Source organism: Pseudorca crassidens, chromosome Y (assembly GCF_039906515.1).
Source record: "Pseudorca crassidens isolate mPseCra1 chromosome Y, mPseCra1.hap1, whole genome shotgun sequence".
Classification (NCBI taxonomy): domain Eukaryota; kingdom Metazoa; phylum Chordata; class Mammalia; order Artiodactyla; family Delphinidae; genus Pseudorca; species Pseudorca crassidens.
The window spans coordinates 3171237-3243325 of record NC_090318.1 but is presented as its reverse complement, the minus strand read 5'-3'; positions in this window follow the sequence as shown (position 1 = coordinate 3243325).

The window sequence follows — 72089 nt, the reverse complement described above, 5'->3', positions numbered from 1 at the left end:
TCTCTTATCATCTTCCCCAACTTTTTATTTTTTACTTTTTTAAAATTAATTAATTAATTAGTTTGTTTATGGGGCTGCATTGGGTCTTTGTTGCTGAGCGCGGGCTTTCTCTAGTTGCGGCGAGCGGGGGCTGCTCTTCATTGCGGTGCACTCTCATTGTGGTGGCTTCTCTTGCTGTGGAGCATGGGCTCTAGGTGCACGGGCTTCAGTAGTTGTGGCTCGTGGGCTCAGTAGTTGTGGCTCGCGGGCTCTAGAGCGCAGGCTTAGTAGTTGTGGCTCATGAGCTTAGTTGCTCTGTGGCATGTGGGATCTTCCCGGACCAGGGCTCGAACTTGTGTCTGCTGCATTGGCAGGCAGATTCTTAACCACTGCACCACCAGGGAAGCCTACTCGGTTTTTATTAACTATACATGTAGATGGAATAATGCTAAAAAGTCTCTTTACACACCCAGATTTCAAACACAATGGATATGTATAATCTAACAATTGCATATGTTGGGATATAAAAATAATGTTTCATATGATTAAAATTATTTAAAAATTATTGAAAGCTTCTTTGTCAAATCACAATATGATTTCAAAATTGGAGTCTACAATGAAATCAGTATTGTATGGTCAAAACACTCATTCAATTTACGCCTTAAATACTCGTTTTACACATTCGAATGTAATTCTAGTTAGAAAGAAAGAAAAACAAATGAATACTTATTAGAGGTTCAAATGTATTGACATTTTACTTCTAATACTAGTAAAGTATGTCAAAACAGTAAAAGCTGTACACAAAAGTAAAACTTTTATTTTGCTTTCTGTCTCTGGAAAATGACCACATTCTATTTAAAATCAAACATTTGTTAAATTTAGTGTTTTGTTCTACAAGAGGGTGTTTTGTTTGGGGAGTAGTGTTTAATGTGAGTTTGCAGATGATAGGCAGATGGGTAGATGGGTAGATGGATGGGTGGATGAGTGGGTAGAGGTAGATAGATAAATAGACATTTATTTATTTTAAAATATTCAAGGTAAGCTAACGTCAGATAATGACATAAATATATACAAAGAGATCCATTAAGGTTTTTATTATGCTTCATACATTTCCCACAATTGTAACAAAGCTAAATGCAAAATTACTGTAGAAGAGGTTCACACTTTTTGTATTATTTATAAAAGTATGGGGACAACATACAAACCAGTTAGGAAACTCTCCCCAAGAGGCCAGCCATTCACGCAGTGTTTTTCTAAGTAACATTCCTTTTCCTTCAGCGCCTCCAATTTCTCTTCTCTGTATCTCCTTTTGCCTCTGGAGTATTGGTGTCACACGGCAGCAGGTTTTCCCAGAACCTTGTGATAAACCAAAGCGTTTTTCTCTGCCGCTCTAATTAATCATGCTTACACCTGGAATAATCATGGCCCTATTTACTGAGCATATGAGAAAATCCCGTCATAATTAATATCAGAGGCTGTGTTCCATTTGCATCGTCCACCTTGCTGCAGATAAATGAGCGCATGGGAAGAGAAAGGAAGGTTAAGGTGGACCCTTCAGTTTGCCTGTGTTCCATTTCTGAGTATTTGAAAGATGAAGCATGTTTGCTATCACAGTGTTTCTTACATGCAGCCTATCGTCTCCTGAACAGAAGTGAACCCAGCTGGCAGACAAAAATAGGGGCATCATCTAGCATTTCTTAAACATGTTTCTTAGAACCCCTGCCCTAACGTGACCCACGTCCAGGGTATGAAGACTTCAGAAACTTACTGCTGTGTCGTAAATTTCTTTGGATATCATCATCAATGTCTCTCCACTCGTAGAGCCATTGGAAGATGTCTTACTTTTTGGACGTGGACCTACTTTCTAAGCTTCTGCAGGACGCTGCCCCTCTTCTGCAGAAGGTGCTGGCTTATGCGAATAAAACTACATCACGTCCCGTTAAGTTTGTATCTCCAGTTATCACCAAATATATTTTTGTATACCTGTATCTCAGGCACTAGTTGGAATGCACGTAAATGAAGAGGGAGTTTGGTGTTTCTTGGAAGTTCAAATTTAACTGTCCACCCTCTATTTTATGAAACACTCTAAATTGCATATGAGATAGAAAAGAAGTAATAATGTATTCTGATACAGAATATCAGCTTATAGACAGAGCTCTAGATATTTAATATGTGGTTTAATGCATTACCTTTTTGTTGCTAAAACATTTTTCATGTATTTGAGTGTTTCCCTTCATTCTGGACGTGACTTCTACCTCTCTGCACATCTCTGTCTACATATAAATAAAACGTAAAAATATTAATGAGTGTACATACATGCATATATGTGTATAATTATATTATGTATTATATATGTGTATATATAGTATATATAGATACATGTCTATATATTACTTATATGAAATGACCATATTTGTAACTTAACAAATGGTTAGATATTGCCTATGTCAGCAACTTATATTTCATGTGATACAAAATACTATAGATATGTATGTCCACATATCCATGTGTCTGTGACCTATCCATCCCCCCATGTATCCATTCATCCATCCACATCCGTCTCTTTTATATGTTTCCCTATATCTTTTGATTCCTTCCCACAGGTGTTGACCCCAAAGACCACTCGTAACTAGCACCGGCAACCCAGAATCTGCAGCCCAGAGAAATTAACCTACACCCCATCCCAAATGCAAGGGACACCACATGTTTACATGATCCATGACCACTGTCTGCGTGCCCTGCTCAAACAGGATTTATTCATTCATGTCTCAGTTCCTTTGTTGACTTATCAAGCATGGCTGAGCACCTCCTGTTTGCCACACTATGTAGGTGGTATTGAAGATATAAGGAGCCTGTTCTTTACACTCAGAGACCTCCCAAGCTAGAAGATGGTGAGGAAGAAAATACCAAGTATTGTAATGGGCGGTTTCATAGAAGTTTTGGAAATGACCTTCTAGAGGCAGCAAGAAGGATGGCATAAACGGACTCCTCGAACTTTCATGTTTGCTCAGGAGTCTTGAACAGACACATTTGATTAACTAGACCTCCTGCTCTTTTATTTTAAGAAAAGAAGGAAATTAGGGAACTTCCCTGGCGCTCCAGTGGCTAAGGACTCGGCACTTCCAGGGCAGGGGTCAGAGGTTCGATCCCCAGTTGGGGAACTAAGATCCCACATGCTGCACGGTGTGGCCAAAAAAAAAAAGGAAATTAGAATGAGAAGGAGCGGGGAGTGAGAAAAGACAGAGAAGGGAAAGGAAGCAGGTGGTGTGAAGGACAAATAGATAGATGAAAGTAAAAATCCTCCAGAATATTTAATTCAACTCCAGTGTCATTTTAAGCGGATAACTAGCTTTTTCATCACTTTGCATCTCTATTTGTCCCTCTGACCCCTGAGCTGGGTATTTTATTCATAACTCACTGTGAATGAGTAGTATATAAAGCAAAAGAATTTAACCTTCTGAAATGAGTCTTATTATATAGAATCATGTAGTATTCTTTTACAATCCGTTATTTAAAAATCAGGTCCCGTTTTCTGAAATTGATTTTGTGTGTTCTTTAAAAATGTCGTATTTTCATAAAATATATATTTTAATCCATAAACAAGTGACTTGGTCTCTGACCCGCGTCCTCCCCGCCCCCAAAAATGTACTTGGCACAAAAGAAGGTTTTGCCCCAACACAACACTACATATATATTTTTTTTCCTGTGACGCATTAGGAAAGAATAACTAGGATGCCACACACGTGAATAATGTGTATCTTTACGTGGCACTTGAAGGGGCCTCAGTGGTACGTGATGATTGTGTGTGTTTCTCAGAACAGCTCCCACTCACAATACACAAGCACGTAGCAAGTTTTTTAAAAAAATTTGCATAACACTCTTCACATTGCCTTTCATTTGATATTGATGGAAATGATACTCAGAAATTATAGCACTTAAAAGGCGCAGGGGTTCTCCCTCTTGATCCGGAGGATAAGTTTTTTCACTTTCTTCGACTTTAAATTGGATGGACACTCATGGAAAGCATGCATAAAATCCACTCTACTCTGAATTTACATCAGAAGGATAGTTTCTATATTCGTGCTGTAGTTCATTTACTTGGTATGGAGCACGTGGTTAACCTTTTCAGAATTATAACATCAATTCTTTGAGTATATTTTGGAGAGGAATGAGAGGAAGATGTTTCTGTTAAAGGGGAAAGAATGTCTGTAGGAGGAAAGGATTTCTTTATAAGTTCTTAGAATGACTAACCATCTTGTTTGAAATGTACGTAATTTCCAGCTAAAAAATAGACAGTATTCAAGAAAATGTATAAACCAACAGTTGGCTAAGAAATGTCAAAGTGTGACCATGAATTAACTCACATTTTGAAATTATTTTGCCCTCGTGTTCATTCTCACTTTGGTTCTATCTTACATCATGTACCTTTATTTTCAAGTTACTTTTCTTTAAAAATGCTGTGTTCCCAGACAGAACAGACTTGTGGTTGCCACGGGGGAGGGGGCGGTGGGAGAGGGAGGGATGGATTAGGAGTTTGGGATTAGCAGATCCCAAATTTGGATTCGCAGATGCAAATTATTATGTATAGAATGGATCAACAACAAGGTCCCCCTGTAGAGCACGGGAAACTGTATTCAGTATCCCGTGATAAACCATCATGGAAAAGAAAAAAAAAAAGCTGTGTTCCAGCCATTTTCGAAATTTGACTGTTACCAAAACAAGCCCAGAAAGTGTAATTTCTTTAGCTAGTAAATGAAGACAACATAATCTGTTCTGCTTATTTTCATCAGAAAAGGAATATACACACATATATATTATATATAATACGTAGGCACATGTATAAATGGGCATACTATAAATATACATATATATTTAAAGGAAATTTTAAAACCAGGAATATATATGCACATGCAAGTTACTTTTATTCCTTGTTTTAATTTAAAATAAATCCCAACTATGGCATGTCCTAGTATATGCAGATGTTCCAGTTTTGAGTAATATTTCTTTCTGTGGTAGGACGAGAAGCAGGAATCATTTTTATGTACAAATATACAGTCTGATTTCACTTAAAATGGACCTAGTTTGTTTAATAGGCATCACAGAAGGTACCTCGTGAAGGAAGGGGATCTTATTTGCTGCCTATAGAATCTGAGGCTGTTTGGTGTGGGGAGAAACCACAGTCCTGAGTTTGTAGAAACAGTATAAGAAAATAGGTGATAGTCAACACATTGTAAGATAGCTAGTGGATATATATATATATTTTTAATGAAAAATGTTTTACCTGATGGTGGACTCACGCACGTATCTGTGGGAAATATTGACTCATTTTCGGATTTCCAGACTTTTTCCATAATGGGGCAGAAAGTCAATATTATCAGTTTTGTGAGCCATATGGTATCTGTCTCAACCACTCACCTCAGCTTTTGTAGCATGAAACCAACCACAGAAAATACACAAATGGGTATGGCTGTGTCTCAATAAAACTTTATTTATAAAAGCAGTTGGCAACAGGTGGGCCGTAGTTGTCTGGCCCCTGATCTAGATAGTTGTGGCCATTATTACAGCCTGTGGTTGAAACTGTGATGACACCTCCCCAGAGATTCAGTACCAAGACTACATCAGCCTGACCTTGATTTCCTCCAGGCAGTGCTTGCGCATGGAAGGTTGTAGACGAGTAAATAACTTCATAGTTACATTCAGGCACCTTGGAATAATCTATTTCCTCAAAAATCAGATGACTCTTCTGGGTAAACAGGCTTCTTCTCAGTTTAATTGATCGTTCAAAGGGGTGAACTGTCTTGTTTATCACATCAACTCTTTACTCACCAAGACTCATTCCAAAAAAAATAAAAATGAAAGAATATTAAAAAAAAATTTTAAAAAGACTCATTCCAAAGCCCTCCGATGCAAACCAGCCCCAAACAATTGTACACAACCTTTGCCCACATTCAGACACCCACATCCAAAGCTGCAGAATTCAGACCTCCAAATGCTATTGATATTTTCTGTTGATGCCCCGTTTAAAAATATTCCCCAGACTCTCTCTGCTGGGCTTGATCCACACGTTATTCTGAGCATCCTCTTTTCAGGACTAGATGTCGGCATGGAGAATAAATATTTGTTCCAAATGAAGTTTTGTAGTTTTCATAGTTTCCCATAGCTCCAGGGAGACAGCTAGTCTTCTGCCTTTAGGGGGAAAAAGTCAGAAAAAGGGGCCTGTATTCCAGCCCTTGTCTTCTGAAGAAATGTTCAGTTTACTGGTTGTTCCAAATCAGAAGAACAGAGGCTTCTCTGGGGTTCTTGGCATCGTCTGAGCTGGATTCATAATGAATAACTTTTCTGAGTGCATTTTAATTGCAAAGCATTTATGGCCTATCCTTGCCGAATTCCTTTGAGGAAAGATTTCCATGTTTCATAATGAGGCTTAGAGTAGCAGAAATGGGCACCCTACAGCTCCACTTGGTCCACCACTTACATTTGTAAATAAAGTTTTATCGAAACACAGACATTTGTTCACAGATTTTCTAAGGCTGCTTCCATGCTACACTGGCAGAGGTGACAGGCATGACAGAAGAGCTGAAAGTGGCCTGAAAAGCTGAAAATATTCACTTCTACAGAAGAGAGGTGGCTGACCCCTGGCCTACAGAAGTTACCTCGCTTACCAAAACCTGGGACAGCTAAGAAGTTCATGACGCTAATCTTCACTCTTTGAAATGCCCTTGGTCTCTCCCCTTCTCCCCAACTCCTAGTAATGTCTGGTGTATGAACGGTTTGCAGAATAGCATATTTTTAGCACCTTATTAAAATGGTCCTGTTTCACCATTTCCAAATCTCCCTACATTTTGTTATTACAAGTTAAGAATTTGTCTCTAAATTCTGTTAACTTTGGACATGAAATAAGTTGTATCCCACTGCCATAAATGATAACCTCTCTTTTTTTTTTTATGGCGTGTCAAGTTTTTCCTAAAGACACGTGGGTGTTGAGTGGCGTGCAGGAAATGGATGAGAATGGAAATTTCATGTCAACTGTTTCTCAAGGCCACCACGCTAGAAATAAAGATAGATTTTAAACTGATATCAATTCACCAGTTCTATTCACGGAATTTTCTAAGATCCTGTATAGACGAAAATAGAACATACAATGTAAGGTGTATGCACCTCCCTGAAAATACTCAAAAGTACATGTGCAGCTTTTTAAAAGGAAAGCAAACTGTGAGATCTTAACAAAGTCACACTTCCCCTCATTTGCTGGGGTATCTTCCACCCCACAATCCCTAAATAAATGCCTATTTCTGTACACTGGGAGTCACTGTTCTCTGCTTCTCCGAAACTCATAAAGAAAATCCTATATAATTTTAAATATAGTTACAAAGCTCATGCTTTTAAAGGGCACATTATTATCCATATCATAAGTTTCATATAATCCATATAATTTTTCCAGAAAAACCCCAAATTTCTAAGGACAGAACTTGCACCACGTAATAAAATACCGTATACCGTTTCATCAGTGAATTGCAACATTATAATAATAAATTTTTCTTATCGAACATAGATTAAAAGAATGCAGCTTGAAATGAATACAGAGTTAACTGTTCTCAAAGCAGGTGCTATGTTTTTAATACAAGAGGACACCGTACATTTAGAGATTTATTTGAAAATTAGATTTTTGCCGCGGATGACCTTGTATTAATCTAATTCCTTTGCTACTTCTGTTTTCTGGCATCTAAAAGTGGTGGAATTTCTTTGGCAGCCACTGTACCTCCTGCCGTGAAGCTGACTGTGGCTTCTACCCTAAACAGGCCTCATCTCATCGAAAATATACTGAAAATTACCCTTGAGAAACAGATTCCTGTTTTCTTCTCAGCAGCACAGGCCGGCTCTTCAAACAGCCTTTAACATGGGCAAGGACACACTGCTTTGATCACCTCTAAATGTATCTACTTCCTTTTTAAGTGTCTGACGTCCTGATTTGATCTCTTCTAAATTTATCTACGTCCCTTTTCTAAAGCATCTGGACCGTTTGATCCAGGTTCAACCATCAGGGCTTTGAGTTTATGGTTGGTATGGGGTATCATGTAGGGCACCCCTAACTCAGAAGGAAAAACCTCCATGGATTCCCCGGCAGTACGCTCAAAATATATTCCTAATTGCTAAAGGAAATATGTTATCCAAATTCAGCTGAGAAGAAAGGAGAAAAGCTCGCTTAGAAGCAGACCACCAGAGACAACTACTGCTAACATCTTACGGAAAGGAGGCTTCATTCCAGGCTCTCTGTGTATCCTCCCCGGCTGATAGGGTAGAGCGATTGCATAAATAGCCCTGAGAGTTTCTGACGGTTTTCCATTTCTTCTCCTCCAAGTGTTTCTCCATCTTTTGAAGGGGAGCTGAGTCCGTGACTGGCATTGGGCAATAGGATATCTGCAGACACGTGACATTAACGCTGACTTGGACAGGCCCTTCTGTGCTTTCGCACGTCCCCCGGATGCCACTGCCGCCCGGCCTCGCGTCCTGGATCAGAGCTCAGCTCTCCCGGCTGAGGCCACGCTAGACCCGCCAGCCACCGGACAGCCTACCAGCCAGCCTCACACGCAAGAGGGAATCTGACCCAGATCCACTCAGTCTGGCCAGGATGAGCAGAACGCATACAAATGCCCATGGTTGTTGAATGAAGTCACTAAATTTGGGGGAATTTGTTTTGGAGCAATTGCTAAGAGATCCCGTTCCGCTAATACTGCATGGAATACCTTGTGTACAAGTTTATACCCTACATATCCACTGAAATGTTCCTTCATACCCACCAAAATGTGACTTAAATTTCTCTGTGTATAAAACGTGATCATAACAAACCCGTTTCCCAGTGTGGGATATGTAGGTTTCTCAGGATACTCTCACAGATACAAAACGAAAGTAAAGACTTGCTTCCCCTGATACGTTGCTGTGCACGTGTGTGCGCGTGCACACATGTAGAAACAAATCTATACCTACACGCTGAGAAAAGCCTACATAATTAGTAGCCAAAACACTTGTTTCCCTGAGCTCTTCAAAAGCTGTTACTCCAGTGTGTTCTGTCTTTGCGATGACAGAAAACTACCGTTATTCCTATCTTTGTTCCTTGTATATTATACATTTCTGTGGCTCCTACTAAGATGTTATTTTTATCACAGGTCTTGAGCGAATCGATTACAGTGTTCCTTGGTGTGCTTTTCATGTTTCTTCTGTTTCAGAATCACTGAGTTTCTTGTATCTCTAGTTTATCATTTTTAGCCAAGTTTTTAAAAATAGACTTTATTTCTTCAAATGTATATGTTTTCTTTCTCCTTTTCACTGTCCCCTTCCTTTCAGACTCCAAACATGGGTATACTTAGGCCCTGGATACTGTCCCATAACCCACTGTTACTATTTGTTATGTTTAAAATGTTCACTCATGTGTATCACAGGTTCACAAGTCGTTTCTTCTGCAGTGTTTCATTGGCTTTTAATCCCATCCAGTATTTTTTTTCCATCTTTCATTTCAGATATTACATATTTCCTTTCTGGGTCTGATCATTTGTCTCTTTTTTGTATCATTCACATCTCCTCCCAACATCATCAACCTTCTGGTTCCAGCTGGTCTGGGGTCTACGTGCTGTGGTCAGCACGTACTTAGTTAACTTCTTTCACCTGGTGGGGTTTCAGTGTCTGCAGAGCAGCTCAAAGGACGTGGTTCAGAATATCATCTGCAGCCCTTGAGGAGGAACTAAGGGTCCTTGGCTTTGTTTAATGGTTAAACTATTACTATTTTGTCTTGCTTGACTGTCTTCCTTTCTCTCTGCGTTTTCTCACTTCTCAGATTAAATGCATTCTGTGAAACTCAGGGAAGGCCGCGAAGGCTACAGTTTTCTACAGACAAGAGTCAGGTGGAGGGCGTGGGGAGGGGGGTCTTTCCCAGGAAGGTCCCGAAGGGTCCTGCTTGGGCACAGGAGAGTACACCCAGTCCTAGGAACTCCATCCTGTTTGGTAGCAGAAGTGTGGGTATTGAAGGTAATTTGGACTGTTACATAGAAGTAAGATCCCAATATTTTGGGGGGGAGGTGATTTTGATTAGCTAACAGACATATAGAAAAGGCTGCTTTTTGCTGGGAATTTCCTGAATGATACAGATTGGTTTCTAAGGTTGCTAGTTCAATTGGACCCTTTTCTGTGAATCTAGGGAAGTTGAGTTCCTTCAAATTATGGTTTTTAATTGGAGGGGGGAGAAACAATTGAGGGTAGGATTGTGTGTTCTTCAGTATTTTTTTTTTTTTTTGGCCAGGTTCTAAAAGTCCCTTTCTTTCTTTGATTTCCCTTTACCCCCGTGCTCAAAAGATAGCCCTTCACTCCTTTTTTCAGCTGACTTCTTCCCAAGAATTGATGCTTTTTCAAGACTTAAACCGTGTAAATCTTCCACCTCCACCCCTGTAACCAGAAGTGTGATATTTGAGACCCTTTATGGATGTTTTCACAGTTGGTGTGGATTTTTTATGTTTAGGAGGACATTAGGTCAATCTTTGCTTCTTACTTCTGTTCTCGTTTCCTTGCATTGTGTCTAGAACCCCTAGTTCTCTGCAAACTATATTTTTGGAGATATTATGGGAGCTTAAGAAATAGATCTTTGGGATATTCTTTTCTGGGTTTGTTTGGGTTTTTTTTCTTTTTGCATTTTTCTTCTTCCAGGTTGTTTGAAGTTTATACCCTTCTCTCACGTGGTTAAGTGGCAGGCATGGGTTTTGGTGAATTTTATTTGGGGTTTTTATTTGGGCTATTCTTTTTAGACTCTACATTTTTTTGGAAGCCGAGTTCAGAGATATAGATTTAGGTGATCATCATTACATTGGTTTCCTCCAATTACTTTTTTAAGACCTAGTCCAGTTGGGTAACCTATAAAGCATATCTATTTCAGTGTTGCTTTGTGACTACAGAAATGCTTCCATTAGCTCTGTCAGACATTCGGTGTTCTCAGAAATCCTTCAGTTGTAATCATTCGACTTCTGCGTAATGTGCCTTGTTGGGATGTCCGATTTTTTTACCTTTCTAATAGCTGAAAACTGATACAACTACAACTAACCTATGCTATAGATAATAGTTACCTATTAACAGAATATTTCCTGTGTGCTTTTCTTACAACTGAATAATGAAACGCACCCATGTTTAACGGTCCTGCAAAACAGACTTATCAAATATTCATTTTCTCATAGTGATGAATTGGCGAAACTTCTAAACATTTTGCTAAATTTCTAACATTTTACTGTTGCGGTTTTCTCTCTACCCTGTTTGAATCCTGAACATTTTTGAACCACAGGGACTTTTCCGTTCAAACATGGATCATTAAGGGATGTAATGTATAATGATTTCTGAGGCGTCTTAAGCGTCCACAGATGCATGTGCTTTGCAATTCAGAAAGGACGCCACTGAGTATGATATTCTGAATGATACTGCGACCATTTCATCTCCCTGTCTCTCAGTTCACATGTACGCCCTGCAAACAACCTCTATTGTTAGGGACTTTTAAATGGTTATGAAAACCGAACATATTTAAGACACACATCCTGCATTCAGAATTAAAAATAACATATCACATTTTTTTCCGTGGGCTTTTGGAGAGAGTTGCTGAACTGGTGGAAAAGTTCAAACATTCAAGAACTCCTTCCATCCAGTGTCAGTAATTTGCATGGTTACGTATAATGGCTTTTTGGCAATATTTGTATAAGGCAAATAGGAATACAGTTTCGGATTGCTAGCTGGGTTGATGTCTTCTGGGTGTTCCCCGCAGAGAGCCAAAGGCAAGCGTGTTAAGCGCTGTTTCTATTTAAGGCGGTATCTGAACGCCCTGCATCTCCTACTGCACTTCCAAATGAAACGATTTTATAACCTTTAGAAAAGGTTTTGCTTTTGTCGTTGCCTGTTTTATAGGAGTAAACACGCCGATACTCTGAAGCCACCACAGGCTTAGCTTTTAAAACAGGGCTATGATTTAATGCTCCTAGATGTCATCTGAAACCAACATTTTATTTAGGAAATGTCCTGGAGGATTCACTCTTGAAAGGTATTAACCGTCGTTAGCCCTGGTTTCTCATAAAAAGGCAGTTATCCCTACTCCATTTGTGATTTAGCTCAATTTGTTTGCACGGGACTCCTTTTAAAGATGACTTCTCTGTTCCTGATTTCAAATTTCCTGTCTGGCAAAGTATGGAATGGAGCATCTGAGTCTAGACACCGTTTTCCCTCATCATTTGTCTACGTAATATTGAAAAATTCACAGTGCATGCAAACCTTGGCTTCACAAGGCTTTCCCTTCCCCCCTCTGCTGTCTTTACATGAGGTACATAAGCGGAAATCCTACAAAATGCGCCAGAATCCCAAGTGTCAAAGTTAGCCTCAACTGCTGAAGAAGCTGCTTCTACAGTCGTGTGCTCTTTTTTTTTTTTTAATAAATTTTATTTATTTATTTTTGGCTGTGCTGGGTCTTCGTTGCTGCATGTGGGCTTTCTCTAGTTGCGGCGAGCGGGGGCTACTCTTCGTTGCGGTGCACGGGCTTCTCATTGTGGTGGCTTCTCTTGTTGCAGAGCACGAGCTCTAGGCACGCGGGCTTCAGTAGTTGTGGCTCGCAGGCTCTAGAGCGCAGGCTCAGTAGTTGCGGCGCACGGGCTTAATTGCTCCGCGGCATGTGGGATCTTCCCGGACCAGGGCTCGAACCCGTGTCCCCTGCATTGGCAGGCGGATTCTTAACTACTGCGCCACCAGGGAAGTCCCATGTGCTTATTTTTTAATCACCAGAAATGGTGTTTAAAAAATGCTTTTGATGATAAAGACTTATCTAAAGCCTTATATTTTAAGAAAGAATTTATGAAACATATATTGAGATATTTATTTTGCAACATGCATATAAAGTGTGTATTATACATAAGTATATGTATGTATATATACATATATATGTATGTGCATGTTTGTATATATTTTTTCTGTATAGTTATATATGCCTTTTACATATACATATACACTTTATATATGTGCCTTTTGTGTGTATATTATATATAATAATTTACAAAGTATATTAATATATTTAATATAATGTTCAATGTGTATGAACAGTATTTATCATATAAAATAACTTACCATTTACTACATAGCATACTGTTTAATATATATCTCCTTCTTCTGTGAAAGAAAAACCCAGATACATCTAGGAGCTTCACTTTTGCTGGATTCTAAGGAATTATGACAGTTTAGAAATGTTATCCAGCAAATATTTACTCTTTTTCTGGTGCTGACACACATTTTCTGATATTGAATTTGGCCGTGCAACTTGCTTCGGCCAGTGGAATGTTAGTAAATGGGACACCAGGATGTTTCCTTGAAATGTGTTTGTGCCATGGGACTCTCTTTCTTTCCATTCTGCCGTTGTTAGGAAAGAACGTACCATGGGTACTTCACTGTTTCACATAGCGACGGAGGTGCATGGCGCCATCTTGGAAATGACCTGCATCTTGGAATCCAGCCGAGGTCTAGGGCAGCAGATCCGCAGAAAATGAGTGGGAATAAGTAACTTGTTTGAAAAGCCACTCTATTTTGAGATGGCTTGTAATACAGCCCTGTTACGGACTAAATAGGTGTGCGCCCCCCAAATTTCATGTGTTGAAGCTCCAACCCCTAATGGGATAGTGTTTGGAGGGGGATTAGCCTTAGATGAGGTCGTGAGGGTAGGGCAGGGCAGGTGAGCTTGCCTCGCTGGTGTTGGCAGGAACGTCTTCCAGAAGCAGAACCAAGGCCGACTCATCCTGTCCCGCCCACCCCTACACTCATGCCCTCTGACAGGAGAATTACCGCTATTCCCACCAGCCACCCAAGCTGCCCTTTAGCTTCCCAGAGTTGCCCTCAAACATGTCTGCATGACCGCTCTCCATCTCATGAAGCCATCTCTCCAAATGTGTGCAAGTCTTGTTCTCAGCGAGTCATCGCCTGGGGCAGGGACTGAATCCAGGCCCAGGCAAAGCACACCATTAACGGGTTCTGATTTGGCAGGTCTCTTCAGCCGTCTTCCCGGCTAAAGCGTAAGCTAGCATGGCTTTGTTGGGACTTGGGTTTGATATGAGCTAACTCTTCTTATCACCTCCCCTAAGATATCATATTTGATGCATTTTAGCAAGCTTACTATTGATAAAAATAAATGTTCCTCACCATCATCAAGAATGCAGATCTATTTTTAGGACTTACATCATATATTATTATATTAAATATTAAATATTGCGTTTATCAAACATTAACTATTATATTTATTACACTCTCATTATATGTTATAATCATTTTATATGATAAATACTATTAATATAATTTGATACTATATTAAATATAACATTAATATAATATATAATAACTATAATATATAATATACACAGAAAAGGCATATATATATATAAAGTGGATATATATATATGGCATATATATCTATACAGGAAATATATATATATATAAATCAAATCGAAACGTATTTTGAAGTTTAAAGTGCCAAATAATTGTTTACCTACAGTTATCCAAATAATAGATGTACCTCCAATGAAGATACCAGGTTAAGTAAAAAAAAAGGCATGCAACAATTTTAGAAGACTTTAAAAAGATTTAAAGATAAATGGAAATAAAAATTAAATTTAGAAGCATATAATCATGTTATATTTATAATAAATTTAATAATTTATAAGTTTGCTTCATGTCTATCGAAAATTCATTTGAAATAATTTATAAATAATTATAAAATGTCCACAGTCAGAAAATCCACCAGAAGGTAGATTTGTGGTTGCCAGGGGCTGGAGAGAGGATGGAGTGGATAGCTACTATTAAAGGGTACAACGTCTTCTTTGGAGGGGATGAAAATATTCTTGAACTAGACACAGGTGGTAGTTTCGTAGCATTGTCCATATACTAAAGAAATGTAAGTAATGGTACATTTTTGTGTATTTTACTGAGCTCCATCTGTGGGCCAGCCCCTGGTGACCAGTGAACAAAACAGATTATATTTCTGCCACAGTACGAGTCCCTGTGGAAGCCATGGCCATACTTCAAATAAATAAAAGATACATTATGTACATTGAAGTGCTAGGGAGCAGAGCAGGGAAAAAGTTGGGAAGAGATGGGAGTGTGGAAGTTTGTAATTTTATGATCCTTTTTATATATCACTGGATTTGATTTGCTAATATTTTGTTGAGGATTTTTTGCATCTATATTCATCAAAATTATTGACCTGTAATTTTCTTTCTTTTGTAGTGTCTCTGTCTGGTTTTGGTATCAGGGTAATGTTGGCCTTGTAGAATGAATTTGGGAGTGTTCTGTCCTCTTCTATTTTTTTGGAGAAGTTTGAGAATGATAGGTATTAGCTCTTCTCTGCATTTTTGGCAGAATTCCCCTGTGAAGCCACCCACCCCTGGACTTTTGTTTCCTGGGAGTTTTTTCTTCGTTTTTTGTTTTGTTTTATTTTATTTTTGCTTTTGACAAATTCGATTTCACTACTGGTGATCAGCCTGTTCAGATTGTCTGTTTCTTCCTGATGTGGTCATGGAAGATTGCATTGTATTTTTCTAGAAATTTTTTCATTTCTTCTAAGTTGTCCAATTTGTTGGCATATAACTGTTCACAGTATTTTCTTATGAATTGTTGCATCTCTGTGGTTGATTGTTATTTCTCCGCTTTTATTTCTTAGTTTGTTTATTTGGGTCCCCTTTCTTTTCTTCCTAGTAAGCCTGGCTGAAAGTTGATCAGTTTTGTTGATCTTTTCAAAAAACCCAGGTCTTGGTTTCATTGATCTTTTCAGTTTTTTTTGGTCTCTATTTCCTTTCTAATCTTTATCATTTCCTTCCTTCTGCTGACTTTGCACTTTGTTGTCCTTTTTCTAATTCTTTAGGTGTTAGGTTAGGTGTTTGAGTTTTTTCTTGTTTCCTGAGGAAGACCTGTGTCATTTAAACTTCCCTCTTAGAAGTGCTCTTGCTGCACCTCATAGATTTTGGGAAGTTGTGTTTTCATTTTTATTTGTCTCGCGGTATTTCCTGATTTCCTCTGATTTCTTCACTCACACATTTTTTTCAGTAGCATATTGTTTAGTTTCCACGTGTTTGTCCTTTTCCCATTTTTCCTTCTGTAATTGATTTCTAGTTTCATACTGTAGTGGTTGGAAAAAAAAAAGCTTGATAGAATTATAATTATATAGTACTATTATATATTTTATATATATAATTAAACAATACTATTATATAGTACTATAATTATGTATATATTATATTATATATTTATTATATATAACATTATATATTATTTATTATTATATATAATATTATATGTAGTACATATTATATATATAAATCTGCCTAGATTTATATATATAATGTCTGGATTAAAAAATCTGTCCAGATTATCATATCTATAATTAAATTTATTATGTATAACATATATCACTAAATATTATATAACATTGTACCTTATAAAATATATAATATATATTAATAATAGTTATAATGTACTATATATTACATATACTATGTATAAAAATAAGCATATATATAACATAATTTTATGTATATTTATATATAATATATGTCTGTGTATCTGTATCCTTTAGACCTGGAGTTTCATTTTTACCACGTGAGACAGAAGAAATAAAATTCCCCTGCACACTGTCTCCTCAAATGTATAACGTACCATCTTTTGCACAACCTGGACAGACTTTTATCCACTCTTATCTTTGGTTTATTGCTTTGGATAAACCAAAAAACAAACACAGGTGAACAAGCAAAATGAATAGTTCAGGTAGACATTGCTGGAGTCGGGTTAATAGGAGGATTCATTTCTTCATATAACCATGCATCACCTGCGTACCAGGAGTTGAAATCCCAAGAGCCAGGGAGACGTCCTCACAGGTCCCCAGGTTTGCTGGCACGTGGGGAGAGGTGACCAAGACAGAGGATCTCCTTTATAAAGTCTCCGAGGGAGATCACAGCCATGGTCCTCTTATCGGTGGAAGAAGGAAGCCTTGCGTGTCAATCACACCTTCCGCGTCATTCCGGGGCTGTGAGAGGTTCACTGTCTGCTGTTCACTTATCCTGTTGCTGCTCTCGTTTCCAAATTTTGCATTTATGGCTTATAGTAGTCCATACGGTGCATCTAAGTTCCAAACGTGCCTACTGTCTTTACCCAGTCCAGGTACGCAGTTTCCTTAGCCTGAGCAAATTCTCAGCTCGGCACTTTTTCTCTCCCTGTTGTGAATGTTTGTGGACCTTACCTAGTATTTTGTCAATTTCTGGAGATCCCGACTTGGGCACCTGATTAGTTCTTTTAATTACTGAACAGACAGTTCATCCCTGAGGGAAGGACTGTGATATTCAGCCCACAGCAGTAAGAGACAGCTGGAAATCTAGGGACAGCGCCCGGGGTGAGGCTAGTCGTCCTCCAACCCAGGTGTGCTTCAGTATTTTAACAACTAGTACACCTGAGTATTTGTTCTGACCACGAGGCCGAGTCTAACACAGAAAATGGGGGCAGCATGTTTTCAGAGCCGTGCTTCTGAATGATGACGTCTAGAGACCCCGTGGGGATCTTGTGAAAAGCAGATTCTGATCGGGTGTGTTGCCGTGACAGCTCACAGTATTCACTGTTGCTCTTTCCTGCACTCTTGAGAAATTTCAGAGAGGAGGGCGTTTATTCAAGACACACCTGCCTTTCACAAGTAAAATGTCTTTGAGGATTATCTACACCCACATCTCCACCCATTACGAAAAGATGAATGTACTAGTATGTTTTCCTTGAAAACATTCAGAATACAAGCATCTCATTCAGTCTCTCTCTGCATATTATCAAGGGGGTTGTTTTTCAAACAAACCGCTTAAAGCAGTGGATGCCGGAAATACTTGACGGGGTGGGGGTGGGGGTGGGGGAGCCAGAATCAGATGAAATCACACAGCTCTGCAACTTTCTTAAAAGCCTCTGGGGAGAAGCGCTGTAAGATTTCTAAGTTTACAATTAGAAATCAGGTCAGAGTGCCCAAAAGCACATCACCAAGATTCCTTCTTAATTGTTTCTCTCCCTCTCTGACACACATGAAGTGACATTCAGAAATGACTTCTCAGAGACTGAGACACTCAGAATTCACTAGAACACATTTTGGGTTGCAGAGAGCAATTGAGTTTAATTGTTGGGAACTTGCAGGAAGCTTCCATCAATAGTCTGTCAAAGTGTATAAAAATAACAGCACAGGGGATATAGCCAATATTTTATAAAAGTTGAAATGGAGTATGATCTATAAAACTAGTGAGTCACTATGTTGTACACCTGAAACTAGTATCATATTGTAAATTAACTCTTCTTCAATTTAAATAGATGAATATATAAATAAAAACAACTGAAATGTAAAGAAAATAGTATATAAAAATAAGAGTCTGGAGGAAGAAACATTAAATTACTTTCTTTTCTTTAATAATTGAATATTGATTTATAAAAGTTATGGAGTAGGGCATTGTGCATCAAAATTGTATCTATATCTATCATCTCTTCTTACCTATCCATCTATTTGTCTGTCTGTCCATCCACCTATCATTAATCTGTTATATCCATGTACCATCTATCAAATCTATAAATCTTTCATCTATCCATATCTATTAATCCATCCATCCTTCTATCTATCATCTGTCTATCATCCGTTCATCTGTCTGTCCATCAACCTATCATTCTATTTGTCTATTATGTATCATCTATGCATCTATCCATCCATCTGTCTATCCATCTATTTATCCATCTATTATCTATATATCTATCAGCTAGCTATCTATGTATCTATGTATTTATCTCTCTATCGATCTCTCTATATCAACATTTAAACAAGTTGTATTTGCTTATGTTATGCATGTATGTATGTGTGTGTATAACTAACTTTTAAAAGATCTTGGCACAAAATTATTGGATGCATTTTCCATGAAAGACACGGATTTATGAGGAAAGTATTTTTGCCTCTCTTCACTTTGTCTATTAGAATTTACTATAACTTAAATCACCATTACACCCTAGTACACTGTTAGTGGTAATAGCTTTCTCATTTTACAGAATGAGGCCCTGAAACCCAGCATTACTAATCTGCTACAGTTCATACATATTTAGGGAGAAGTGCTGCCGTGATACTAGTCTGCCGGCAAAGTCCAAGCCGGTGACCTATAAGCCAGCCGCGGGATTGATCAAGGCGATGGCGGCCGTGATTAACAATTTCAAATTTCCTTTACAGTATGGCAGCCAGGGATTTTCTGCTACTTGTCTTCGGTACGTGCCTCTCCGTGACCAGTTGAGGATCCGGTACACCTCAACACTAGTGACATTTGGGGCTGGATAATTCTTTTTTTGTGGAGAGCTGCCCTGTGCATTGCAGGGGGATACGCGGTATCCCAGTGTCCGCCCACCAGATGGCAGCTGAGGTCACCTGCAACATCACCCATGTCCCCTTGGGGGCAAAAATCACCACAGGTGGTAACTGCCGCTGCAGATGAAGCTGCTGTGCAAGCTTCTTAGTCCTTTCGACATTGAAACCTACATCTTGCTCCTTTCTTAAGGTTTTTTTGGGGTTTTTTTGTTTTGCTGGAATGTAAACATGGGTTTGCTTCCTTGCAAGCTACCTGTCTCACTCATTCTTCCTATGATACGTAAAGCCTTCATGGAGTCTCTTTCTGAAATTTCTCTGGAGACGGGAAACTCACTTTGCATTCACAGACTTTCACATAATGTTCCTATAAAAAAGGAAGTGGGACATTTTAAAAAGAGGTGGGACATTTTAACTCCGATTATGCTGTGCATGGGAGGTCTTTTCTGGTACGTAGATATATCCACATATTTAAGTAATGCCTATCAGAAATCGTTAGGGCATAGATTCCAGAAATGTTGACCATTCGAAGCCTACGAAGAATATGCTCTTTCCAAAAAGACACACATTTGCTTCTTGCCGTAGTCCAAAGGGAGTTAGAAAAACCTTCCCTGCATCCTAAGATTAGTCTTGGGGATTCATATAGTAAAGGGATTTCTCAAGTTACCATTAACATGTAGTATCAGGGAATATGTAAACTATCAAGGATAGACACCACTGAGCATCACTGAGTTGAAGAAAACAGTGAACTTGGGAGAATATATATATATTATATTCTTGGATATATATGGCATATAGAGTAGTTGATGGTCCTTGAGGAATCCAATTAGAAATCCATTTTCTGAGCTCGCCAGAAAATGCGTATTTATTTATAGTATAACTGGAGTTTGACAAAAATTGTTATGAGAAATGAAATAAAAATAAAGTGAAACTAGAAGTGGACCAATTGGGATCTGTTCTAGGTTATTTTGTCAGTATAATTTACCATCCTATTTGGATTTGTCTAATGGTTTATCTCTCATTTCTCTTAGTGTAATTGTCTAGAGCCTTATAAGTTCAGATGAAACACATTTCAATGCTGTTTTACATGGAGTCCTAGTGATAGCTAGAAAATAATTAATATTCATGATATTTCACACTCTCTTTTATTGAATTGAGTAAATGGAAATCACATACACCTTTAAATGAATGATATGCATAAAACACTTTAGATGACCTAATTTTTTCCCATAGATATTTATTATGGTGAGATATTTCTCACCTTCTTATATCTTGGATCCAAAATGTTGGAAACAGTATATTCTCTAATTTCACATGTAAGAGTGTTATTACGGTGCATGGATGTAATATATATTGAACAATTTTAAAGTTGAAATATTCAAATAGGAAAATATGGTATCAATGTTAGAATATATTTAAAATAATAATCATATAATATAATATCACCATATCTTCAAAATAATTCCAAGTGTGTTTAAACCAATGAAATTTTAGTGGGTACCACTGCCTGCTCTTTGATCTCAAAGACCAATATATTTTATAAAAAGGTGATTCTAGAATGACCTTCTCTTAGTGATGAACTAAAGAGTTTAATGAAGGCTTTAAAGTGATGATGACTCTATATTTTTTACTTGTAGTCTTTTAATATATATTCAATAAATAATTCTGCTTAGGCATTTTATTTCACCAGATAAAGCTGGATTTGATTAATTGCTGAGAACTGGACATCCGTGGCCCTGGGGTTTACATGTGATCTTAACTGAATTAACCAATTGAATTTCCTTGTCACTGATTTTTGGGGAGAGTCATTTTTGGAATCCTATTAACTTTATCACTTTATTTCTTTTATCTGGGCCGCTTCTCCATGGGATACCCATTGTATATTGAAACGTCACTTCATATAGGGAAATGAGCAAGGATTTGCAAAACAATATGGTTTAAACTAGTATTTGTGTAGGAAGATGTGTAAAAATAAAGGATGACTTCAAATAAAGTGAAAGGGGTGTTTCTTCACTTATTGAAATCTATGTTTTTGGAGCAGCCAACTTGGGGGCCATATCTTGGGTGTATAATACTTTTTTAATTAAAAATTGGAAGAAGAATAAAAAAATCTATCTGCAGGACCTCAAAATCCGATTTCAGTTTCTCTATTAAAATGAATATTTTAGGCAGTGGAAATAGTTATATTATGCATTTATATGGTTAGAGAGAACATGAACAAAAGTGCAGCGTTCTAAAGAGTTTCCAGGGACATGAAAATTGATAATTAAATTCTGTACTATACATTGTCTATTGTTCATACGTATTCAGAGCTCTGAAACTCAAGGGATTTAAACATAGACTGTCACAGAGATATATTTGCCTGAAAGTCTTATAAAGCACGGATGGCTGTGATAATCTGCTCCTTATTTTATAGCCCGTACTGTTTTCCTACAATGGTTTGTTCAGGGAGATTACATAGTGAAAGGAATACACAAAAATGTACATTGAATTTAAAAAGCTGAAACGTTGTTATAGACAGGAATACCTCTTCTTTGTATTCATTGCTCCTTAATCCTCAAACACAAGCAGAGACCAATAGATGATGAAGATTTGCCACCTGAATTCTGTTTCGGGTCCTGATACCACTTTTCCTTCTGTATGGGTCTCTCTCTGGGAAGGCTATGTGCCTGGCAATAGAATATCCTTAACCAACGAGACAACTATCTCATGTGATCCGCTTGTATCATATAATGTATTACATTGTGGCCATAATTATCCACATCGCAGAAGACTGCTGTAGATGCGGCCAGTAGTGTCAGTGTTGGATTCTGTAAACAGTGTGTGAGCACCAAAAAAGAGGAACGAAATAAGAAAATCAGAAGGGAGAGAGAAGGATCTGAACGCTAAAACAAAAGTATAAAAGCATTTCTTTATTCAAGGCAAAGAGCATTTCTGGAAGGTTGTTGACAGTAAACACATTTATGGACGATGGCCGTTGATAACATACATCGTCAAGTTTCCCCCGTGTATTCAGTTGAAATACACAGCTGTTGCAAAAGCTTAATAAGCCTTCAAGAAGATTGTGAGTGAAATGGGAAGCTGATGAGGTCTGAATAAAACAATAAGAATACTTAACAAAAGCGTGCACATTCCTTGGTAAATATCCGATGCGTATAGGGCAATTAACAATATTAGTGATTCTGCGTCCACAGTAAAGTGATGATAGCAAACAGACCACCTGAGCCATCTATAACCTTGTAAGAAAGTTGTGAATCAATTTCCAACCTCCAGAAAATGGAAAACTGTGCAAGAGAGCAGTCTAAGAGTTTAATCAGTTTTGACGTTTTCCAAGTGAATTTATATTGCACTGGTTACTTCGTGTTTGGTTTTCTGATGCCCAGAAATGAATGAAAACGTATCTTTTCAAATGTTTTACTGACTTCAGTGATTATCGGACTTATTCATTTCAAGCTGTGGTTTGAGCACATATGATTGGGCACATGGGTATGCTAACATCGAGACATGCAAATAGAAACGTAGTATCTGGGAATCGGCAGCCATAACCCTCCCTGCAATATTTCTAAATATGCCACGTTTGGCAGTTAGCAGAATAAAGTTCTGGTTACATATTATAATTTTTTTAATCAATTTTTAAAATTGAAGTATAGTTGATTTAATGTTGTGTTAGTTCCAGGTGTACAGCAGTGATTCAGTATATTATACTCCAATAAAGATGTTTTTAAAAAAAAGTATTTAAGAAGCAATTGTTATATTCAAGGTATAACAATTCTTATTCCCAAGGGGCACTACCTCTGAAGATAAAGGGATGGATACATCATGGGACTCGGAATCTAGGGAAAACTCTCTGTGACTGCACCTTGACCTCAGAGCTGCCATTTCTATCCCGGGAATAAGATACTATGGGGTGGAACTCAAAGGAAATGGAAGAGGATTCACTTCATAGTGATGTCTGAGCTGAGAGTTCAGAGTTGGGCAGGGCTTCACCAGGCAGGCGAAACACATCCAGAAGGGGGTCTTCCTGCAGCACAAGAGGGATATTCCAGGCGGGGGTAGCAGTGGGAGCAAATGTACATGGGGAAAGGTGAGCTGCTGGGATCAACCGCAAGGGCGGCCATCATCCTGTACTAAATGGTTGTGTCCATCCCTAAGGGCATTTAATTCCCTATCAAACTCTGATGACCTGTCAGTTTATAGTTTACTCTTGGTGAATTGTCTTGGGACCATGTTGCCACTGAACACATACAGTCTAGCTGAGCCTTTGAGGATTAGTGCATATGTCTCAAGAATCTTGCAAAAAAAAAACAAAAACAGTGATTACAGACGTTAAGTAATTGTATCTTGAACATGTTTCTGCTGTTTACATTATTTCTTCACATACCGCGTATGTTTTTGCCCACGTTTACCCCTGTAAGTCATGTGATACTTGCCATATTTTCTCATCACCCCTTTCCTTGCAAGTTATCCCACTCATTTCATCTTTAATGCACAAATGAAAGGGAAAAGCCAAGGACTGCCAGTCGTTTACGAAGAAGGAACAGGACAGAGGGGGCTAAAATGGAAGAAAAAAAGAATAACTGTTTTAAAAGATAACAGATATTTCCACTAATAAGCAAGAAATTTAAAATTTATTTTATGTTAAGAGAATTTCAAGCAATGATTCGATCTTAAATCAACAACACCTTTCTATGAAATCCAAAGAATCAAAAAACAATAAACAGGGAGCCTGGCGGCCCCGTGGTTAGGACTCTGCGCTTTAACTGCCAAGGGCCTGGATTCAATCCTTGGTTGGGTAACTAAGATTCTGCAAGCTGTGCGGAGGCCAAAAAAACCTGCGTTTCTCAAAAATGAGAAATAATTGTAGAAATTTGAAAATATGATTAAGAATTATTTATTTAATATAAATGGGAATTTAACAGTAGAATAAACTGGACCTCTTTTTAAATTTATTTATTTTTATTTTTGGCTGCATTGGGTGTTGGTTGCTGTGCGCAGGCTTTCTTTAGTTGCGGCGAACGGGGACTACTCTTCGTTGTGGTGTGTGGGCTTCTTATTGCGGTGGCTTCTCTTGTTGCGGAGCACAGGCTCTAGGCACATGGGCTTCAGTAGTTGTGGCACGTGGGCTCAGTAGTTGTGACATGTGGGCTCAGTAGTTGTGGCGCAAGGGCTTAGTTGCTCTGCAGCATGTGGGATCTTCCCGGACCAGGGCTCAAACCCGTGTCCTCTGCATTGGCAGGTGGATTCTTTTTTTTTTTTTTTTTTTTTTTTTTTGCGGTACGCGGGCCTCTCACTGCTGTGGCCTCTCCCGTTGCGGAGCACAGGCTCTGGACGCGCAGGCTCAGCGGCCATGGCTCACGGGCCCAGCCGCTCCATGGCATATGGGATCTTCCCGGACCGGGGCACGAACCCGTGTCCCCTGCATCTGCAGGCGGACGCTTAACCACTGCGCCACCAGGGAAGCCCGGCAGGTGGATTCTTAACCACTGCACCACCAGGGAAGTCCCTGGACCTCTTTATAAAATAAAGTACATTTGTCTATATGTAGATGAAAAAAAGTGATTTTATTTTATTATTTATTTATTTGATTATTTATTTATTCATTTTTAACATTTATTGAAGTATAGTTGATTTCCAGTGTTGTGTTTATTTCTGCTGTACAGCGAAGTGATTCAGTTACATATATATATATTACATATATATATATATTCTTTTTCATATTCTTTTCCATTATGCTTTATCCCATGGTATTGAATAGAGTTCCCTGTGCTATACAGTAGGATTTTGTTGTTTATCCATTCTATATATAATAGTTTGTATCTGTTAATACCAAACTTCCAATACATCTCCACCTTGACAACCACAAGTCAGTTTCCTATGTGAATCTATTTCTCTTTTGTAAATAAGTTCATTTGTATTTTTTTTCTTTTTTAGATTCCACATATAAGCAGTAACATAAGATCTTTGTCTTTGTCTGGCTTACTTCACTTAGTATGATCATCTCTAGATCTGTCCATGTTGCTGCAAATGACATTATTTCATTCCTTTTTATGGCTGAGTAATATTCCATTGTGTATATGTACCACATCTTCTTTATCCATTCATCTGTTGATGGACACTTAGGTTGCTTCCGTGTCTTGGCTATTGTAAGTAGTTCTACTGTGAACATAGGGGTGCATGTATCTTTTCAAATTAGAGTTTTTGTCTTTTCCAGAGATATGACTATGTGAATTATAGTTTTGTCTGGATATATGCCCAGGAATGGGATTGCTGGATCACATAGTAACTCTGTTTTTAGTTTTTTGAGGAGCTTGCATAATGTATTCCATAATGGCTGCACCAATTTACATTCCCACGAACAATGCCAGGAGGGTTCCCTGAGAAAAGTGATTTTAAAAAGGTGGGGAGGGCTTCCCTGGTGGCGCAGTGGTTGGGAGTCTGCTTGCCAATGCAGGGGACACGGGTTCGAGCCCTGGTCCGGGAAGATCCCACATGCCGCGGAGCAACTAAGCCTGTGCGCCACAACTACTGAGCCTGCGCTCTAGAGCCTGCGAGCCACAACTACTGAGCCCACGTGCCACAACTACTGAAGCCCACGCACCTAGAGCCCGCACATGGCAATGAAGAGTAACCCCTGGTCTCTGCAACTAGAGAAAGCCCACGTGCAGCAATGAAGACCCAACACAGCCAATAAATAAATAAATAAATATTTTAAAAATAAATAAATAAAAAATTGGGGAAGATGATAAGAGAAAGAAGGCAGATTCAGGAAGTCAAATATCTGTCTTAATAGAGAAAACAAGTGCAGAAAATATTAATGAAAGATTAGGAGGAGAAAGTATTTCTATGTCCAGAAAAAAGAAATGTTAAATTTTAAGATTGAATTTTTAGAGGGAGAAGGGGAGGGAGGAAAAAAATAGCGAGACAGCGATGGAGAAAGAAGAGGGAGGGGGGGAAGAAGACCTTTATTAAATACTAAAGATATTGAAGACTTCAGAAGTTGAGGAACGTCTAAATATCTACAGACAGGAGTGGGAAAAGCATTCTGTATAAGGAGAACTACTGAGATATTGAAAGAAGACAAACACGTGATTCCTTCACAATTTCAGAAGACATATCTTTAGCTTAGAATTTTATATACTGTCCATGAAGGACAGTTTAAAATCAATACAGATGTAGTGATTTAAGAACATTTACTGCCCACCTCTGTTTATGATAGACTTTCGCTCAAGCATGTACCTTCATCAGAATTATATTTTTACCTCAGGAATCTAACCATTGCCCCATCAAGGTTGAAGTTTCGTCTCTCTAAACACAATGTGGGGACTCTGGACGCTTACTTTTAGAATTCATATATATATAATGTAAAAGAGACAGTCATGTATTTGTAGAATACAATGAAATGAGAGGCACCTAAAACAACTCTAAAATTATTTAGTTATTCCCACCAGCGGTGAACAAACCCGAATGTCCTTAATGTTTATTTTTTACATTTTGAAGAGTAAATGGGTGAGGTATAAAATAATTGAATCGACCATTAATATTTTAAGTATACTACTTAAAGTTACAAAAATCAGCATGAGAAAAATTAATACTGTAAATATTATCACGCCTTTCTTAAATATTGTAATTTTCTAAACCTTTGTACCTGTAGCAGTTGAGATTGTAAATAAGTTGAGTCCATTAAAGTAAGTTGATGTCAAAGTGTCCTAGTATCCCTGCTCTAATAACATACTGGAAAATATTTTTTATTTCTATAATGTGTTTATTCTCCCTAATTTAATCTTTATCATATTTTTGTATTACAGAAGTCAAATATTTATTCCATCATTTAAAAATTCTCTTTTAAAATATCATCTCCCAGTGTATGGCTGTATTTTCCTTTCTTTCATGATATCTTTTGTTTAAGAATGTTCTTTAAAAAAAAAAGAGGAAAAAAAAAAGAATGTTCTTAATCTGAGTATAATTAAATGTGTCCATGTGTTCGTTTTTGTCTTATTCTTTTAGTATAGTTTTCAAGAATTCTTTCAAGGAAAGCACTCAGAGTGTCCACCACTTCGGATAGCAAGTACATCATCTCAGTGTAAGTGTAATAGTCAAAACAGGGAACAACATAAGATATCTTAAAATGAAGTGTCAATTTAATCAGTTGTGGAATATTCATGTCAGATTATACTAATGAAAAACAGTGTGAGTATTTACTGACAGAAATATATACTGTAGGAGTACAAGGTGTGTAAAAGTTGGAGTATATGTTCATTATACATTACAGTATTTGTAATTCACATAGATTGTGCACATAAAACATATGAGAAGAAAAATAGCTATTTTATTTTTCTTCATTGAACATATATTGCTTCTGTAATACAAAAATATGATAAAGATTAAATTAGGGAAAAGAAACACGTTATAGAAATGCAAAATATTTTCCACTGTGATATTCCACACTTTGACATCAGCTTACTTTCCTGGACTCTAAAGTTATTTACAAGCTCACACTTTAAACTTCTATATGAACTCACCTAATCAGCTCTGGGGTAATGAAGTTTAAGGACGAAAATTAAATGCCAGACTGAACGGAGACTAACCTTCCCTGACCAGGGGAATGAAGAGAGAGAAAAAGAAAAATATATAGTATAGCTGTTTGGAGAGTAAAAAGCAAACCACAGAGCACATAATATTTTGTTAGAAACATTACAGAAAAAAAACCTAGAAAGGAAAACAATCTACCACCTGGTGTAAAGTGCCATATGCTATATTTTCTGAAAAACAACCATAAAAATTTCATGACAGTCAACAGTTAATTCAACTTTTACAAAGTCAGTAAGAAGTTTCAGGCTTTAATATTTAAAATTTTAAATATTTACTTAATTAAGAAATATCCCGGGACTTCCCTGGTGGCGCAGTGGTTAAGAATCCTCCTGCCAATGCAGGGGACACGGGTTCGAGCCCTGGTCGGGGAAGATCCTACATGCTGCAAAGCAGCTTAAGCCTGTGGGCCACAACTACTGAGCCTGTGCTCTAGAGCCCGCGAGCCACAACTACTGAAGCCCGCATGCCACAACTACTGAAGCCCACGCGCCTAGAGCCCGTGCTCCGCAACAAACGAAGCCACTGCAATGAGAAGCCCGCACACCACAAAAAAGAGTAGCCCCCGCTCGCCACAGCTAGAGAAAGCCCACATGCAGCAACAAAGACCCAATGCAGCTGAAAAGAAAGAAATAAATAAATTAAAAAAAGGAAACATCCCACATTTATATGAATGTATGTGGGTTTCAAAAAAATTAGCTAAATAATTTGCAATGATGATAAATCAACTAGGGAAACAGTATAAAAAAATGAAGTGGACCACAGTGACATTTACATAACAAATTGGACAGTCTCTCTTGTGATTAAAATATTTCACAAAAATGTATTGTGAATACATTTCCTCCATATTATTGGTGTTGTTACTTAGAATGAGCAATTTTTAAATCAGTGTGCAGAAGAAAGTAATATTGGGCGTCTTTTTCAAAAAGGCAAGACTGGACTTCCCTGGTGGTGCAGTGGTTAATGAATCCACCTGCCGGTGCAGGGGACACGGGTTCGATTCCTGGTCCGGGAGGATCCCACATGCCACGGAGCAACTAAGCCCGTGCGCCACAACTACTGAGCCCACAAGCCACAACTACTGAAGCCCGCACACTCTAGGGTCCGCATGCTGCAACTACTGAAGCCCGTGCACCTAGAGCCTGTGCTCTGCAACAAGAGAAGCCCCTGCTCGCTGCAACTAGAGAAAGCCTGCGCACAGCAAGGAAGGCCCAGCGCAACCAAAAAAAACCCCAAAAACAAAAAAATGGACTATCTATGAAGTGCAGTAAAGCAAAGCACGATAAACTTAGGTCTGCCTGTATGTATATATGTATGTGTGTGTGTATATATATATATATATTATACTGTCGACTGAAGAAAATGCATGACCTAGAAGCTGAGAATTACATTTCATTCAGGGACCTTAACAGAGGACACTATGGCACTAGGACAGGCAGCCAGCATCTCAGAGAGCTCTGAAGGTCTGTTCCAAAGAGGTAAGGGAGGAGCCTGGATATATAAGAGTTCTTGCTAAAAAACAAAACAAAACAAAAACCATAAAACCAAAAACATGTAGTCGAACATGGAAAGATTACAACTAACCACATACACACACACACACACACACACACACACACACACAAGACCCAGACATCTCACGTTAATGAATTTAGCACCTTCCTATGTATGGGAAGATGCAAGAGTCTGGACTCACTGAAAGCATTCCTTTGATACGCACCTTAGCAATCTAAGGGCAGTGTCCTGCTTTTTTCTGTTGAATCCCCTCAGGGGGCACAGTTGGGGGCAGCTGCGGCGTCGGAGGGCTTGATGGCTACAACATCCTTTGTTTACTGAGATGGCAGGTGACAGTTTTTATATACAATGTATGATGAAAAACGATAATAAAATCAGTAAGAAGAGATACAGGACCCCATACAAACATGTTAAATGATACTCACACGTTGGTCCTAGAGACTGTATATAGGGAAGCTGAGGACTCATTTACTGTGACAAAATTTGACTAAAATTGTCATTCACATGTGGATGAAAAAATTAATAGTCAATCTAAGAAAGAAATGGGAAATCTTATTTAAGCCAACCTGAGGATTCTAGCTCAGGAGACCGTCTTTGAGAAAGCTCTGAGGACTGTTCCACCTGTTAGACGTCAAGCACAGCTATATACGTTTTTGAGACCAAGGGTCGTACATCAAAGTAACATAATGACAGTTTACAGAGTCCAACAAGGCGAATAGCGGGTTATTGTGACCCCTTGCAGGACTGATAAAGGAGTGTTACCCCCTAAGGGGCTACTTTGCTGGAGCCAAGAGGAAATGCTATTTTTGTTTTGTTTTGTTTTGTTTGTGTTTGGTGAGCAGGCATTACTGTTTCCTCTAAGGGAATCTCACTAATGCACAACGCATATGCACGATACACTAAAGGGATGGGTAGTGGCCCAAGGGACAGAGAGAGAATTATATGTTCACAATTTTTTTCCTGAATGAACCCATCTATGAAGCAGGAACAGACTCACAGGCAGAGAGAACAGACTTGTGGTTGGCAAGAGGGGGTGGGAGAGGAACGGAGCGGGAGTTTGGGATTAGCAGATGCAAACTGGTATATATAGGATGGGTAAACGACACGGTCGTACTGTAGAGCACAGGGAACTACATTCAGTATCCTGTGATAAACCATAATGGAAAAGAATATGAAAAAGAATATAGATGTGTGTAACCGTGTCACTTTGCCATACAGCAGAAATGAACACAACATTGTACATCAACTATACTTCAAAAAAAAGGAAAGAGGCAAAAAAAAATTTTTTTTGGTTCTGCCTTAAAAATAATTTTATTTCCTCCCACTAAATGCACAAAATTCCTACTCATAGGATATTGTCTTATTAATATATAAAAACGTGTTTCTATATCACTGAGGTTTACAATACAAGGCAACTTCATAGAAGAAATCAATGGAGAGATTTCTTTCTAGTTTGTGCCCTTCAGGTGACTTTCAATCTTTACCCCCAATGATAAACGAGAAAACTTTCATGTAAAGGAGGAAATCATTGCGTCTCAATAAACAACGAAGGGATTTTTTTAAACAGGTACCCTCAAATATGTTAAGCAAGAAGGCTTTATCAATTTTTTTTTTCTTTAAATAAATAGCACTCGCCTGAATTTGGCCTTATGGGGTCTAGAAGGGGGCGGTCCAGAGTAAATACCCGCGATACTGTGGTTTATAAAAAGAACTACCTATTTGGTCTTCATCCCTGTTTCTGGTGCAGAGCTCCTTCCTAACCAACACCCTTAGAATTTCCTGTGCTGGAGCTATTCAGGTGTGTTTTGTTATGTTAATGAGTTTGCTTCTGCATTGCCCCTCCTTCACCTGTGGATGGGGGCTGGTTGCCAGGGGAACTAGCCGGGGGAGGAGAGGGTTGGAACTTCTAACTCCACCCCTGGACCTCCGGGGAGGGGAGAGGCTGCAGGTTGACTCAATTCCCAATGGCCGATGATTTAATCAATCACATCTGTGTGAGGAAGCCTCCTTAAAGCCCGAGAGGTCAGGGGTCGGAGAGCTTCTGGGTTGGTGGACGCTTGGCCGCTGGGAGAGGGTGCAGACGCTCGCGCCCCTTCCCGTAGCCTTGCCTACGCGTCTTTTCTCAGAAACCGGTGAGTTATGTCCTTTTGTCACCTATTGGTGTTCTAGGAAGTAACATGGTCCTCTGAGTTCTGTGGGCTGCTCTGGGGGTGGGGTTGGAGGGTCGTTGGGGTCACCCATCTTTAGCCGGCTGCTCAGAGGCGCAGGTAACAACTGGAACTTCGGATTGGCGTCTGAATTGTGGTGGCGGAAGGGGGAGTCTCGGAGGACTGAGCCCTCAGTCTGTGGGGTCTGATGCTTCCTCAGGCAGAAGGTGTCAGAACTGCGTTGAACTGGTTGGTGGCGAGGACCCCACGCCCCAACTCTGCACACACACAGGAACGGGTGACCAGACCCCTCTTCCTACCTCCCTGAGGTTGCTGTGTGCATTTTCCCTTCTTTCCTGTCCCTGTTTTGCCCCCGTAGCTTAGAGCATTCAAGTGTTACTTTTGTTGGTTTTACAACCGAGTTGGTTTCTCCAAAGTTTGCTTCGAAGACGGTGGGGAATTGGATTTAAAATAAAATCTTGTTTTTAATGTTCATGAAAAGGCTGCGATCAGAATTGCATTAATCAGCTACTCGGATCAGCTGCTGGTTCTCAGTGTTGAAAGGATCAGCTTGTTTGATAGCTGTGGCAAAATTACATTTCATTTGCTGCAGCAGTTTCAAAGTTAATAAAAGCTAAACGAGGGCTAGATTGAAATGGAAAATGAATAAATGCTGATGGAGGAGGGGAGCCTCCGAGCTGAGACTCAGTCGCTGAGCCTTTAAACAATTCATCTGAGACTCAATAACTCATTATGGAAAAGAAAATGTTCAAATGCACTAAGATGTAGAATGAAAAATGAAAGACCTGTTTTTCATTTTATCTTAATGACAATCTGTGATTGGTTTTGTATTTAAATACATATATATTATATATGTTAACATACTTAACCTATTAATATCCTGTGGTTGTATATCTGTAAATATATACATCTATATAATTTATATACTCTGTAAACATATATAAACATGTTTGTATATCTTTAAATATAACATATCCATATGTAACATTATATATGTATACAAAATTGATATATAAACATTGTTATATATAAACCTAAAATGTTAATAAGTATGTTAACATATTTACGTATATGTATATATAAAATGAAATTTTGAACCACCATCTTATTATGCTTTCTGTTGTATAAATGACTGCAAATAAATTGTAAGTAAACTTAACGAGGGGAAGAATGTATGCATAGGTAGGTCATTCACAGATTCAGAAGCAAGTTCTTTAAAGATTTAGGAAACTGAATTAGTGTGATAAGACTCCAGGCTTGTTGAAAGCCGTTCAGTTGGATGATAGATTCTTTAAAACGGCATCTTCCATAAAGGCAGCTTTTGAACTGAGGAATGACCCAATCCCAGTGGTCTTTGGAGATATTCGGCATCTACGGTTTTAAATTCTAAGAGTTGTCCACCATAAAGTTACCAATTGTCTCATTTGAGACGGGCTATGCAATCAACACAGCTGAAATAAATCGTGAAGTCATTTCAGTGTATTGGAAATTGATTGATTTCAGAGCAAGCAGAACATTGAGCTAGCTCATGATCTCTGAAGGTACCATGTAGAAAGAGTCATGTTTACTCTGAAAGGAAACATATAAAAAAATGAAAGGGAACCCGATTTTGGCCTTTTTACCAAAAAACCATATGAAAATTTTCCATTTAGGACTATCTGAACTTACCTTTATGCCAGCTTGGTATATTTTATTGTGGATAGCTGTGTCCTACCCGCTCTTTTCTTTTTCTTAACAAATATTATTTATTTATTTAATTAATTTTGGCTGAGTTGGGTCTTGGTTGTGGTGTGCGGGCTTCTCATTGTGGTGGCTTCTTTTGGTGTGGAGCACAGGCTCTAGGCACGCGGGCTCTAGAGTGCAGGCTCAGTAGTTGTGGCTCATGGGCTTACGTGCTCCGCGGCATGTGGGATCTTCCCGGACCAGGGCTCGAACCCGTGTCCCCTGCATTGGCAGGCAGATTCTTAACCACTGCGCCACCAGGGAAGCTTCTGCACTCTCCTTAATGATGTTTTTTGTATTCCCCTTGATCTGTTTTCATACTTATTCAGTCATCTAGGTTCTTATAAAGCATGGATATGGTGATTAACTCACAGCTTCCAGAAAATCTCTGGTATTTTTCTCTCTCCTAATAATTCTGCCCCTCTGCTTGGATACTTAAAAGATACTGGAGGGGAAGAATTGTTCACAGTTAGCATTTTGGAGCTGAGCCATCCAAGGGTCACAGATTAGATTAAGTTTTGAACCTTACAGCTCTGGGTGGAAAAATTCCTAAATTGATGAAATTCTCTTGGCATTTTGGGCAAATGCCTGCAACAGCAATTTAATCCTCCCTTTATTTTAATCTCAAAAGAGCAGCAGTGATTATAAGACAAGAATCTAAGCACAAACTGACTACAAAAACTAGGCTAGATTAGAAGAATATAAACAACAGATGATAGAAGTATGGGTTACATTTGGGTAAGAAATACTGTATAGCAACTGACGGAACTGATGTTAGAAAAATGCAGAAGTAGAAAAGACAGACCAATACATACTTCTGAAAGGTTTGACCAGCGTGGAGTGGTACCATTATGAACAGACGTAATGATATTAGAGAGATACTAATTTGGGTAAATTTAATTGGGTAAATGAAATTATTTTAAATTTTCAAAAAACTGATGGAGCAACTACAAAGTGGTGTTTTTTTGTGTGATGACCAGTTTAACATGCATGCCTTGTTTCCCCATCTTTGAAAAAACATAGAACTCTTTCATTTTCGTTCTGTCTCTGTCACAGAAATGATAGTCCGCTTTAAGGCCTGTTACCAGGATGTTTTATATTTTTCTCTTAAATCTTCTCTATAACAATTCTGCATGGCTTCTAAAGACAGGGTCTGCATGATCCTACAGTGGTGAATTCACATGATTTGTCTAAACCCATAAAATTCACAACATCAAGAGCAAACCCTGATGTAAACGATGGACTCTGAGTGGTGATGATGTTTCAGTCAATGTAGGTTCATCAGCTGTAGCAGTTATACCATCTGGGGGGAGGCCGTGTCTGTGTGTGTGTGTGTGTGTGTGTGTGTGTGTGATGGTTATATGGAAAGTCTCTCTACCTCTCAATTTTTCTGTGAACCTAAAACTGCTCCAAAACAATAGTCTATTAAAAAAAAAGAAATGGAAAAGGAGGGTCCCTGTTGTTCCAAATGACAAATGGAGAGGAAGGCGGATTTTGATCCACTCTCTGAGCAATTATTTCTGTGCCACAGGAAGTATACTGAACGCTAATTCTGGACTGACTAGAAGGTCCCGGTTTAGTTATTATTTGAGGATGCACCAACACCACTTCAGCATGCCTAGATACCAAGACCTGTCTACAGATCCTCTGTATCAACCCCCAAAAAAATCTTCTCAGAAGAGCTCTCCCCCAACTGCGAGGGCCAGGTCTTGTACCTGGGTCCCAAGCAGAGACTCCTGGGAGGGACGCCCTGGTCCCTTTCTCTAACAGCTGTTGATCAGAGACAGCATCCTCCAAGATTTTTCCATCCCTTTTCCCCCAAAAGGATACTTCTGCAGCGAAAAGGTATTTCGTTGGTTCTAATGGTCTACTCAGCTTACAGCAACCTTGACTGTATCACAAAAGACTCACTTATTTCCTTGTGTCCCTTTCACAGACAAACGGACATTTGCTCCCCTTGCATGAGCATTACTCAGAAGTCGTTCAAGTATAAATGAAATGTTACCCCTGTTATTTTGTCCTGTTGTCAGCAAAGTTGACCCTTTCCCCAACATGGTCGCATTGAATTTTTGCACCTCATTCAATTCATGTAATCCTGTATATGCAGTGACGCTTGTGAGGTTTCCGTTCTCTCCATCAAGTTAAATACCATAGGACTTTGCTCCTGATGGTAAATCAACTTGGCTTCTAGGATGGGCAGTTCAGTCTGTGGTTGGCGAGAAGGTCATTGGGATTGTTAACAAATTCAGAATGCCCTGAGCCATTCTGGAAAGGACGGTGATCCTCATGACAGTGGCCTCCACTTTTATCGTATATCCAGAAGTATCATAAGGGGCTTAACAGGTCTGTAACTACAAATGAATATGAGAATCATTTCACATATGACTAAAATGTGTCAGCGGTTTACCAGAGCATGGCAGAACGACTCCATTTAGAACAGGAACTGAACAAAAACAGTTGCATGGGAAAATGACTGGGATATGCAAGAGGTCATTACACAGTGTGGGACTGATCCATGGATTCAGGAGAGAGATTTTCCCATAAGTACTGAGGAAACTGAGATGAACCACAAAAAAAAGTTCTTTAGAAATGAGACTTGAAAATCAAAGAATATGGAAATAGGAGTTTCTAAGAAGTACTGGCTGATCCCATTTCAATCTGGAACTGTAAAGATTCTCTGTCCATCAGAAGGAAGCCCTGTCCTGGTCAGCTAAGAACAGGGACAGAAAACCTAATCAGCCAACAGTAACCATTTCATACCTGAGTTTCCTTTACTAAACCATTGTTGAGACTAGATTAGGTGTTGGAAATCTGGTCTAGTAAGAGTTTGGTTCACCTAACAAACTTTGTGTTCATGGGGAAAAAAAAGCAAATGATCATTTTCTTTGCCATGTGAGTTTGCCCACTTAACTGATGGAGAATGTAATGCTTTTAGGTTTCTTTTAATATTCCAGTTGCAGTGAGAGGCCTGTGTTGTAAATTAATATGCTAGCATTCTTGTTCATGAGTCTTGGTCATTTTGAATTTCTTGTCTCTATGATGGCTGCAGTCACCATGCAGGTGTCTGCATCTTCATCGTTGAGGACCAGCTCCTGTAAGATAATACAGGCAGTTCTTAGGAAATATCCAACATGCACTCTTACGTCATATCACTTGTTTATGTATTTTTATCCTCTGGAGTGTCTTTGGTTCAATATGTGAAACAAGGAAACGTGTAATGAGGCATTTACGCGTTTGTTCACGCAGCCAAAAATCCTATATTGCGTGCCTAAAAAGTATCACTCAAGTGCAGGATTCAAGAGTGATGTTCTCTACCTGAGCAAAGGTGGCAACTTAGCAGATTGTGTAGCTAAACCGTGCTTAAGTTAGAAAATGCTGTCTTTTTTCATATATGCATTATATTCAACATTGTTTAAACAGAGAAAATGTGTAATTTTCAAGTGCACGCAAGTGATTCAGTTGGGTGGTAACAATTCATTGATGTTGGTGAGTACTTCTTGGTGAAGATATAAATATATAACACATCAAGTGCTTTTATATATTTGTAAAATATATTCATATATTTATAGATATATTTCATAAAAGATGTTTCTCCGTGAACCTGGCTCAGTGCCTTTGTGGAAAATAAATGGACCATTTATGGGTGGGTCCATCTGAGCTCTCTATGCAAACACCTTACTGTACTGATTACTTTAAAGTAAATCTTAAAATTATGTAAAGACCTTCAACTTTGTTTTTTTAAGTTTTGTTATCCCCAAAACTGGGATAAGCAGGAATAGTCTTTATTTGGACCCAGCCCAAATTTCTTTGCTTTTCATATTACTCTAGACAGACTTACCAGTGTTGATTCTTAGGTATCTGTTGCATCGTGCTTATTAAAATTCTTTTCAAATATTTTATTTAATCTGACCTATCTGAATGAAATTATTTTCATACTCATTTGGATACAAGTCCATCCAACTTCGAAAATATTCATAATATGAATTCTCAGCTTTGTAATCTGATCCTTATTTTAATTTTTTACTTTTTCAATAGAGGTAGAGATGATTTACAAGTTATGTACGTTTCATGTGTACAACATAGTGATTCACAATTTTTAAAGGTTATACTTCATTATTTATAGTTAGTATAAAATATTGGCTATATACCTTGTGCTGTACATGGCATCCTTGTAACTTATTTTATATCTAATAGTTTGTACTTCTTACTCCCCTCCCCCTATCTTGCCCCTGCCCCCTTCCCTCTCCCCACTGGTGACCGCTAGTTCTCTATATCTGAGTCTGCTTTTTTGTTATATTCACTAGGTTGTTGTATTTTTTTAGGTTCCACATTTAAGTAATATCATACAGTATTGTCTTTCTCTTTCTGACTTGTTTCACTAATACTCCAAATCTATCCATGTTTTTTCAAATGGCAATATTTCGTTCTTTTTTATGGCTGAGTAGTAGTTCATTGTATATATGTACCACATCTTCTTTATCCATTCATCTGTTGAAGGACATTAGGTTGTTTCCATATCTTGGCTATTGTAAATAGTGCTGCTGTGAACATTGGGGTGCATGTAGCTTTAAAAAAAAATTGTAGTTGATTTACAATGTTGTGTTAGTTTCAGGTGTACAGCACAGTGGTTCAGTTATACATATATCTATCCTTTTTCAGATTCTTTTCCCACCTAGGTTACTACAGAAAATTGAGTAGAGTTCCCTGTGCTATACAGTAGGTCCTTATTGGTTATCTATTTTATATACAGTAGTGTGTATATGTTGATTCCAAACTCCTAATTTATCCCTTCCCCTGTTGCTTTCCCCTTCGGTAGCCATAAATTTGTTTTCTAAGTCTGCGAGTCTCCTTCTGTTTTGTAACACATTTTTGATTTTACATATAAGCGATATCATATGCTCTTTGTCTTTCTGACTTACTTCAGTTAGTATAATCATCTCTAGGTCCATTCATGTTGTTGCACATGGCGTTATTTCATTCTTTTTTATGGCTGAGTAGTATGTCACTGTATATATGTGCCACATCTTTTTAATCCATCATCTGTCGATGGACATTTAGGTGGCTTCCACGACCTGGCTATTGTAAATAGTGCTGCAGTGAACATTGGGGTGCATGTATCTTTTCAAATTATGGTTTTCTCTGGATAGATGCCCTGGAGTGGAATTACTGGCTCATACTGGTAGTTGTATTTTTAGTTTTTTTGAGGAACCTCCACACTGTTTTCCAAAGTGTACGAGGGTTCTCTTTTCTCCACATACTGGCCAGCATTTGTTATTTGTGGTCTTTTTGAGGACAGTCATTCTCACAGGTGTGAGATGATATCTCATTGTGCTTCTGATTTGCATTTCGCTGATTAGTGATGTTGAGCATCTTTTCACGTACATGTTGGCCATCTGTAGATCTTCTTCAGAGAAATGTCTATGAATAATCTTTAAAAAGAGAAATTGAGTTGCAATATACTTACATGTAGATAAATTTTTATATATGCAATTTATATATGCCATTTATATGTGTGTATGTGTATAAAATACCCTGACATACATGGATAATACTTCTTTTGTTTTAATAAATTTATTTTTTGGCTGCGTTGGGTCTTCATTGCTGCGCACAGGCTTTCTCTAGTTGCTGAGAGCAGGGGCTGCTTTTCGTTGCAGTGTGCCGGCTTCTCATTGCGGTGGCCTCTCTTGTGGAGCACAGGCTCTAGGCTTGCAGCTTCAGTAGTTTTGGCTCGAGGGATCAGTTGTTGTGGCTCACGGGCTCTAGAGCACAGGCTCAGTAGTTGCGGTGCATAGGCTCTGTTGCTCTGCGGCATGTGGGCTCTTCCCAGATCAGGGCTCGAACCCGTGTCCCCTGCACTGGCAGGCGGATTCTTAACCACTGCACCACCAGGGAAGTCCCCCCAGAAGAGATTTTAAAAGCTGTGTTGAAAACCTCTCTCACTGCATGTATGGGGCGTCCTAGCCCATGTCTGTATCACCATCCCCAAATACTCCCAGCATCCCTTCGTCTGAACATCCTCTGGACTTCTCATAACTTGAGATGCTGTAGTGGGTGGGGTCCCTGGAAACGATGGCAGCTTCTTTGCCATAGATTGCATTTTTCCCCGTTTTTCCCCATTGCATTTTTCTTGCTTCTCACCCCAGGGAGGGAGCGGTGGGAAGAAAAAATACAAAGTGAGTAAGAAGGTGAGAGTTTGTTTTGAGGATGCTGCTGGGAACCTGAATCACCAAAAAGAAAAAAAAAAAAAAGCATTCAAGGAAATGTCTCAAAAGAAGGTTTCAAAGCAGCTTTATTACTTTGGAGGGTTAGGAGCAGAGAGACATCCTGTGAAGGGTCCTTCGGCATGTCTGAAATGTCCATGTTAAAGATAGCAAAACAGGATAAAGAAACTGACAGTTGGGAATAAATGCCTTCCACTGATGAAAGAAATCCAGTTTTGAGAGGAGATGGTGGATTTTAATCTCTCTCTTCTGCCCGAGTGTTTCGCATTTGATTTCTGTTAATAATACTCCGACCCAACACACTTACGGATGGAGCCTTCTCTGGTGACTGACAGTTGAGATGATTCATGTTATTCCCCCCGCCCCCCGCCCCCGCCCCGCCAACCCGAATTCTGAGGAATGCTTTTCAGAGTCTCATTTTGAATTCAGGGGACATTAGGTGTGTTTTTCTCTGAAATCTGGCTTCTGAGAAAGGTAGTGATGGAGAAATGGATGGCTGGAGCTCTGGCTCAGAAGACAGCAGTAGCCGTCATCATGCCTGCGCCCCTGAAAATGCAAAATCCATCTCGCATTGATCCAGGGAAATTAAATTTAGTTTGCGCACAACAATTTTTTATAAGAAAAAAACGGCGATTTTGAGCTCTCTGCAGGTTACATGCTCATTTTCTGGTCGAGCTTTCCATCAGCCCCTTTAATTTACAGCGTATCGCTCCTCACGATCGAAACAGTTTTCAGGTGTAATGAAACTGCCTATCAATTAGAAAAGGGAGAAATGAGATACGGGGCTGGTGGTTCAGTTCTAGGAATCTATGGTTGCTGTCACTAGATGACGCATCACGTCTTTCTTTTAAATATCCCTCTTGTTGTATTTGATCCTCGCTGAATCCTTGCATCTTCCTCCAGCAAAAAGTGTTAAGATTTTATAAGAAGGTAAAGATTTCTTTTCTGAAATTTTGTGGGGAAACTGAATGTGGTCTGTGTTAGTCGCGTGTCCCACGGTAAGGAAAATGTCTTAGAAGTATTTGTTACGGACTTCCCCGGTGGTCCAGTGGTTAAGACTCTGCGCTTCGACTGCAGGGGGCGCGGGTTCTGTCCCTGGTCGGGGAACTAAGATCCCCACATGCCGCGTGATGTGGCAAAAAGCAAAAAAGTGTCTGTTTACAAAAAATTTAGCTTCCACAGAGGTTTGAGAGTTTTCACAATCGAACATCAATTTTTCCATAAAATGTAGGAGCTTGTCTTATGAAACCTTGCTCAGAGAAAAATAAAACTGTTGAAAGAAGGAAGCCATTTGATGAAAATATGCCCTGCGTGTAGCAGAAGAGAGCTTTTTCTTCTAAATTGCACATCAAAATATTATCCTACGTAGAAATTGTGTTCCCTTTCATTCCACAGTAAATTTTTGTGGCCAGGATATTAACAGTGAATAATACTGCTACTGGCATAACCTTATCTACAAGGACGAAAAGAAAGAGGGTTTCGAGTAAACCATCTGACAGAGTAGAATTGGAAATGCCCAGGAATTTGCCTACAGCGGAAAAAGTGCACTTCTGTCATTGATTAATGACTAACCAGGTGGTTATTACAATTAAAGTGTCCCTAATTTGATGCAGCAGGTGAAAATCATTACTAATAACGCTAATCTGAACACCTGTGGAATTCATTCTGTTGGGACAATTCCTTGAATTGTAGGGAATGAAGAAAAATAAATCAAGATTCCTGCTTTTAAAATGGTCAGTCTCCTGCTATGTTTAGACCCCATAGGGAAAACATAGGTCCTGAGTCTGCCATAGAATGAAAGTCAGCATTGATTAACAGAGGAGAAGGGAGTAATTGCATCTACTTCAGAGGGAAAGAGCTCCCCATGAAAGGAAGGAAACTGAGGCAACATCGTTTCCAGTAGGTCTGAGAGGCAGAAGGCAGATATCTCGTTTCAGAGCAGCCTGTGTCTCTAAGGAGCCATGCTTGTCCCAGGAACAAGTAGGGAAGAAAGATGTTAGTGTGGTGAATAAACTCTGAGCATCAATTACATACAGTGTGACTCCGAGGCTGAGGAACTCGGTTATTTCTGGGGTCTACAATGCTCTCTTCTCTCCCGATTTCCATGTGCCTTGAGTATTAGAGAAACATGGAACTATGAGGGGTGGTCAGTACACCGTTGACAAACTTTTCCAGCTTTTCAAGCCTTAATTGCCTCCATGAAATGCCACAGATTTAATTTTATATGGCCTTTTTATTTTAACAGTTAAGTAACCTTTTTTTCTGAGTTTTAAAAAAATGAGTATAGTTGCTTTACAGTGTTGTGTTACTTTCTGCTGTGCAGCAAAGTGAATCAGTTATACATCTAGCCACTCTTTTTTGGATTTCCTTCCCGTTTAGGTCACCACAGAGCACTGAGTAGAGTTCCCTGAGCGATACAGCAGGTTCTCATTAGTTATCTATTTTATACACAGTATCAGTAGTATATATATGTCACTCCCAATCTCCAAATTCATCCCACCACCCCACTTTCTCCATTGGCCTTAAAATAGTCCACATCTGGGCTAATTCCCAGGTGATGAAAGCGACTTGAGAATACCCACAGCCTCCTCTAATAAATAGAAATAGAAAACAGGAAAGTCAGAATCTAGACAGACAAGCAAGTAGAAGAAAGGAATTCACCACCTTTCAGATTCTCTCATCTATTTGTGAGAGCTAGTACCCTCCATATTTGATATTTTAGAGCCTTAAATTCATTAAGTCCTAATACATCCTGTATTAGGGGATGTATTAGGACTTAACACATTCCTTTCAGACATATCTGTAAAGTTTTGGAGGCTTGATAAATTCTATTAATGATGTTCAATTTTATTAGGGTTGATCATTTTCGTGAGTGACCATTAAATTCTAACTGGTATTCACCCTCTGATGTTCTCTTTATCCTGGTCAGAGTAAAGTTGTTTTTTTTTTTTTTTCCTCCGTACGCGGGCCTCTCACTGCTGCGGCCTCTCCCGTTGCGGAGCACAGGCTCCGGACGCGCAGGCCCAGCGGTCGTGGCTCACGGGCCCAGCCGCTCCGCGGCACGTGGGATCCTCCCGGACCGGGGCACGAACCCGCGTCCCCTGCATCGGCAGGCGGACTCCCAACCACTGTGCCACCGGGGAAGCCCTAGAGTAAAGTTCTTAACACACCAGACTGTTTCCTCTCTAGTGTTTGTCAGGGGCAGAAATTCTACCCGACAGGTCTTCTAGGGTTTTTGACACTGATCACATTACTGGATACATAAATATGGTTAATCCTTATCTGAGTCCCAGGTGCAGGAAAAAAGCCAAGTGTGTAATCAACTAATTGGTTTTCTCCTGAGAAATAAAAATAACAACAGTAATGTAGAGGAGTGTTATCCTAAAAGCACAGGAAAAACAAAAGCAAGGCGTGATAACGCATCTACGTGAAAGGGGAAAAATGCTGCTTTTTCATTTATTTTTGAGTAAAAACATGGAAAGCAGCCATTAAACATACAGGTGTTTGCAATAATGGATAAAAGCACGAAATGAAAAGAATCCCGAGCTTCCCAAGGTCAAGTGCGTCCAGTGCAATTTCTTCATCTTTTTCCTTTTCTTGTCTTGGGGTTACACGAATGAAGTCATACCACATGAGAAGCGGGAACTGGCCTTTCGTGTTTTCGAAGTACCTAGAGACTGAATACGTTCCTGTCATCTCTGGATGACAGAGATGACATTGAGACATCAATTGAGACACATCACAACAGTTTTTACCATGAAGAATGGTGATTTGCTATAAGATGAAATGAAAGCAAGGAGGCAGTTAACACATGACACTATAAATCGGAATTTAAAGAGCTTCATTATCCTTAGTGAAAACACAGGGTTCACATTGCCTGTTCAGATACAGTCTGCATAGTAAAATCATGAGGGTTTCATTGATGGATTGAGAACTTAAAGTTTCTTGATTTTTTTCCCCCCGAATTTAAAATATTTTGTCGTTGTGTTTTGGGGTTTTTCTGTTTTGTTTTTTGGTTAGGTCACCGTTAGTAAAATGTTTGCTGTTTAAGCTGGCGAGAAAAATACTTAAACAGGCATAACAGTGTTAGCATATTTGTGCAGCAGATAAAATGTTTAAGTAGATTTTAGTTCGCAGAGCTCTATAGTAAGAGCCATGAGTTAATTTAAACTATCAGTCCAATACTGGTGCACAGATAGAAAACATGGATCATGGCAAAGATAAACGAATCTTAGAAATTGCAGATGTCAGTCTTTTTTTTTTTAAATTGTTTTATTTTTGGTTGTTTTGATTTTTGACGGGAATGTGGAGTACTGAGAATTTGCCTTCACCCAGCTTTCTTGAATTTTAATATTTACCTAACTTTGGTGCTTTGGTAAAAATCTAAGGAATTAACTTGGGTCCAATGATGCTAACTGAACTATAGGCATAATTAGATTCTATTCTAAAATTAGTGGGTTTTTTCCATTCTGGGATGCAGTCTAGAATGTCACATTATATAGTTATTCGTCTTTCCTTAGTCTCCTCCTAACTGGAGCAGGTCGTACCTCTTTCCTGTTCTTTTGCGACCTGGATGCTTATGAAGAGTAATGGTCAAGTGTTCTGTGGAATATCTGTCGATCTGGGGCTGTCGGATGTCTTGCAGTTTGGAAGTATGCAGAAGTCTAACTCAAGGAGCTCCCAATCCTGAAAGTTGGAAAGAATTGGGCAACAAAGTAACAAGAATACTGGCTGATACGCCGTAGAGTCGTGTAAAAATCAGTTGAGTTCACACAGCTGTAGGTCACTAGTTTAATAAATAAGGGATAGCTCTTCTACCTTACAGAAGAACTTCGATTAATTCCTATGGGAAGGATGAGGAAAGTATACAATCGCTAATAGGCGAGTACCACGGAAATAGTTGTTGTAGCCATTATCCGCCAATGGCTGGTAGAATTATTGGGCAGAAGTTCAAGGTGGTCTCCAAGTGTCTGCCACAGATCCATATTAATTGCAAAGAATAACTTTACTGAGGTGAAACCCCCCCCCCCCCCACACACACACAGCACCTTAGTCTGGTCATCAAGGTTAACAATGACAAAGATGTACTGAGAAGAAGAAACCAGCAACCCTTGGATAGTATTACGAGGAATTCTTAATATCATTGGGAAGAAATACTATGACCTGCTAATGGAAGTGTGACTTAAAACATACACATCTCTGCTAAAATTGAAAATGGGTACTTTATACCCTAGTACTCTGCAGTTACAGCTCTAGGTATATTACCTTAAACAGATGAAAAAATAAAATGGCATTCATTCCTAACAACCGTGTTCACCTAACAAAGTAAAAGCAAACAGAACGTTCAAGAGTAGAATATGTCATGCAGTGGAATGCAATTAGCAGTTAAATGCTGCACTGTATTTCTTATACGTGAACACTGATAGATGTAAGATGCATTAATCAAAAAGTTGCCTGTACAGCAGCATACTGTATAATTTTTATAAAGTATAGAAACTATAGATCATTTGTGGATGTAAAAGTTTATGGAGGGAACCTAACATAGGAATGGAGAAAAGTACCCCAAACATGCCTGTTTTTGGTTGCCCTTTGGGCAGGGGTAAGCCTTAATGAGATTGACAAGGGTCATAAAGTAGATAGGGAATTTATAACATCAACATTTTATATATTACAGAATTGAAAAAGAACTTTCTGTAACCATTATCACTAATACTGTTCTTGTGTTTATGATGCTGGTTTGCAAGGGATTATATATGTATATAATGTGTATTAGATATAATACATACTGATATATTGTATTATGTCTAATATGTGTTTTATCTAACATGTATTATATAATAATGCATGCAATATACCTGCATATCATTTATATCTATCATGTATTGTATATAATACACATTATACATGTAATATGCATGTATATCATTTACACTAGAATTATCCCGTAATCAACCAAAGATACTTTGGAAAGCTCAGGGGGAGGAAAAACAACTAAGGTGTTTGCACGTCACCATGGAAGAGCATATGATGTCTGTTCACAAGGGAAACAGCTGTGGTTGTGATGTGTTAATACCGTTTGTGTGCTTTCATTTCAGTCATATCTGTCAATACATGTATATGCATAGAAGTGTATATATATTTCTCCCTAAAGTACATTGTGACAGTGGGTACGTATTAGGACCTTTGTGTCCTACAGGAGAAAAAAGTCATCTTTATCTCTTGCGTCACACTTGAGACAGACAACCCTACCCTCTCCAGCTATAGATATAGACGGTGATCATTTTACACTCATTTCCACGTGGGCTGCACACATACTTGGGGGTCCAGGATATATTACAAGTAATTCACGTTGTCTGTTGTCTTGGTAGCTCTTTGGTCTTCCTACCAAGTTGTTACAAAAGTTTCTAGCCTGCAGCCTCCTTAACTGAAGCCATGCAGAGCAGCTGGGTAGAACTGTATCCCATGAGGACAGATGTCATTATGTGCAGGAATTTTCATCTAAATTTGGCTCCCATCAAATATTTATTGCGTTTCTACCGTATTCCAGTTGCTAAGTGCGTGGGTAAGATTGTGGAGCTAAGGAGCAGAGTTAGAGCGAGGCCTTCCCTCCACCCCCCCAGTGGATGTGACATTCACTTCTCCTATCCCCATAGGGAAGTGTGAATACATAAGGGCGAAAAGTGTAGTGGAAATCAAAGAGCGACAGCGCTTAGTAATTGCAAGATGCAGCCTTGCAATGCATAACTCTGGTGAAAACCTGAAGCAGGTGGCTTCGATTGGAGATCTAAGGGAGATTTTCATTCTGTGTTTAACTGAAATACTGAGGGTGTTACTGTTAGATGAGGTGTTGGGACAAAGCATAGAGACTTTTTTCAGAAAACCAGCAGACCAAGAAATGGTGGATTAGTGTCCCAAAGAACCAGCTTATTCGAGTTAGAATTCAGATTTCTTTTATACGAAAAGGGGAGGGGGTGTGGCTGTTTGTTACAAACTTTGGTCCCGGAATCCTTTGTTCTTGCAGCTGTCCACTTAGGTCTGGTCACAATGTTCCTGTAAACCTCCAACAAGACACATGTTGAACCCATGTTCAAAGTATTATTCGTGACAGCTGAAACCTGGAAACAATGTACATGTCCATCACTGGGTGAATAGATATATACACTATGGTATATCCATCTAATGGAATCCTGTTCCACAAAAAAAGGAGCAAACCACGGGTACATGTTACAGCTGAATGAACCTCAAAAGCAGTATGCTAATAAGCCTACATACCGTATGATTCCATGCATTTGAAATTTTAGCAAAGGCTTTTTTTTCCCCCCTAGAAATTAGATTAGTAGTTGCCTGAGTTGGAGGTGGCATTGGCTGCAAGTGGCCATGAGAAGGCTTTTTGAAGGGATGTAAATATTCTAAAATGGGTTTGTAGTGAAGATTGCACAGTTGTATAGATTTACTAAAAGTCATTGAACTGTACCTGACAACGGGTGAATTTTATGGTATGTAAGTTATACCTCAAAGTACTAAAAACTTTTTTAAACAGTATGTGTGGCAGAGACAGCCTTACCTGTAAAGCTTAAAAGATGTACTGTCTGACCCTTTATTGAAATGGTTTGCCAACCCCTGGTGTAGAGATTTATAGATGCTTAAATGTGATTACAGGATGGACAGGAGGTCTCTGTAAGGATGTGACTTCTCAGAGGCAGAGTTTGCAATTAAGTATCAGAGAAATTCATGGATATATTTAGGGGAAGAGGTTTTCGTGCCCAGAAAAGAAACGAGATGTGGTTTGCTTAGAGATAAAAGTGGAGGAGAGAGGAGAGGGGAAGGAAGGAAGGAAAAGAAGAAAAGAATAAAGTCATAACTGACTACTGGATTTGGAAATATTTGGAAGAGAGTCTGGGGGGAGGTATATAAATTTTATTTCTCGGTTTTATAAACTTTAGAATCAGTTGATTGATGTCCATAAAATAACTTGCTGGGATTTTTGACTGGGATTGCATTAGATCTGTGGATCACGTTGGAAAGAGCTGACATCTTGGCAGTATCGAGACATCCTATCCATGAATGTGGTATACCTGTCCATTTATTTAGCTCTTTGGTTTCATTAGTCTCTAATTTTGTAGTTTTCCTCATGCACGTCTTGTAGCATGTATTTTGTTAGATTCACCCTTAAGTATTTCATAGTTTGGTGCTAATGTAAATGGCATTGCCTTTTTAATTCCAATTCCACTTGTTCGTAGCTGGCATGTAGGAAAGTGACTGACATGTAGGAAAGGTATCCTGTCTCCTTAGACTAATCACTTATTTCCAGGAAAAGTTAGACTTTCATGAATGCAGAAAAGGTGTAGGAAGTCTGGTGGCCGTGACAGGGAACACCGAGGAGGTGGGGAGACTATAAAACCTGGAGGAAACCAATTTTAATGATCCCACATGTAGAGAACACATCTTGAAATACTGCTTAGAAATAACAAGTGAGCCTTCCAGTGGAAGCAGATAAAGAACAAGCTGATTGAGATTCAATGATGAACAGTTTAAACATATATTTAAATGGCGTCCCAAGCACACCCAGTGATGCTGTATCTTGTACAGAATATCTCAAGCTTGGGTATTTTGTGAGCACAAGGGATGCGGTGAACCTAGGATCATCTGAATACTTCTGTTCATGCGTCACCTTGTTCTCACTGCAAGTATATTATTTACATAAGGTGCCTGTACCAGGAAGTTTAGGAAATCTCACTTTAGAGTGGAGAGGAAAGCAGTATGCAGACATGACGGAAATAGTTGATCTTCTGTGTAGCATATTTCCAAGGTACAGTGTATTCTTTTTGAATTAGCGTTTTCTCTGGATACATGCCCAGGAGTGGGATTGCCAGATCATACGGTAGTTGTGTTTTCAAGTTTTCAAGGAACCTCCATACTGTTTTCCACAGTGACTGCACCAGTTTACATTCCCACCATCAGTGTGGGAGGTACATTTTCATGCTTATTTATTTTTCTTTGAATTGACTGGATTTACATGTCTTATCTTTAGTTGGCTAACTTTTCGTTGCTTTCATTTACTACATATCATTTTCTTGTTTCTTGACCTAGTTTGCATTTATGTGAAATTTTCAAATTATCCTTCCCCCATTTCACTCATCTTCTAAATATATATATTTCTTTCTTTAGAATATTTTAGAAGGTTTTCTGGGGGAGGTGTTTTTCTTAACTCATCTTCATATGTCATGTTTTACCTTCATTTGAAAACTCATCAGTTTTACTCTATTTTGTATGTTTTATGTTTACCTATATTAATTTCTGGAAGTATAATTATTGATCATTGAAAGTTAGGCAAAAAAAAATTGTAGTTTGCTTTTTTCTTTTTGCCTAATGGGCAGAACCTTAAGCAACACACCACTGGTCTTTAAAGTTAATTTTTTTTTTTTTTTTTGCGGTACGCGGGCCTCTCACTGTTGTGGCCTCTCCCGTTGCGGAGCACAGGCTCCGGACGCGCAGGCTCAGCGGCCACGGCTCACGGGCCCAGCCACTCCGCGGCATGTGGGATCCTCCTGGACCGGGGCACGAACCCGTGTCCCCTGCATCGGCAGGCGGACTCTCAACCACTGTGCCACCAGGGAAGCCCTAACGTTAATTTTTTAATGTGAATGTCCATGGATGTCCAGAAGTTCTTTCAGCATGAGAAAAGGTGGCTGTGTCTGTGAATAAAATTTTAACCTCTCCTTTCTCTCTCTGTCTCTGTTTCCAATTCACACATACCTAAGGCAGAAAGAAAGCCCATGTGCCAAAGACCTTTGTTCCTGTAATAGTGAAATTCCAGATCAGCTAGTGGGTGTAGGACTATAGCAAGGTATCCTGCCGTCGCCCGTGGGTCCATCGGCCCACGGAAGTGATTCTGCTGTGTCCTCTAACCTGGCATGCTGTTGGGACAGGTATATGTTTTCTGTGATTACAATCTGCTGTGTCTTCCTTCCCACCTAAGTGAGACAGATACTCTTCCCAAGAGCAGTTTATTCTTTGTAAAGAGGCAATTAAACTTCCCATGAGTTTCAGCTCCCTTCGAATGGTGTTTTAAACTACACTTGAAGATTGGCTTAATAAGGACGGTTAGGCAAAATTTGAGCATTAATTCTCATAGATGACAAAAATTCAGATGACATTTGAGGCAATCTTATGATAAAACAGGATAGAATATTGCTGGGTTTTTTTGCTTTTTGGGTTTTTTTAGTGTTAACCCGATGCTTGGCAGATACAATGTACACAGTAAATATTTGCTAAACTACTTGGCATTTAGGTGAATGAACTGCTTAATAGATTATGCTGTTTTTTCAATAACAGGAAAACCACATATACAAACGCCCGCCATTAAACTATTTCAAAAATGTCAAATTCTTCGCATTTTTCTTTAAAGCAGCATTTTATAGGATAAAGCAGATTCCTCATTTGTCGATTAGAAAAGCACTTTTCTTCTTCTGTAGAGCAATGTTATTTATTCGATAAAAAATACGTACATTATGGTTAGCCAAAAATAGGTGTAAGATTGTCACACACTCCAGATTGACTGGATTGGTAGTAGGATTCTCTCTGATTGTTGATGGATAACATTTCTGACTACAGATTAGACCCCCCCCCCCATTGTGTACAATTCCAAAGTTTTAATTTTTTATTTTTTTGGCTGTACCACACTGCATGCGGGATCTTAGTTCCCCGACCGGGAATCAAACCTGTGCCCCCTGCAGTGGAAGCACAGAGTCTTAACCCCTGGACCGCCAGGGATATCCCGTTTATTGACTTACATTATGATTTTTTGGTGTAATCTGGTGATTCTAAACATGCTGCCCACAGAAAGCCATAGCATCAGAAGGGTGGAAGGATAATTGCGACTTTGTGAAACAGTAGATAGCTTGGGACAGTGACGGGGTGATCAGACCAATAACTCTGGATCCCAAGTGCACTTACTTATCACAGCCCTCCCCCCAATCTTGCATGGTTTCATGATGTTCGGTGGGCTTGTAGCATCTTTAGAATTCCTAGAGTGTATTGCATGTTCCAGATCTCGGTGGTCATTCTCTGACTGGACAGCTCTGCTTGAGCTAAGAACTCAATCACATTTGGTCTATTTACCAGTGCTTGGCTATGGTCTAGCTCCCATGAGATTTTTTTGCTGCAGAAGTAGACACCAGAACTACCCTTAATTTATCAAAACATAAGCACAAAAGAGTATTCCGAGTTGAAGAAAAGAACAAAAGCCTTAAGAATATATATAGGGAAAACCCAACACAGAGCATGTCCTGTGAGACATCATGGGTATTTATGTCTCTAAGATCCAAACAACAGATCTGAGTCTGGAAGGCCACCGGAGATGCATCTCCTCTAGGTGTTGTCCTGTTTCTGTGCCCTTTTCATCCTTAACCTGTCTTTCTATACCTCTCTTCCATGGCTACTGGGACCTTCAACCCTCCCGTCCATAGACGAACGCCAAATATTACTTAAATATTCCATGCAAACACCTCTCCCAAGAAAGTTCCTTTTTCGGTGTCCTCACTCTTCCCGTCTCTCAAACTCATCCTCATATCCCAGCCTTGGCCCTTGAGTCTTTTCTTCACGTCACCCAAATTGCAATTTATTTCTTTACACAAACGAGCTGGCGTTCTCAAAGACGAAGTTTGCTTCCAGTATCAGAGAAGAGAAGTCGGTTGGTTTTTCATAGGTCTGTTTTGCATATTCATTAGGTGATGAGAAATCTCTGGCCCTTTGTAGCTCCAGCACTAGGATTCACCCAAGAGCCTGTTGCGAGAAGTGTGGGTTATTATGTCTGTGTACATTGCGTGTGTGTAAATCACATACGTAATACTTGAAAATATTAATGATGGCGTGTAGTGTGCTCGTGTTGGATGATTTACTCAGCTATGTATAACTCTCCTCTGAATGCAAAACCAAGATGTAAATGGTGCTAACAGAATTTTATAGCCAAATATAATTATTGTTAAAATCAAGTAGAACCAGCCTAAAAGAGGAACCCAAAACGTAATAGAAATACCACTAGTGTGTGTTACGGTAGACTCTGCAGACAGTCTGGTGTGGAAATTCTCCTCTTATTTAAGTGTTGTACACCAAAGGAAAATGGACCATATGACTGAAATCGAGCAGAAGACACACACGTGTGGCGAATATCTCAGAGTTAAGAACTGAAATCAGAACTCTGGTTTTAAGTGTCTTATCTGTTCCACGGAGATCAGACAATGTGAATGGAATAAGCAATGCAGGCACCTACTAAATATTTTTTCTGAATAACATTTGGAAGTAGGTGTTATCCAAGTTGAAGACAGGTGAGTGTATGCTTACTGAAGCTTAAACACAGAAGGGAACAGTGCAGAAGAATTCTATACAATTTGTGTAAGGAGTGCACTCTCGAGGATGTGGTACATAATTTCTCACTCTTTATGGACAGGCTGTGGGGAGTGACTTCCTTCCAGAGAGCACAATACGAAAAGTGAGGGGCAAAGTAACTTACCTGTGGGGAAACCTGACGGTACTACCTCAGCCAGGTGGTCTAGGTCAGCATCAGCAGTGATAACACATGTTGATAAGTGTGTGCCCTGGATGTGGTGTGATGCCTTTGAGGTCTTCCTTCCAAAAAAACTATAACCCCAGTCTAGTCATGAGAAAAACAAACACATTCCGGTAGAGAGAGACATTCTACAAAATTTCAGGTCCTCTTGAAATCTCAAGGTTATTGAAAACAAGGAAAGTCTGAGAACCTGTTACAGCCAAGGGGAGCCTCAGGAGAGAAGACAACTAGATGTGATGTGGTATCCGTGGATGGGATCCCAAGAGGACATGAGGTAAACGTGAAGGACGTATGAAGAGTGTGTGGGCTTTGGTTCATCAAAGAAAAAGGGAAAGGGAACAGATTTGCATTTGAAAGGAACTTGCACGGTGGTCCCGTGGAAGCCGGATACACAGGAGAGTAGATCGTGAAGTAGTATTTATGCCGTCACTAGTCGGTTACTAAGAACACCCCAAAGCTGCTGCTGCATTTCAGGATGAAGGAGGGCAATGTTCGCGTTGTCTCGGGGAGGATTGTGTTGGTCCCATGCCTCGTGGGACGTGGGTGCCCTGGGTTTTGTCCATGGAGGGGAGAACTTGATTGCCCAGCACCCCGTTTTGTGATTGATGGGTAGATATGCTGAGCGGACTCCCTAAGGAATGGGGACGAGAAGCACGGAGAATGTAGCCAATTGCTCTGTTTAGGAAAGAACCGGGAGACAGAGTATGCAAGACGTGAGAGGAACCAGGCAGAGAAAGAAAGTGAAAGGGAAGGAAAACACAGCTGTGAAAAGAAATGTGATCTGGAGGTATGACTCAGGTGATGTTTTTTGGAAGCCTCACCTTGCCGTTCGAAGTATGATTTCTCCTTTGCATCCTTCTGTACGACACCTTCCTTAAAACCTGCATTGCCTTTCGCAGCGTTTGGGTATAGATCTTAGGTACTAGTACAGATCATGACCATGTGATATTCCAATCTGTTGAATTTGCTTTTCCAAGTGGTTCATTTTAAGCTCTTGGAAAGGAAGGGTTGTATCGCCCACCTACTGTCTGTCAGAGTGCTTCGTAGGTAGTAGAGTGCCAGTGAAAATAAAGTGAATACAAAGGGGAAAATGGCTGTTTGTTTCTGAACTTCTTCGGAAAATTGGACTTGGGGAGGTTGGCCAGTCGTGGTTTGGGGGCTGAAAATGGCTCGGCTGCAAGCTCAGCTTTTCCCTCTGCTCATGGACAGCTGTGTCGACGGGAACGCAAATAGGCACGGACTTGATTCAAGTCTGTCTTCCGCTACTGAAAGTTTTTAGGTGGTATTTGCATACCAATGCGTGAAGGCAGTGGAATTCCTTTCCATATACAGTAGAAAGAGGATTGCATCTTCCTTATTGCTGCAGTGGATTGGATTAGCTTGTGAAATCACGTTGTCTAAAAGTACAGATTTATTTGGAGTAAAGTTCCAATGGCTGTCACTTCAGTAGCAAGATCTATAGTTGGCATTCAGTAGCGCATACGTATTTGTTAAAGGTGGAAGAGTTTCAGGTACTAAACCTAGAACTTGTTATCCTCTTCTAAGGGACATGATCCATTTTCCTCCTCGAACTGTGGTACTGACAACGCATAATAACTTTTTGTTCTTATCTCTATTATTTAATTAAATGAGTGAAAACTGTCTTGAACCAGGGCACGGGGCATTTATCACTGCCATCAATCCAGTTCTAGTCATTATACGTGTGTTTAATAAGCCTCGGAAGCCTGTACTATTTCAATTAAGTTAAAGCAGCTCTGGGGTTTATAACACAAAGTTTGAGGAACATCACACACACACACACACACACACACACACACACACACACACACACACACACACACACACACACACACACACACACACACACACACACACACACACACACACACACACCCCCCCTACAACAAGAAGAGTCCCCACATTTGTTCCAGGTATTACAGAGCCAAACTGTAGAGAGAGTCCATCAGATTTGCACTTTCAAGACTACAATTGCTTTCTCGTAGAGATTTGTTCCATTACAGACTGCGATGGATTCTGGCACTAAATGTCATTGCTAGTGGTTGTTCTAGTGTTTAACGACCCAGGGTGAAGCATCATCTATTTGGGGGAATTGTTTCCAACCCCCAAAATATACATAGCTGGTTTGCTGTTGATTTCAAAGTTTCAATTCCATCTTACTCCTCTGAAGGAAAGATGCAGTTAGATTTCATTTGTAAAAGGTGTTGCAGGATACACAGTGTCTCCCTTGAAACGGATTGGAAATTTAATTTTCTCTAAAGAATATGATACATTTCTGTCAAGTAGAATCAATACATTACATCCGTTGGCCGTGTGTGTGTGCTCACAGAGAAAGGTGTGTGGAGAATCACTAAAATATTTTACCAAAGATCTGGTGGACTTCACAGTAATGTTGTCAGTGAAAAGTGACATGTTTCATCAACTCCATGGCTCTGTCTTGTACAAGTTACTTATTTCTAGAGTGTTCCTCACAAGGAAGTGATAATCACCATTAAGATTCTTATTTGTAAATCTTCAAATAGTCTGCAGTTACCATTAGCATAATTTACTTTATTCATTAAAAATTTTATCATTTTGGGCTTCCCTGGTGGCGCAGTGGTTGAGAGTCCGCCTGCCGATGCAGGGGACACGGGTTCGTGCCCCGGTCCGGGAAGATCCCACATGCCGCGGAGCGGCTGGGCCCGTGAGCCATGGCTGCTGAGCCTGAGCGTCCGGAGCCTGTGCTCCGCAACGGGAGAGGCCACAGCAGTGAGAGGCCCGCGTACCGCAAAAAAAAATAATAATAAAAATAAAATTATCATTTTATTTTATTCATTTTTTGTCTACAAACTCAGTGTCCCTGTGCTTTTTAATTTTATTTTTATTTTATATTGGAGTATAGTTGATTTACAATGTGTTAGTTTCAGGGGTACAGCAAAGTGATTCAGTTATACAGATAATTGTATCTACTTTCATATTCTTTTCCCATTTCAGTTATTACAGAAATATTGAGCATAATCCCCTGTGCTATACAGTCGGTTCTTGTTGGTTATCTGTTTTAAATATAGTAGTGTGTATATGTCAATCCCAAACTCCCAGTCTTTCCCTGCACTTTTTTGTAAGGAATTCTTTTAAAGGAACACACGTTTAAAAAATTAGAACAGTTTGAAGTTGATCAGAGCAGAGAAAATAATGTTAAAAATTGGTTAAAGAAAACAGTACAGATACAAACAAACCTTATTTAGCACTTTATGAAGTGGACAGTCTCCATTCCCAGAACTGCAAAATTGGGCAGAAGGCAAGAAGCTCTTATAGGATAAAGAATAAAGAACACGGAAGAGACAAATAGGAAATATCTATTGGCTGGTGCCACGTAGCCAACCTCGTGTGGTTGAGAAGACCCAGCAAATATTCCTGGCAGCATTGAATGACCCCCATGGATGCAAGAGGCACCCCCAAAGAGGGTGCAGTTATACTATGTCCAAAGGTCCAGAGCCACTTCCAGAGGTAATCAGAAGAAAGGAAGACTTGGACAGTCCCCCTGAGAGCTGGCCACTGTCTGTAGGACACTGGCCACAAATGGGGTGCAACCTACATTTCTGGCCATATCTGGGCGCCCCCACACGTAAGAACGAGCAACCTGTGTGACCCCGGGCAGGCAGAACGCCAAGCCACATTCTCAGGACGCAAAACGAGACAAACAAGAAGGCGGTAGTTATCCCTGGGAAAGGGAGGATGGACAGCCTTCCTATGCAGTGGGTCCCCCCAAAGCATATTCACAAGAGTGTGCATTTGGAGAGGAAGGGACAACGTGAGATGTTATCTCCCTTTCCCCACCAGCCACTGAGATCCCGGAAGAGCTGACTCTGGTGGTAATTCTCTCCTTCCCTGGCTTCTGCCAGTTTTCCCTGGATCCCATCTGCAGGCTCCCCAGAATGTGGGGTTTAGAGAGCGTAGCCCTGGTACCTACCAGGATTTGGCCAGATTTTCCATTAATTTTGAGTTTTCCCCTTGCCTGTTTGAGGGAATACGCGGTAGCAGTCACAGGAGAATCCCTTAAAGCGTCCCATCAGCTCTGCGAGGGGCTGATAGGGGGCCCCTCTTTTGAGGGTAGATATGACGCCATTCGGTTTGGTGTGGAAGGATTTGAGAAAACCTTTGAGGACAATCTTTTTTCTGGTCTCTTGGTTGACTACAAATGAGACCCTGAATTCTGGGCTCGTGTTTTGAGGATGGACCCAATGAGAGTGCAAAGGGGGAGGCCCGGGCGTGTTAGGTGTTCTGGCCTTGGAGCTGTTGCACTCTAAGAACGCTGACTTGGCCGACTTCTGTTGATGGTCCTGCGGCCTCTTCAGAGTAGAAAGGCAATTCACATAGAGGATTGGGAGACTGATTCTCCAGGTCAAGGAAGACAGAGGAGAGTAGTAGGAATCGCGCGTACCGTCTTTCGTCTTAGGTCCCACTTGTGTCTTTAATTTGTCCTCAGCCTCTTGCAGTCAGTCTTTCAAGGAAGCTATTTTGGAGTCTTGAAGATTTGGGGCAGCTTCTACGTGCGCATCGAAAGAGGTATCCCATTCCGTTTGCTTATCTGGGATTCCTTATTGTCAAGTGCACCTTCTAAGTGAATGACCCGGAGTGTTCCCCATCGTGGCCATCCTAGTTCACTTGTCTGAGTGAAAGTGTTGCCATTTCTGTAGATCTCTGCAGCTTTGGCTTTTCTGTTCTTAACCATAAAATAAGCAAGTGTGCCGGAAGGTGGCTGTTCAGTTCTTTGAAACTTGAGGAACCCCTTTCTTTGGCTAAACTATAGGTCTCAGAGACAATATTTAAGAAGGACGTGCCCCTGGGTGGGGGATCGCGTGGCATTTTTCAGTGCACTCACGGCATGGACGGTCTCGTGAGGTTGGCGGGTGACCCCGAGTCAATCTAATCCGTTTGGTGATCACCTTATCCTAACAGCAGAGTCTTAGATTTAGGTGGTGAGCCCTCCAGCAGCTTTCCGGTGCTTGACCCATGCCCACGAGGTACTTCTGCAGTGTTGACTTTCAAGACTCCCGTTAACGATAGATCTGTTACTGCTTTCACTGGAAGACTTCTTTATCCTTGATAGCTTTCAGTAGTCCCACTTTCGCCTGGTTAGACTTTGGTTTTGATGGCCAAGAGAGTCTGGACTTCTCCGTGAATTTCTCCAGTCCCCCAGTGGTTTGCGCTGTGGACTTATCCCGAGACTTTGGGAATCTCCTAAGGGCTGCCATTCATACTGAACACCCAGTATAACCACCCAGGAACCTTTGTGGGAATTTCAATAAGCCTCGGAACAGTTTTTGAAAGGACCTCAGAACCTTTTTGAAAACTTAAACTTCTTTCTAGAGGTAATGTATATATACATATGTATATGTATGTGTATATATATATAAAATGTATATATGTGTGTATATAAAGTGTATGTATGTATGTATATATATGTGTGTAGGTATATATGCATATACATATATAATATACTTAAATAAAATTTGTTTGGCTTGGGGAGCTGCATGCAAGGAGTAGGTCTGCAGTCCGAGAGTGACTTGCCCACGGCTTTAGGAAGGACAGAGGCACAGAGGACCCCGAGGTCTCAGTGGACCCCTGGCCTGTGTGGCTCCTGTCCTGACACGTTTAACCATCACATACGGATCCCATTCTTCGTCCCCCAAAACTGTTAAGAAAATGATTAAAGAAGACAGTTTAGGAGATAAAAACAAACTTTATCTAATACTTTGTAAAGCGGACAGGCTCCTTTGATAGACTGGCAGGCAGGAAGCTTTGATTAAAAGAAAAGAATAAAGAACCAGAGAGAGACACATGGAAAGTCTTGGATTGGCTGGGGCCATAGAGTCACCCGTGGTGGGCGGGGCCTGGCCGGCCCCATATCCTGCGTGTCTGGTCAAGGGACATGTTTACAGAGACACGAAAGTGATCCAAGTTTGCTGCCGTGGCACTCTGTGCAGGAGCTGCTCCCTCTTGGGCCTAGAAAATCATTTCAGCGATAAGAAGGGAATGATGTTTTTGCTTCTATTTTATTTTCAGTGTGCACCATCAACATTTAAAAACATTATTTATCCCCAATGATAACTGTGAGAAGAAAATTTTATTTGGTAAAGTTGAAAGTTTTTTTTTTTTTTTAATGCACAGTATTATTTTTGGTATGATTTGAGAAAGAATGGTTGGTTTTTAATCTCAGAAGCACTTGGAGTTACAAAACTCCAGGGTCATTTGGAAGGAGGAGGGTGGGACAAAGGCCTGGGCCTTCCAGCTCCAGAGATGACAGGTTATGAAAGAGGAAAAATGATGTGGGGAAGAAAGTGGGTGGATTCAGCTGGCCCTGGATTGGCACACAAGTTGGTTCCCTTTAAAATATTTAGGGAGGGAATGCCTCAACTAGGAACCACTAATTGAAAAGTTAATGCCATTTAATCTGTTTTTGCAAAGCAGTTTTCCTATTCATAAATTAATATCCTTGAATAATTTAGAAATATTTGATATCTGAATAAAGAAGTGTGTTCCTCAATTTGACATAATTAAAAAAATTTTTCCTTGTTTTTATTGCAGTATAGTTGACCTACAATGTTGTATTAGTTTCAGGTGTACAGCAGGGTGATTTAGTTAGACTTAAGTGTATATACTTTTTCAGATTCTTTTACATTTTAGGTAATACAAGATTATGAATATAGTTCCCTGTACTATACAGTAGGACCTTGTTGTTTATTTTATACATAGTAGTGTGTATCCGTTAATCCCAAACTCCTAATTTATCCCTCCCCGCTTCCTGTTTGGCAACCATAAGTTTGTTTTCTATGTCTGTGAGTCTGTTTCTGTTTTATAAGTCTATTTGTGTCATTTTAGATTCCACATATAAGTGATATCATTTGGTATTTGTCTTTCTCTGTCTGAGTTAGTATGATAATCTCTAGGTCCAACCATGTTGCTGCAAATGGCATAATTTTGTTCTTTTTTATGGCTGAGTAATATTCTATTGTATAGATGTACCACATCTTCTTTATCCATTCATCTGTCGATGGACACCTAGGTTGTTTCCATGTCCTGGCTATTGTGAATAGTGCTGCTGAGAACACGAGGGTGCATGTATCTTTTTGAATTAGGGTTTTCTCTGGACATATGTCCAGGAGTGGCATTGCTGGGTCATATGTTAACTCTATTTTTAGTTTTTTAAGGAACCTCCATCCTGTTCTCCATAGTGGCTGCACCAATTTGCATTCCCACCAACAGTGCAGGAGGGTTCCCTTTTTTCCACACCCTCTCCAGCATTTATTATTTGTAGACTTTTTGATGATGGCCATTCTGAATGGTGTGAGGTGACACCTTATTGTAGTTTCGAGTTGCATTTCTCTAATAATTAGTGATGTTGAGCATCTTTTCTGGTAGCCATCTGTATGTTTTAAGATGTAATTTTAAAGCAATTCATTCACATTAAAGTCAGTTTTTGCATTTGATGAGCTTTAACTCTGTTTAAGATGATCAGTTCACACCTTTCTTGGTCTTTGGGTTAAGCCGTTCATCTAAAAGGTAACTGCTGATAGAAACGTCTTTATCCTACTCGGCTCTCAATTTTTTTCTGAGACCACTGGCACTGTCCAGTAGAACTTTTTGCCGTGAGGGGAATGTTGTATACTTGTCCTGTTCAATATAGTAGCCACTAGCCAAGTGTGCCTACAGAGCAGTTGAAATGTTGCAACTTTAACTCAGGTACTGGACTGTGAACTGTTATTCATTTTAATTAACTTAAGTTTATCCATATATTGCTAATTGCTACCATATTGGACAGCCCAAGTCTCATCAAACTCTCTTGTATTTCCTTACTCATTTTTTGGTCTTGTCAACAATAGATTTCACTGCTTACATCCCTATAGATAGACCTTATCCTTGAAGATTGACTAAGAACTGTCACTTGCCCCTTGTTTATACTTGTTGCTTTTATCACCCCGAACATTGCTTCCCTTTGCCATTTGACCTCTCTGGACACTCTGTTTATAATTACATTTACATTCTGTCTTATATGTGTCTTACGTCTTTGCCTCCCTTATGTAAATTGGTGTGGGTCCAAATGATAATATTTGTGCAATGAATTTGAAAAATGCATCATTAAATATGTAATTAAATATGTACTGTATAACTCGGTGTTACTAATCAAAACACAGAATTCTTGGTGACACTCCCTGGGTTGAGGTATCATTTAGTAGCTAGATGAAGATTTAAAGTTGTGAGATTCAGTTTCCTTGTCTAAAAATTGGAATATGATTAGTAGCATGATAACGGATGGGTACTTGTAAGAAAAGTGGGATGAGTACTTTTAAGTGTTAGATTTATTTATCAATATAGGGAAAAAAATGAAACAATTTTTCCCATTGATTATACTAGTATTCCCGATAGATGAAAATATAGATAAGGAAGATGACTTGAATCTGTTTAGCTGTACATTGTATGGTAGGTAATACACGTCTTTATGATACATTGTATCATAGTAGTTCATGCCGTAATATTATGTATGTCACGACTCCCAACACAGATTTCATGTTGTTTTAACTTACGAACAACATCTTTGTAGTTGATTATAAGTAATAAGCCCCAGATTTTTGCATCATTGGCAAAACCTCCTAACGTTTTGAATATACGTATAGTAAAGCAGTGTGTCCTCACAATGAATGACGTATTCGGCCGTCTAATTTCACCTTGAACGTCATAGATTTAGTAATAAACACATTATTAAGTACAGGAAGAAATCAAATGGCTCACTTAAGGTGACATCACACTTGACTCTTCAGCACATCTTCATTTATTTGAGTGTCTGAAGGACTCTGAGATGTTCCTATCATTAAATGTTTTGGACCCAGAATGGATAATATTGCTGCCTTTCCGAGAGTGTTGTTAGAACACACAGTGTCTCTATGCCCTTATTACCTACAACCGTGGGTTTAATTTTAACTGCCTTCAGAATGGGGCAGGCGTGGAGCAAGGACACAAAAAAAAAACATTCCCCAAACTCAAAACATGTAGCACGGTCATTGGGTTATATTCTGCTGGCCAGATAGCGTTTGGGAATCCCATCTGTTGGTTATGACGTAGAGGTACTACTTCATTATGCAGCTGGATAGCTTTCCCATTGCCATCATAATTGAGGTCTCTTTTGCCTTTGGCGTGAAAACATTAAGATACAGTAAAGCGGCAACCGTACTATGAGAACTTCAGTATTACAGGAAAGGATGGATACACAGGAATATTGTCATTCTTTTTAGGTTGTTCAAAGCCAAGGTCTAGGTTTCTCAGGGATTGAAATGTGTAAGCTTTACCAGCACATGCCATTTTGAAGACTTAAGAGCGAATCACGGAGGAACCAGAGAAGAGAATTTTATCTCAGCTGACGGCAATAATCCGAATGCAGGATTCTCTTTTTATAGAATGATGTAATGTCTTTCCAGTATAAGACTAAGAAAGGAAAAGAGTTAAGCTAGAAAACTTCAGGAATGAAAATAATTTAATGCATTGAATAAGCTATGTCCAAACTCAAATACTGTACATAGAGAATCATCCCAGTCTCAGTGTCTTTGATTCTAGAAGATTTTCAGATGCTACAAGAACCCCATAGTTTCTGCTGAAGTCAGATGTTAGCACTGAGAAGGGCTAAGTGGGTCAACTCCAGCACTTTTGTCTCTTTTGAGCCTCATACGACACTGACATGCTAAAGAAAGCTGCGATCCTCTCTCCAGAAAAATTCAGGCAATCACGTGTGTATTGAATGACCCCCTTGAAGCCCCCATGGAACCACATCCAAACAACTAAGTCAGCTCAGCTACTAATTTAAGAAGTTAGAAGTCTGAGTGCCAGAAAGATAAGCTGTGTGCCCAATACACAGGGAAAGAGCTTGAGTTCCATTTTTTTTTTTTACACTAATGCAGTCCTTTGACTATCCTATATACTACCTCTATTTTAATTATAGTTAGTGCTTTAAATACTAAGTTAAAAAGCATTCTCAGAAAGACAGATATCATAGGCTATCACTTATATGTGGAATCGAAAATATGACACAAATGAACTTATCTACAAAACAGAAAGAGACTCACAGACATAGAGAACAGATTTGTGGTAGCCAAGGGGGAGGGGGGTGGGGGAGGGATGGATTGGGAATTTGCGATTAGCAGATGCAAAGTATTATACACAGGATGGAAAACAACAAGGTCCTACAGTAGAGCCTGGGGAACTATATTCAATACCCTGTGATAAACCATAATAGAAAAGAATACAGAAAGAAAAAGAATGTATATATACGTATAACTGAAGCACTTTGTACAGCAGAAATTAACACATTGCAAATCAATTATAATAAAATAAAAACAAGTATTCTCCATGTTGACCATGCAACATGACAGGTTCCCCGCCCCCCCCCCCCCCCCGCCCCCAATCCCATCCTCCTGGGCTGCACTCTCCTTGCCATGCAGCAGTGCGGGCCCTGACACACGAATCTTTGCAACTTGGACAATTTTTTCCCCCCATTTAATACTTAGTTATTTTGAGGGCTAGGCATGCTCAGTCATAGAGTTTTGTCACGGCTGGTGTTGTCGTGTCATTAAATCTGTCCTTGTTCTGTATTTTTGCAGGAAATATCAGAAACTGTACTGACAGCCACTGTTACTTCAGACCATCTCTTTGGTAGGTACTGAGTTTTTAGTTTTGGTCCTTTCTTAATGACTGATCTTTCTAATTTAATTTTTCTTTGCATGCCATTGAATTTTTGTTGGCTTATGGATAGACTTTGCCCTGGGAAAGATCGAAGTACTGATTTTTATGGAAATTCCACTGATATATTAAAGAGCAGCTCTCTTATTGAGGGCCGAAAGACCCCTCCCCGTAGATAGGAATGTGGACCCAAAAGCAAACTGGTGATTTTGTCGTGGTAAGAATACTTAACATGAAACCTACCCTCTTAAAATTTTAAGTGCACTACAGCGTTGTTCTTTTCTTCTTTTCTTTCTATATTTCCGATTGCTTAGATGATAGAATTTTTTTTTATTCATGATATTGGAAGTTAAAACGGGGTTCTTTTTCCTTTAATTCTTCTTAAATGTAATGTTTGATTTATTCAAGCATATTTAATGTTTGTTTGCCTTTTTGACGTATTAAATAAACTAACTCCTGTGCTGTCTGTTTATCCATCTACCATCTGGCATGCGTTTACCTATCTATAGTCTGTTATCTATCTACCTACCTACCTATCATCTATCTAATTGAGTTTGAACATTGAGTCAGTTTCAGAGCATTGCTATATATCTAGGTTTTAGACAAATCAGTCATCTTTACGTGGAAAATTTTACGTTTTCCTTTTTTTCCATGTAGATTGCTAATCCATTTGAAGTCTGTTTTTATTCTTGGTGTGAGGTAGGGAATCTCTTCTAGTTTTCCAAATATACATGTATATAAAGCTGTCCCTGTTGATTGATCTCTTCATTTTAGGGACTAAATTTGCACATGTGGTTGGGTGTATTTCTAGAGTTTCTCTTCTGTTGACCTTGTCCGTCTACACGTGTAATAGAAAGGTACTAATTTACTCCCCGAAGATTGTTGTTCTTCTTTAGCGTGGTGTAGGGCTTGTGCCCTCCGATGTGACCACTTGTGGGCTTTTCCATGGTTCTGCATACCTGCAGCCTCCCAAGGTCTACAGGTTCTGACGAGCATCTTCTTCCTCTTGTCCTTCCCATCCAGAGCTGGTTACAGGTTAGTGATTCTGCTAGTGCACATCCACAGCGCAGATGGCCAAGTGCAGTCTTCAGCACGCCTTTGTCAGTAGTCCTCTCACTAAACTCTCCTCTGCATCACTTTGGAGTAGATCTGTTTCCAACTAGGATCTTGGTGGTTTACCCCTCCCTGGAGACGTAACCATCACTATTCCCTTTCCTGTGTTGAGAAAACATCTCTGGGGTCCATAGTTAGCACAATTGTGTTCTTTTTTTTTTTCTTTTTGTATTTGGTAATTTCTTTACCGTGGTCATAAAGTTCCAGTGTCGATCACTTTAGCTGACTTTGCTGAACCTAATCTGCAAAATTGTTAACTGTTGAGGAAAGCTGTGTTACTTATTTGTAGAACAGGAAGTACCTGATAAGAAATTTACATCAGTCCGTGTAGCTGAGTTCTTCCTATCTTTTTTTTCCCTTAATCTCAACTCTTTTTCCCTCTTTGGTTCCCTCAAGAAAAGTTTAGAATGCCAAGTTCAGGCTCCACGGAATACAGAAATTCATATCCCATTAATATTCTCCTTACTACTTCGTTTTCATACATCATGCCGCGATTGGTAACCAGCTTGACCTGTAACCTATCGTTTAAAGAAAAATAAAATCCCAAGATGGCTTAAATGCAAAGCGTCTCTTGCTTCAGTGGACAGATGGCAGGAATGTCATCCGGGTGAAAAAACAGATCAGTCGTAAGCGGTGACTCAATGATAGCTTCTTAGCAAATAGCGTCCCTTTGTTTTGCTTTATGGGCAGGTCCTTCTGAAGCCTGTGGTCACATCATTAGCTGTCTGCTCAGCAGTGACGGGGACCCCTGATCATTTACTGCACTTCCCGTCGCGGTTGACGCTCGCAAACCCAAGATGACGCCATTGCTTCCTTACTGGCTTGATGCTGGATCACAGCACAGAATGCACAGTTATCTTCTAGGGGGGGAAAAAAGGAACCATCCTGTTTATTTTTAGAAGAGAGATTCAGGCAGTTTTCTGGGAAGGGAATTCTCTGTCATAAAATGCGTTCTTGTGGAATTTGGACATGTACCTTTTGTTTCTGAACACCGCCTGTAGCTAACTGAAAATGACTGTGCCCAGGCTTCCTGGATCCCTTCAGTCTTCTCAAGAACTTTTGGATGGGGGAAGAAAAAAAAAAAAAACTTCCCGGTGCGTAAATAAAATTCTGAGGCATTTGCTCAAAGCGTCCTGAATATTTATTCAACAATATTATTAATCTCAGTTGGTTTCCCTTTGTATTTATATTATTCTCATACCGTAAGTTATTGAAAATGGAGTAGAAGCCCATTGAATTCACGTATCGCCCTGCTGAGTGAGGTAATCTCATGTGATATGTTCTTCCCCGAAAACGTTTGTTTAGAGGAAGGATCAGCACATGCTCTGGACAATTTTATGGAACAGGACAGTATTAAACGTTTTAGGTTTTGTGTGCCTTGCCACACCTGCTCAACTGTACCTAGTAGCACAAAACGACCCACAGATAATGTCAGTGAATGGGTATGGCTGTGTTCCAATAATTGTACGGACACAATTTGAATTTCACACCATTTTTCATGTCATGAAATACTCTTCTTTTGAGTTATTTGTTCCCAGCCATTTAAAAATGTAAAAGGAATATTAGGCAGTAGTCCATACGAAAAACAAGTGGCGGGCTAGATTTGCTTTATGGGCTGTCATCTGTGGACCTCTTATTTTAGAGTAAAAATCTGTTAGTGCTTGAGTGACAATAGCTTCCTTCTGAGCCATGTCCGTGATTGAATCCTTTTATTTTATTGAAGTATAGTTGATTTACAATGTTAAATTCTGCTGTATAGCAGTGATTCAGTTATATAAATATATTCTTTTTCATTCTTTTCCAGTATGGTTTATTGCGGTAGATTGAATATAGTCCCCTGTGCTCTACAGTAGGACCTTGTTGTTCACCCATTCTGTATATAATAGTTTGCATCCGCTAACCCCAAACTCCCAATCCACCACTCGCCTCTCCACCGCACGTTGGCAACCACAAGTCTGGTCTTTACACCTGTGAATCTGTTTCTGTTTTGTAGATATGGTCATTTTTATCATATTTTAGATTCCACGTATAAGTAATACCATATGGTATTTGTCTTTCTCTATCTGACTTACTCAGTATGATAATCTCTAGTTGCATCCATGTTGCTGCAAATGGCATTATTTCATTCTTTTTTATGGGTGAGTAGTATTCCATTGTATATATATACACCACATCTTCTTTATCCATGATTGAATTCCGTTAACTCCCTCTTGGCTTCGTAGGGGAAAAGAGAGGGAGAAAAAGAAAGAAAAGTAGCAGAAGAAACTAGGGGTGATCTGATTGCTTTAATTGAGTTTTGTCTTGAGCCGCCTTCATTTGTGCTGTCCTGAGGACGCAGATCTATGAGCCGTCATTGCCAAGTCTCCCTCCCCATCAGTATTTCCCAAAGACATGCTTCTTCTGCAAGGGAGTGGGTTGTTCTAGAAAGACTAGGGGTGAACAATTATTTTTTAAAAGGCTGCCTGTTTGATCACTGACCACATGCGAGGTCCTCTGTGGAGGGGTTTGTGTAAGTAATTTTATAAAATGCTCCCACCAGCTCTAGGCACTTGGAATCCTTCTTCACCCAGCTTACAGCTGACGAAGTTGAAATAGCGCGAGAGCACATCCTAGAAAGCCACAGAGTGTTAAAGGCGGGAGACACTTAATGAAATGATGCCAAGTCCCACGCTCTAAAAATTGTGAGGAAGCGTTGCTACACTGCTTTCCTCACGATACAGTTTTTGCTTTGAACAAGAAGGGAAAGAAGAGAAGGACAGAAGATACAAAGACGGTAGCTTGACGTCTACTGTTAATGAAAAGACATGGGGATCGCCCCGCCCTTCTTTCCCTATGCATGCATTTTATTTATTCACACCACCTGCATTTATCATCGTGGGCTTATCACCTTCGTCATTTTATGCAAAGACCCAGTTTATAGAGCAGCCCACTCTGTGGCAAGAAAACAAGGTAAACAACGACACTCTTTGCCCCAAACAGTTTGGAAGGAAAGTAGCACCCCCCGACCCGGCCCCCCGCCATGCACATCCTGACGTTTGTTCTCCCAGGAGGGATGCCATGCGGCCTTTTGCTCCTTGGTTCGCTCCAGTTCCCTGTTTATGTGATAATATTCTTTTGAAGGAGTTCCTAGCTGAAGATGTAGCATACGTGCATTAGGACAAGCTTCAGCAGATACATGTGATCTCAACAAACGAGCCCAAATACACACCTTTTGCAAGAGTGCACAGCCTGGACTGAAAGATGGACTCAGGTTCAAAACAGCCCCCCACCTCAGTGTTCATCCTCTGGGGACCTGCAGTTGCCATGGTAATCTGATAGCTTGTAAGTTGGCTAGAAGAACTGCAGATGGTAGAGGTCTATGTTTCCTAGTATGTGGAGGTGAATTGATTATATAAAAGTCTCTGATCTCCAGTCATGACAAAAAGGAAAAAACAAGTAAAGCAGACTTAGTACTTAGACTCAGGGACAGAGAAGGAAGTATCCCCCCCATATGTAAACGGTTGCATTTCCACCCCTGGCCACTGGGAGTGTTGTTACGTGAGGCCGATGCCGGAACCTCGGGGGCCTTGTCCACCGTTGTATAGATGTAGCTGGTGGTGATTGTAACATCAGGAATAGCAACCTCATCTCCAGCCTGGATCTTGGGTTCCTTGAGCTCATTTGTCTTCTCCATGCCTTGTCCGTTGAAAACGGGATCCATCGATCCCACGATGGTTACAAGAATGGGCATCCTTTTCACTGACCTGCTTACAACACCTTAAGGTCTTATGTTTGCACATCCTCTCCCAGTTGGCAAATAGCCTCCCTTTGAAACTGTCTGCAGGCGGCAGCCGGCCTCCCAAAACCTTCTCTCTCCTCAAGAACACTTCTCACAACCATACAGCCAGTCCTTAGACGGAGCCTTTGTCAATTTCCCCGTAAACACACGGCGAGTCCTTTTAACCCCCTCAGTGGCCTTCGTCTGCATTGGCTACGGTTTCTCCACGTGTATCTCAAAATGTGTAATTGGAAAGATATGCAATGCCCCGGGTATGCTTTAATCACACCGGGAGCTGGTAAACTGCTTTCTCTTCACATCATGTATCCATTAACTAGATTTAATGAACAGTGAAACTAGCTAGTTCGCCATCCTGCCTTTGAGAAACGGAATGCACGGGCTTACCCTTTCTCAGTTGATTTTCATTGTAATTTGGCTGGTCCTTTTAGCTTTCTCGACACTGTGAAATGTTGCTCGAAGCAAGCTAGCGCTTTGGAGAATGAGCATGTTTTTTTATGGATCCGTGCAAGCTGTGGACAGTCATGTAAAGGGGGGAAGACCAGGGAAAAGGCCTTTTCTGCAGCCCTAAAAACCTTGCAGCAGCTTGATAACAAGCCGTAAAAAAACACTTCCCATCACATCCTGAAGCCCATCCCCTAACCAGCTGCAAGAAAATTTGCTTGCACTGTTATCAAGCTCAAAATTTTTCATAGGGCTTCCCTGGCGGTGCAGTGGTTAAGAGTCCGCCTGCCAATGCAGGGGACACGGGTTCGAGCCCTGGGCCGGGAAGATCCCACATGCCGCGGAGCAACTAGGCCCGTGAGCCATGGCCGCTGAGCCTGCATGCCGCAACTACTGAAGCCCGCACTCCTAGAGCCCATGCTCTGCCACAAGAGAAGCCACCGCAATGAGAAGAAGCCCGTGCACCGCAATGAAGAGTAGCCTCCGCTCGCCGCACCTAGAGAAAGCCCGCGTGCGGCAACGAAGACCCAATGCAGCCAAAAATAAAGAAAAGATGGCTGTTATTAAAAGAAAAAATTTTTTTATAGTCTCAATAAGACTATCACCAGAAACTTTGCCAGGCGTTTTTCAGAAATTGGAATGTATGTTTTGTGTATGTCTCTCCTAATCTCTCCTCAAGTTTTAAATAGCATTTTTTGCTTCTGCTGGGTTTTTTTGTTTGTTTGTTTGAATCAAATATTTTCTTGTATTTCATCCTAATTACAGATCACAGTGGATTAAATTAGAAGTTGGTGAACATCGCATATGTAGAAAATCTCCAAATATTTAGGAATTAAACAACATGCTTCTGAATTAACGTTGATCAAGAGAATGTCCTTAGGGAAATTTAAAATAATATTTTGAACTGAAATTGAAATCAACATGTATCAAAATCTGTTGCTTGCAAGCAAAGCAGAGCATGGAGGAAAACTTATGTCTTTAAATTCTTACGAGGAAATATAAAAATACGTGAAATCAGCTAAGTTTTCACCTCAGCAAAAAGAGCAAGTTTAGTGGAAAATAAGGAGAAAAAAATGATAAAATAAATATTAGATCATTGAAATAGAAAACTGAGTCATTTATTAACAAAATCCTAAGTTGATTCTCCTGTGTACACAAACAGTGCATTACAGTGTAAAAAAGGTGAAATTTGAATAAGATCCGTAGCCTGGTTAACAGAGTATTGCATGAATTTCAAGTCCTGGTATTGATACTCTACTATAGTTATGAGATGTCATCTTTGGATAAGCTGGGTAAGACAAGTGACTCTGTCAGTTCTATAGCTTATGTGTGTCTCTATTTCAAAATAAGGAAGTTTTAAAAAATCTATTTATTTATTACTTATTTATTTATTTTGGCTGCGCTGGGTCTTAGTTGTGGCATGTGGGCTTCTTAGTTGCGGCATGCATGCAGGATCTAGTTCCCTGACCAGAGATGGAACCCAGGCCCCTGCATTAGGAGTGCGGAGTCCTGCCCACTGGACCACCAGGGAAGTCCCAAAATAAAGTTCTAAGACGTTGATTCTTTATGAAGTCAGTAAACTTTTTTCTTAATGGCACCAAATTAAAAGCACCCAAATGTCCTTCAACAGGAAAATGAACAACCAAATTGTAATATTTTTCACATAATGGAATGCTTTTCAATGGGAAAAAAAAATGGTTTATAGACACAACAAAGTGGGTGAATCCCAAAACATTATGTGAAGTGAAGTGGTAAGAGGAAAACAACAACGTCCACTACATAATTCTGTTCATAACACATTTCAACACAGGGCACAACTAATCCAGCGTGCTGAATAGCTGTGGTGTTTATTCTGGGAATAAAGACACCGAGTAGAAAGTGACTTTTTTTGAGTGGTGAGAGTATACTTCTCTTGGTATGGAAGATGTGTACCTATTCACACATATTTGAGAATACTCATTGGACTGTATATTCAAATCTGTGACCTTCACTCATGTACATTTATTTCAATAAAAACGTACCCAGTTCTACTTATAGTCCCAAACAGCATAAGTACGTGAATATACATATTAGCAAGTCAGGAAGCGTCACTCAATCATAGTTTACCTAGACTTCTCGAAAAACCAGAAAATATGGAAGTTTAATCCCTAGTTTAGAGTAATGTGTTGGGAGTGTCTCCATTTTTACTCTTGAGAAATTCAGAGGCTTCTCAATTCTTTTAGGGTTCACCTTTTAAGGGCATCTGGTTTTCTCCTTAGCAATGTAACTTACAAAATTGTTCCGAATTACAGTTTCTTCTTTCTATAGTAGTAGAAACAGCCTTTTCATCTGTGCTTTGAGTTAAGGTTTTGAATACATTTAGATAGTTTTTGTTTTGCAAGAAAAAGATTTTTTAGAGGCTTCCGTATTCTTCTGTCCCCACAATTACTGAAGTATCTTCCGTTGGGCCCAGGTGTCAAAAAACAAAAAGCAGGGATTGTTTTTCCCAAGCCCAATCAATACTGTTCACTTCTTATCCTGCAAAATGTTTCTGAAGTTCTGTTCGAGGTGAAGCCTGATAGCTTCCATATCGTCGTATTTCTGGTACAATTTGATTTAAATTATCTAAGTTCTCATAGGACCTTCTTTCTGTGTTCTGACCTGTAAAAACAAAGATGGTAGTTATTTTATTTCCTCGTTATTAAACGGTGGTTCATTTAGATCCAGGGCTTCTGGGTAGCTTACTATGTGATCAGCATGGCAGCTAGCCAAATAATCTGATTTTCCTGAGATAACTAACGCTGATTTCTACTGCCGTCTACGTTTACACTTTTTTCATCAAGGTAAACATTTTTATAAGTGTTTCTTTTTAAAATTGTATTCAAGGAGAGTTGATTTACACTGTTGTGTTAATTTCTGCTGTACAGCAAAGTGACTCAGTTATACATATGTATGTTCTTTTCTCATATTCTTTTCCGTGATGGTTTATCACAGGATATTGAATGTAGTTCCCTGTGCTCTGCAGCAGGACCTTGTTGTTTATCCATCCTATATATACTGGTTTGCATCTGCTAACCCCAAACTCCCAATTCTTCCCTCCCCTCCTCCCCTCCCCCTTGGCAACCACAAGTCTGTTCTCTATGCCTGTGAGACTGTTTCTGTTCTGTAGATAAGGTCATTTGTATCATATTTTAGATTCCACATATAAGTGACATCATATGATATTTGTGCTTCTCTATCTGACTTACTTAACTTAGTATGATAATCTCTAGGTCCATCCATGTAACTGCACATGGTATTATTTCACTCCTTATTGGCTGAGTAGTATTCCACTGTATATATGCACCACATCTTTAACCATTCATCTGTTGATGGAAGTGTTTCTTTTTCTGGAACCAGGTATTACCTTATTTGCTTTATTAAATGTTAAAAAGTAGATAAACCTCGAAAGAATAATACATTGAATAAGCATCATTTAGTTTTAACAGAAAGTTGACATTCCATCATAGTTGCTACGTAGACATACACATACATGTGTACGTATGTATGTAGATTATTAGATAGATAGATAGATAAAAGCACTGTGAACATTTGGGGCTGATGAATCTGTTATGTGGAGCTGTCTTGCACATTGTAGAGCGTGCAGCGTCCTTGCTGGCCCCTGCCCACTGCAAGTCTATAGGATGGGTCCCCTGCCCTGCAGAAAAGCGTCTTCAGGCAATAAGAAATGCCCACTGGAGGGAGACTCATTCCCATGTTAGAAACAGAATATTAATTTATAAACATGTAGGTATAGTATGTTATAGAAACATAATCTTATCCAATTCAAATAAATACAAACATCATAGCATTTCATCCCCAAAATACTTTAGTAACGCACCTCCAAAAAATAAAAGAC